At 36.7% G+C, this 72,089-nt stretch overlaps 1 protein-coding gene and 2 pseudogenes across 1 annotated transcript; all 3 read left to right on the top strand.

The window, feature by feature from the left end:
* The first annotated feature begins 21,891 nt into the window (after positions 1 to 21,891).
* LOC100153360 (olfactory receptor 4C11-like) lies at positions 21,892 to 22,806 on the top strand. Its single transcript, XM_001926893.5, has one exon. It carries the CDS (start codon positions 21,892 to 21,894, stop codon positions 22,804 to 22,806), a length of 915 nt encoding a protein of 304 aa, XP_001926928.5.
* Positions 22,807 to 41,014: 18,208 nt separating this feature from the next.
* LOC146398932 (olfactory receptor 4C11-like) lies at positions 41,015 to 42,736 on the top strand (annotated as a pseudogene).
* Positions 42,737 to 45,619: 2,883 nt separating this feature from the next.
* On the top strand, positions 45,620 to 57,779 carry LOC146398931 (olfactory receptor 4A47-like; annotated as a pseudogene).
* Positions 57,780 to 72,089: the final 14,310 nt, after the last annotated feature.

Raw genomic sequence — 72,089 nt, 5'->3', positions numbered from 1 at the left:
ATTTAGGAGCATAGAAATTATCTCAAGTATCTTCTCTGACCACAATGCCATGAAATTACAAATCAACTGTGGGAAAAGAATTGCAAAAAAACCTACTACATGGAGGCTAAACAACATGCTACTAAAAAACCAATGGGTCAATGAGGAAATCAAGAAGGAAAGTAAAAAATAGCTTGAAACAAAGGATAATGAAGACACAACCTCTCAAAATCTATGGGATGCTGCGAAAGCAGTGCTCAGAGGGAAATTAATAGCAATACAAGCCTTTCTCAAAAAAGAAGAAAGATCCCAAATTGACAACTTAACCCTCCACCTAAACGAATTAGAAAAAGAAGAACAAAAGAGACCTAAAGTCAGCAGAAGGAAGGAAATTATAAAGATCAAAGAAGAAATCAATAAAATAGAGACTCAAAAAACAATAGAGAAAATGAATAAAACCAAGAGCTGGTTCTTTGAAAAGGTAAACACAATTGGCCAGACTCACTAAAAAGAGGAGAGAAAGAACCCAAATGACCAAAATTATAAATGAAAAAGGAGAAATCACAACGGATACTGCAGAAATTCAAAAAACCATAAGAGAATACTATGAACAACTGTATGACAACAAGTTTGACAATCTGGAAGAAATGGACAATTTTCTAGAATCTTACAGTCTGCCAAGACGAAACAGACCAACTGAACAGACCGATCACTAGAAATGAAATGGAAGAGGTCATAAAAACACTCCCTACAAATAAAAGTCCAGGGCCAGATGGCTTCACAGGTGAATTCTATCAAACATATAAAGAGGAATTGGTGCCCATCCTCCTTAAACTCTTTCAAAACGTTGAAGAAGAAGGAATACTCCCAAAGACATTCTATGAGGCCACCATCACCCTCATTCCAAAACCAGACAGAGATACCACCAAAAAAGAAAACTATCGCCCAATATCATTGATGAATATAGATGTGAAAATTCTCAACAAAATCTTAGCCAACCGAATCCAACAACACACCAAAAAAATTATGCACCATGACCAGGTTGGGTTCATCCCAGGTTCACAAGGATGGTTCAACATATGCAAATCAATTAGCATCATACACCACATTAACAAAAAAAAGTCAAAAATCATATGATCATCTCAATAGATGCAGAAAGCATTTGACAAAGTCCAACATCCATTCATGATCAAGACCCTCGCCAAAGTGGGTAAAAAGGGAATATTCCTGAACATAATCAAAGCCATTTCTAACAAATGCACAGCAAATATAATCCTCAATGGGGAAAAACTGAAAGCTTTCTCACTCAAATCTGGAACAAGACAGGGATGCCCACTCTCACTACTGCTCTTCAACATAGTTTTGGAAGTCCTGGCCACAGCAATTAGACAAACCAAAGAAATAAAAGGCATCCATATAGGAAGAGAAGAGATAAAAATGTCACTGTATGCAGATGACATGATACTATACCTAGAAAACCCTAAGGACTCAACCCAAAAACTGCTTGGACTGATTAATAAATTCAGCAAAGTAGCAGGATATAAGATTAACATTCAGAAGTCAGTTGCATTTCTGTATACCAGCAATGAAACCTTAGAAAAGGAATACAAAAATACGATACCTTTTAAAATTGTACCTCACAAAATCAAATACCTCGGAATACACCTGACCAAGGAGGTAAAGGACCTATATGCCAAGAACTATAAAACTTTAATCAAAGAAATCAGAGAAGATGTAAAGCAATGGAAAGATATTCCATGTTCCAGGATTGAAAAAATCAATATTGTAACAATGGCCATGCTACCCAAAGCAATCTACAGATTCAATGCAATCCCTATCAAATTACCCAGGACTTTTTTCACAGAACTAGAACAAACAATCCAAACATGTGTATGGAACAGCTAAAGACCCAGAATGGCCAAAGCAATCCTGAGAAACAAAAACCAAGCAGGAGGCATAACTCTCCCAGACTTCAAGAAATACTACAAAGCCACAGTCATCAAAACAGTGTGGTACTGGTATCAAAACAGACAGACAGACCAATGGAACAGAATAGAGAACCCAGAAATAAACCCTGACACCTATGGTCAATTAATCTTTGACAAGGGAGGCAAGAACATAAAATGGGAAAAAGAAAGTCTATTCAGCAAGCATTGCTGGGAAACCTGGACAGCTGCATGCAAAGCAATGAAACTAGACCACACCCTCACACCATGAGCAAAAATAAACTCCAAATGGCTGAAAGACTTAAATATACGACAGGACACCATCAAACTCCTAGAAGACAACATAGGCAAAACACTCTCTGTCATCAACATCAGGAATATTTTCTCAGGTCAGTCTCCCAAAGCAACAAAAATAAGAGCAAAAATAAACTAATGGAACCTATTCAAACTGAAAAGCTTTTGCACAGCAAAGGAAACCCAAAAGAAAACAAAAAGACAACTTTTAGAATGGGAGAAAATAGTTTCAAATGATGCAACTGACAAAGGCTTAATCTCTAGAATATATAAGCAACTTATACAACTCAACAGCAAAAAAGCCAATCAACCAATGGAAAAGTGGGCAAAAGACCCACCTAGACTATTCCCCAAGGAAGATATACAGATGGCCAGCAAACACATGAAAAAATGCTCAACATCGCTGATTATAAGAGAAATGCAAATCGAAACTACCATGAGATATCACCTCACACCAGTCAGAATGGCCATCATTAACAAGCCCAGAAATACCAAGTGCTGGAGAGGTTGTGGAGAAAAGGGAACCCCCCTGCACTGTTGGTGGGAATGTAAACTGGTACAGCCACTATGGAGAACCGTTTGGAGATACCTTAGAAATCTATACATAGAACTTCCATATGACCCCACAATCCCACTCTTCGGCATCTATCCGGACAAAGCTCTACTCAAAAGAGACACATGCACCCGCATGTTCATTGCAGCCCTATTCAGAATAGCCAGGACATGGAAACAACCCAAATGTCCATCAACAGGTGATTGGATTAGGAAGATGTGGTATATATACACAAGGGGATACTACTCAGCCATAAAAAAGGATGACATAATGCCATTTGCAGCAACATGGATGGAACTAGTGACTCTCATGCTGAGTGAAATGAGCCAGAAAGACAAAGACAAATACCATATGATATCACTTATAACTGGAATCTAATATCCAGCACAAATGAACATCTCCACAGAAAAGAAACTCATGGACTTGAAGAGTAGAGTTGTGGCTGCCTGATGGGAGAGGGAGTGATTGGGAGGGATTGGGAGCTTGGGGTTATCAGATACAATTTAGAATAGATTTACAAGGAGATCCTGCTGAATAGCATTGAGAACTATGTCTAGATACTCATGCTGCAACAGAACAAAGGGTGGGGAAAGAATGTGTACATGCAAGAATAACTTGATGCCCATTCTGTACAGTGGGAAAAAATAAAAATAAAATAAAATAATAATAAAATAAAATAAAATAAAATTAAATTAAATTAATTTAAAAAGTTAAGATAAAAAAATAAAGTTCGTGATTATAAAGAAAGACCTGGATTTCCCAGATGGAAAAGTGGATTTAGGATCTGGCATTGTCACTACTGAGGCCCAGTTGAATGCTGTGTCTCTGATTTGGTCCTCTGACCCAGAACTTCTTCATGTCATGGTGTTGCCAAATAAATAAATTAACAATAAAAGTAAAGAAAAAAAAGAAGAAAAGGAAGAGCATGAAATATTCTAGGAGAAATATAAACAGAAAAGATGTCTCTGCAGGATTATATGCAGTTAAAATTGACATCAGAGTGAGTACAGAGGATAGGGAGGGATGGGAGGGCTGAGCCCATGTTTCAGCTATTTCTGGATGATTTAGCATAGGTAAATATATTTTTAATTTATTGCAGTGTAGTTGATTTACATTGTTGTGCTAGTTTAAAGTTTACAGCAAAGAGATTCAATTGTACACACACACACACATATTCTTTTGTTAACATTCTCTTCCATTATAGGTTATTACAAAATATTGAGACATTTTCATCAGCTATAAAGTAGGTCCTTGTTGGTTGTATATTTTGTACATAGTAGTATGCATGTTTTTATTTTATTTTATTTTTTAAATTTTATTTTAATTAGCATATAGTTGATTTTCAGTGTTGTGTCAATTTCTGTTGTACAGCATAGTGACCCAGTCATACATACATACATACATGTGTATATATATATATATATATATATATATATACACTCTTTTTCTAATATTATGTTCCATCATGTTTTATCCCAAGAGACTGCTTATAATTCCCTGTGCTGTACAGTGTGACCTCATTGCTTATCTATTCTTAATGTAATAGTTTTCATCTACTAAACCCAAACTCCCCATCCATCCCACTTCTTCCCTTCTCCCCCTTGGCAACAACAAGTATGTTCTCTATATTTTAGTATGTTTGTTCCACCTTTTAAAATTACATATACTGAATAGATAATTAACCTTAAACTCTATATTCTTTTTCTGAACTGTTAAATGATGGAGAAGATTGTGTTGTTGGTTTTAAACTTGATTTTTGATGTTATAACTTCTTATAATTATATAAATATAAATATTCAAAATAAAATTTCTACTATTTTCATATGTTCCCTTCTTGGTTTTAAAATATATTAAAATGGGATTTCCTATTATGGTGCAGCAGAAATGAATCTGACTAGGAAATGATGTTGCAGTTTTTATTTTTTTAATTATTTCCCCAATATTTTTTTTTACTGTACAGCATGGTGACCCAGTTACACATACAAGTACACATTCTATTTTTTCATATTATCATGCTCCATCATGTGACTAGACATATTTTCCATTGCTACAAAGCAGGATCTCATTGATAATCCATTCCAAAGGCAATAGTTTGCATCTATTAACCCCCAGCTCCCCATCCATCCCACTCCATCCCCCACCCCCTTGGCAACCACAAGTCTATTCTCCAAGTCCATGATTTTCTTTTCTTTTCTGTGGAAACATTCATTTGTGCTCTAAATTAGATTCCAGACATAAGTGATATCATATGGTATCTTTCTTTCTCTTTCTGACTTACTTCACTCATTAGGAGATCTCGAGTTCCATCCATGTTGCTGCAAATGGCATAATGTCATTCTTTTTTATGGCTGAGTAATATTCTATTGTTTATATATACCACATCTTCCCAATCCAAACATCTGTTGATGGAAATTTGGGTTGTTTCCATGTCTTGGTTGTTGTGAATAGTGCTGCAATGAACATGCAGGTGCATGTGTCTTTTTTAAAGTAAATTTTGTCCAGATATATGGCCAAGAATGGGATTTCTGGGTCATATGTTACTTCTATGTATAGATATCTGTGGTACCTCCATTCTATTCTCTACAGTGGTTGTACCAGCTTACATTCCCACTAACAATGCAGGAGGGTTCTCTTTTCTCCACATCCTATCCAGAATTTTTTATTTGTGGACTTATTAATGACAGCTATTCTGCCTGGTGTGAGGTGTTATCTTGTGGTGCTTTCATTTGCTTTTATCTAATAATCAGGGATGCTGAGCATTTTTTCATGTGCTTGTTGGCCATCTGTTTATCTTCCTTGGAGAAATGTCTCTTCAGGTCTTTTGCCCATTTTTTCCATTGGTTGATTGGCCTTTTTGCTGTTGAGTTGTATAAGTTGCTTATATATTCTCAAGATTAAGACCTTATATTTTAGTTGCCTCATTTGAAACTATTTCTCCCATTCTGTAAGTTGTCTTTTTGTTTTCTTTTGGGTTTCCTTTGCTGTGCAAAAGCTTTTCAGTTTGATTAGGTCCCATTGGTTTATTTTTGCTTTTATTTTTGTTGCTTTGGGAGACTGACCTGGGGAAAATTTTTTTTCTTTTTAGAGTCACAATATATTTAATTTGTTATTCATCAGTCACTTCAAACACCACAAAATGAATGATAAGATGAATGTTAGGCAGGTGCTCATTAAAATCATCCTCAATGCCCTTGGGGCAACTCTGTAGCATTAAATGCCTTCTTCTGTGGTAGAAAACTTTTATTTTGGAGAATATACATTGGCTTTCATTGGTTTATTAATTTTACTGGATGCTATAGTTTTCTTGGGCTATTTGATCAAGCTTGATTTTCTCAGCCCAACATTTCTGAGGGGAAAATATCATCAACCAGGTGAGTACCTTCCAGCAGGTATACTAACAGTCAATGTGTTATATTTTACCAGAGGTGAAATATTTATATTCCAAAGTTCTTTACCTCAGGGGACAAGAGCATAACAAAAATCTCAGCCATCACATATAGCTTGGTAATGAGATCATTGGGTCAAATAGAGCCAGCCTCGGTTTGTGCTACTGCTGTATACACATATGATGAGTGTGTCCAATGGACGTCTCCCTTTGTAATTATGACTAATTTATGTCATTACTTCAGCATTGTATTTGTTTTCTCTCTACTTCTCCCTGTATTTTTCTTATATTTGGTGGCATGTATTTCATTGAAGTTTCAGATTATTTGATTTCAAACATGAAATTCTGGATTTTTGACTATTTTGAATTGTGCAATTGATACTAAGTAAGCACTTTTACTGGGTGGCTATATAGAAATGGAATTACTTGGTCTTATGTTATGCACATTTTACTGTAGAACTGCCAAACAGTTTTCCAAATGGATGAGCCAATTTTAAATTTCCATGAGCAGCATTTGAGGGTTCAAGTAGCTCCATGGTCCCACTACAACTGGTATAGTCATTTTAAACTTTTTTTTTCTTTTTATGGCTTTATCCACTGCATATGGAAGTTCCCAGGCTGGGGTCAAATTGGAGTTTTAGCTGCCAGCCCACACACAGCCACAGCAATGCCAGATCCAAACCACATCTGCGACTTACACCACAATTCATGGCAACACCAGATGGATCCTTAACCCAATGAGCTAGAAACTCGTGTTCTCATGGAAGCTACTCAGGTTCATTACCACATAGCCACAATGGGAACTCCCTAATTTTAGCACTATGATGAATATGTAGTGGTAGTAAATTTTGGTATTAACCTGCATTTCCTGGGTGAGTGACGATATTGAACAAATTTTCCTATCCTTATTGGGTATTTGAATATACTCCTTAGTGAAGTTCCTATTGAAGCCTATTTCATAATTTTCTATTCTATTACCTGTCTTTACTTATTGATTTATATTCATTCTATAAGTATGCATATGTGTATATATATATACATATATATACATATATAAATATGATCATTTTGTTAGCTATGTATTACAAATATTTTCTCTCAGTCTCTGGCTTGTGGTTTTAATATATCATTGACTATTGATTTTAATAACTTGAGGAAATATTTATAAGGTTGATGTCAGATAATGTTTTGCCTTTGTTCTCTTCTAGGAGTTTGATGGTGTTGTGTCTTATATTTAAGTCTTTAATCCATTTTGAGTTTATATTCATGCATGGTGTGAGGGTGTATTCTAGTTTCATCAATTTGCATGCAGCTGTCCAGGTTTCGCAGCCATACTTGCTGAAAAGAATGTCTTTTTATGATTTTAAGTTCTTTGTCAAAGATTGACCATAGGTGTCTGCATTTATTTCTGGGTTCTCTATCATTTTCCATTGGTCTGAACATCTGTTTTGGTACCAGTACCACACTGTCTTGATGACTGGCTTTGTAATATTGCCTGAAGTCTGGGAGAGGTTGCAGGTTTGATCATGGCCTTGCTTAGTGGGTTAATAATCTGGCATTGCCATGAGGTATGGTGTAGGTTTCAGATGTGGCTCAGATCCTGCATTGCTGTGGCTGTGGTGTAGGCTGGCAGCTGAAGGTCCACTTGGACCCCTTGCCTGGGAACTTCCATATGGTTTGAGTGTGGCCCTACCTAAAAAGCAAAAAATTAATAAAAAATAAAATTATATTATAATGTCTGTACAAATGGGCAGAAAAATATTGTTTTTGTTTTTTCCATATAACATGTAAAATGGCTTCACTCTATATATCCTTACTTTATCAATTAATATTTTATTCATAAAATACTGTGCTATATTAATTTGCAGTGATGATTTATATAATCATCTTCGTAATATTGCACAATTTGGAGATTTCTAAATTTTCACTGGTGTAGATATCATGGTGTCATCTTCCATTATAAAACTTATACCACTTCATTTTACTTTTAGAAGAATTTCCAGGGATGGCTTCACTAGTATAAGGAATAACAACATGAATATGATTCTAAAATATTTGCCATAATGTTTTCTAATAATTATCATCTAATATCACCAGGAGTATTTGTCAAACCTTGAAAATTAACATTTTTATATTTTTATTAATGAAGAACCAGATTTTATTTGCACTTCACCATTTTCCCACTATAGTCCCTTTTCTGTTCTAGGATTTAATCCAGTAAAACATGCTGTGTTTAGGACAACCATGAGAAGACTGTTTTCTCCATTGTCAAAGTTTTCACACTAATTTTAGAATTTCCTCTTCACTAACAAAATGATGGTGGTAGTTTGTTTATATTTAATAAGTATTTCAGTTCTAAAATACTCTTGTCGTAGAAACTCTCCAGATAAGGGAGGCAGAGAGCCTAAGAATTATTTACTTTTTAGCTTTATATAGACCCTTGTTTTTTCTCTACACCCTTTTCCCTATTTGATTCTCTTTGTACACCAAAGCTAGCGGAAAAAGAAGTGGACACATGCGGATATGGAGGCCACCATAATTCAGTTATTATTAGAGACATTTAAAAGTATTACACATTTAAACAAGACCATATTTACACTGTGACCAACACAAAGATTTTATATTTGTGACTAAGTAGAAGAATAAATAACAATACTTATGAGCTTTGGTCATGGGAAATCAGACATCAGGAGTAAAAGCACTGTCATTTCTGTTTTGTGCCAGTGGCACTGAGGGCTTGTCCTTACCATTTATTGTGGTTTTTTCATGTGCTTTTTCCTGTGTAAATGTTATTTTTTAATCAACATTGCCTTATCTGATTCTCACAAGAGCCCTATCAATAGGCATAGTCATTATACTCAGTCATACAGTTATAATCCAAGTCTCTGAGAATTTTAAGTAAATTTCTCATCACATAATATAACTAAGTAGAAGAGCATGGTTTTGACTTTAGCTCTGATTTGTTTTCTTAGCAAGAGCCTGTACCTGTTTATGGAGTTCATAATGCAGACATTGTTTAAGCATGTCTACTGCCCTGGGAGCATAATGAAAATAGTTATTTCAGAGTAAGAAAAAGGCAAATATTAGTTAACATGCAAGTGTATATGCATTAATCTTATGAACACTGTAAATTGCTTTTGTTAGCTGTGACATTCACAAAAATCAGCATATTTTTAATTCTCACAACTTTTATTTTTCTTTTGTTCTATTTAAAAAAAAACATAGATTATATGTATTCATACACACACATTCCCTTTGACTGACAAATTTCTAACAAACCCTAACTCTAACCCTACATACAGGTGAGGGCATAATAATTCTTCAAAACTTTGACTTGCTGTTGAAAATGAAGTCAACATTTGGCTTAATCTGTATGGCCCATGGAAAAGCTTTCTGTGGTAAGGTGTCTTGTTTTTTAAGTGAGAGAAGAGTAACTAAATTTGGTAAGGACATTTTATTATCACCAACTTTTTCACATTTTCTTATTTGACCCTTATGATAATCCTGTGTGTGGGAAGGTTATATATAAACACCCTACATTACTATAAAGTCATATACATTTGAAACATATATCCTTGATACTTGATCAGATTGGGCCATTTTTATATAAATTATTAGAAAATAATAAGGAAAGCCTCAAGTCTCTGGTGATATTGAACATTGAACATACTGTCTGTCTTCCTTACTGGTGTGATTGTTGCCAATTTGTACCTGTAAGTAATTCGTCTGTTATCTTCTGATTCTACATCATTCATTGTGTCCTTCATCAATAGACATCATTCAAACATGAACAAAGGAATCAGAAGATTTTAGCCTCTATGGGTGGATAGAGATTGTAGAAAGGCCACCTCTCCTCTCAAGTTCTTGCTAGAAAAATTTTCACTTCTTTTCCTGTAGACCCAGTGGAAATGATGTGGATGTGGAAGCCAGCATTTTGGGGCTAAAATTCCAGATCCAGGAGTTCCCTTAGTGGCTCAGGGGTTAATGAACCTGATGAGGATCTATGAGGATGTGGGTTTGACCTCTGGCCTTGCTCAGTGGGTTGAGGATCTGGTGTCATTGTGAGCTGTGGTGTAGTTGAAGATGAGGCTCTGATTTGGCATTGCTGTAGCTGTGTTGTAGGCTGGCAGCTGTAGCTCTGATTAGACCACTAGCCTGGGAACTTCCATATCCAGTCCTTTTTTTTTACTATTTCTTTGGGCCACTCCCGTGGCATATGGAGGTTCCCAGGCTAGGAGTCGAATCAGAGCTGTAGCCACTGGCCTATGCCAGAGCCACAGCAACGTGGGATCTGAGCCGCATCTACAACATACACCACAGCTCACGGCAATTCTGGATCGTTAACCCACTGAGCAAGGGCAGGGACTGAACCTGCAACCTCATGGTTCCTAGTCGGATTCGTTAACCACTGCGCCATGACAGGAACTCCCATATCCAGTCCTAAAAAGCAAAAAAAAAAAAAAAAAAATCCAGATCCAGCATCTGTTATTTGTTATATTTTATCTCTTTAAGCATGTTTTCCTACCTGTAAAATAGGATATTAATCTCTAACATGGATACTTTCCTATCCACGAAGGTGTGAATAGACTGATTTAACTCAGTCATTAATAGGTATTATTTTTTTATAATCTTCTCGCTTTCCAATAATGAGTTAATAAAAAAAAAAGAAAACAGCTCAACACATACATATTTATTATGTTAGTCTATAGCCAGGGTCTCTCCCAATAGTTTTATCTTTCATAATAAATGAATTAATTAAACTTCAAGGCTCAATTCATTTCAGACTTTTAAAGAAATAATTGGGGGAGGGAGGAGCCAAGGGTTTCAATCACCTTTTAGGCCCTGTCTTCTTTATTCTTCTCTTTGTAAACAAGGAAGTCTTCAGCAGTCCCACTCTTAGGCATATATACAGGCAAAAGTTTCCTTAAAAAAGGCACATGTACACACATGTTCATTCCAGCACTACTAACAATAGCCAAGATATGGAAACACCAAATGTCCATTGATAGATGATTGGATTAGGAAGATGTGAGATATATATATAATGGAATACTACTCAGCCATAAAAAAGAACAACATAATGCCATTTGCAGCAACATGGATGGAACTAGAAACTCTCATACTGAATGAAATAAGTCCGGAAGGTAAAGACAAATACCATATGATATCACTTATAACTGGAATCTAATACACAGCACATATGAACATTTCCACAGAAAAGAAAATCATAGACTTGGAGAATAGACTTGTAGCTGCCCAGGGGGAAGAGGGATGGAGTGGGTGGGATTGGGAGCTTGGGGTTAACAGATGCAAACTATTGTTCTTGGAATGGATTTACAATGATATCCTGCTTTGTAGCATTGAGAACTATGTCTAGATACTTAAATCGCAACACAACTGCAGAAGGAAAAACTATGTATACATGTAAATGTAATGTGGTACCCATGCTGTACAGTGGAAACAAATAAATAAATAAGAAAAATAAATGGCCTGTAAGTCACCTTTGCTCCCATTCCATGCACATGGTGGGTATAACTAATAAACTGCAGTCCTCTACTCAGAATTTGGATGTTACTTCAGAATCCTTTTCACAGTTCTCTCCAGGAAAACACTACTAAGTGATCAGAGTTGATGATTAAGATTAAAATATAATGTTTCTCATCCCTCCTGAATGTGGATACCTACCACATGTAGATACCTACATTTTGCCTATAATTATGTTCTGCTTATGTTAAAGTATTTAAGAATTTACATGTACATCATTTCTTCCTGACATCCCACTATCCTTTCAATAATTTTCTTATTTTGTATTCACAATGGGAAGAGAAGCATAATCACATAAGATAGTTTTTCACATAGACTCACCAACTTGTTGGCTATGACAATAATACAAACTGGCTGAGACAGATTTTTCCTTCTCATATTTGTAGACTCCACATGCTCATCATGGAAGCATTCACTTTTTCCTTGGAAAAATGCGAAACCAAATTTTTTTTTGTCTTCTAGGGCTGCACCCTCAGCACATGGAAGTTCCCAGGCTAAAGTTCTGGGCCAGAACCACAGCAATGTGGGATCTGAGCCACATCTGTGACCTACACCACAGCTCATGGCAATGCAGGATCCCCAACCCACTGAGAGAGGCCAGGGATCAAACCTGCAACCTCATGGTTCATAGTTGGATTTGTTAACCACTGAGCTACAACAGGAACTTTGAAAACCAAATTTTTTTAACTGAGTTTGTCCTCCTGGGCCTGTCACAGAATCCAAGTGTTCAGAAGATATCATTTGTTGTATTTTTGTTTATTTACATTGCAACTGTTTGGAGAAACTTGCTGATTGTGGCAATCATCACTAGCAGCCCAGCACTCCTGGGCTCCCCCATGTATATCTTCTTGGCTTTTCAGTCCTTCCTGCATACATGCTTCTCCACCGTAATTGCCCCAAAAATGACTGCAGTCTCTCTCTATGAGTGGAAAACCATTTCCTTTGAATCCTGCATGACCCAGCTATTTGCTGAACACTTCTGTGCTGAGATGGAAGATGATTGTCCTCACTGCCATGGCCTATGACCATTATATGGTCATCTACAAAATCTTGCACTACTCATGTGTCATGAGCTGGAGACTGTGGCATTCTAATGGGGGTGGCCTGGGCAGAGGGCTTTCTACATTCCTCTATAAATATTCTCTTCATTTTCCATCTGCCCTTCTGTGGCCCCAGTGTCATTGACCACTTGATGTGTGACTTGTATCCATTACTGGAGTTGCCTGCACTGACACCCATATTTTTGGCCTTTTGGTGGACAAAAACAGTGGGTTGATCTGCAATCTAATCTTGTTGCTTGTCTCCTATGGGGTCATCTTGCTGTCTCTCAGAACCTGCAGTACTGAGGGGCAGTGGAAAGCCCTTTCCACCTGTGGAGTTCACATTTCTATTGTGGTTTCATTCTTTGTCCCATCCATATTTGCGTAGGCACAACTTCCATCAGCTTTCTCCTTTGACAAGATGGCAACCATATTTTTTACCATCCTGACTTCCTTGCTCAATCCCCTGATTTATGCTTTCAGGAATAAGAAGTGAAAAATTCCATGAAGAAAGTGTACCACAGAATAATGCTGGTTTCTAATGAGAAATAAAACATTAAAGTTTGAGAAAATTTTAAGTAAGGGTACAAAATGTTGAATTTTCTTAGACAAAAACTTTCCATGGATGGACCTTTTTTGACCAGTGGTAATGTAATGCAACAGCATCAACATTGGGCCCCACAAATAATATTTTCACCTTTAGATCACTTATGAACTCTGATTTGGCAACTCAGTATTTTATATGTAAGTTAAAAAGTTAAATTTTATGTTTACTTAGAATCTAAAAATTTCTTTAAAAGAGACATTATTTAGATCATTTTCCACTTATTTGATGATTTGAAAAAACTGTGGAAGGAAGAGATTAGAAACAGGAGCTTACTCAAACTGCTACACATGAAAATAACTTTATATTTAGGATGCTGACTTCAGTGACTGATGAAAAAAGACAAGACTCAGGAATGGATGAAGTCAGAGCATACACATACCTTTTTCTGTAGGTGTTCCAGTATCACATGCTGAAAAATAGAAAATCACACTTTGGATTTCAAGAAACAACTCACTATCTACTCTTTATTTTTAGAGAACACATCACTTATGCACCAAATAATTTATTTTTTTATTATTGTCATCAACAATATTATTGCTAATTTTTTTCTGTTTTTTTTTTTTTTTCAAAGAAGGTAAGCTATGAGCCAGGGAAATTTTTTTCCTTTTGTTTGATGTGCCATTAGTATCTAGAAAAGCCTAATGTAGGAAATCAATAAATATCTGTTGAATAAATGCATAAGTGCTATATCTTCTCATTTCAAATTTAGACCTTCTATACCATTAACACAGTAAAATGTCATTTGGCAAAGGAATGTAATTAATTATTGATGATATTAATCTTAGAACTTGATTTAACTGTAATGTATACTTTGACACAACACAGTGCAGGATATTTAAAACACTATATTCTAGTATATTTTCTCATACACATGTCCAAATATAATGTATAGAAATTCAAATAGAATATAAAGTCTATCTGCTCTGTTTTTCTTTTTCCAATTCTTTATTCTCCATCTCCATTTCTGTTCCTTGCAAAATTAAATCTGTGTTTTATTCTAAAAGCATTTCTGATCCCGATTACATAATCTATAACCTCAAATTTGAATTAAACTAGTGGATTTAATCTGGCCAGAGTTTCCAAATTATTCACTGGAAACCATACTGAAGTGAGAGAATGCCATAAATAAACAGTTTAAATTAGGGCTTCAAATCATCCTAAAACTACATGTAAGACAGAGATGGAAAAACTCAAAATACTACAAAACTCAGTTGTCATCAATTCACATTTCCAGCTTCCAAGATAAAATGATCAGTGTCAAATTCATTCAGTAGAACCCTGGACTTGAACTGACAGAACCTAGTTTCCAGTTGATTAATCTGATCATTCAGTCTACAATGAATTTTAATTCACACAGTTAGTTCCCTCAGAGATTGAAGGGACTTCTGGAGAGCATTGACTCAGCTTGCTTTTGTTCAGTTAAATGGTCTCCTCTGAAAATGCCTTTTGCAAAAATTCTCACCAGAACTGGAAAACAACCATTCCCTCAAAGATAGGGAGTTAATTTAGGACTCTGTGACTGAGATGTTTAATATGTTTAATGCAGGGACTCATTTATTGGCTGTTCTTTTTTTTTTTTTTTTTTACTGTCCAGGAAATCTTATGATGTTACTATGCATTTCATATTAAAATTAAAGTGATTTAGTCTTTAAAAAATTTAGATTCCAGGCTCAGTTCTTTTACTAATTAAGCTGTGTGACCTTGATAGGTTATTATGCTTTCCTCAATTCCTCATATTTAAGGCATATTAATAAAAAAACTATTTCTTTTGCAGTTTCTCTAAGAGGGAGAAAGGGATTCTTTCTTTTTATGTTTTCTATATATTTTGGTATTTACAGAAAAAAAAGTTATCAGTAGGTCTTCAAACACCCATTCAATTGATGGGAAGTCTGAGGCTCAAGGAATTTAAGTGACACACCAATAACCTTCCTCTGAATTCTTCAAGTCCATTTGTATCAAAAAAGCACAGGTATCATGGTGTGATTTTCTCTATAATGTTTCTCGAGAAACTAGGGTTAGCTGGTTTACACTAGACCATTTAGCAAAAGTGCAAAGCATGTTGCAATCTATTTGTGACATTCTCTCACTGAAATTTCTGCCTCCACCTCTCTCCTTTCACCTTTACCCTGACCTCTCACTTCATCCTCATTGAAGGTACCACATTGAATCATGCCTTATGGGCAATACTTAGAACAGAGTGCTGATTGTAACACAGTCTCTCAGGTATGAAAGTAATGTTTTAACATAATCTATCCCATCTTAAATACCTTACAACCATTTGAAAGAAAAGATCTAACTCTTTCCTGTAAGCAGAGGATATGTATTGTTAGAAAGAAACAAGAAAATTTGAGCTAAGAATTCAAGAATTTCTTTCCCATGCTCCTCCCCAAATTTATTTAAAAACATAGAAAGGATTAGAAATGTAAGACCTTAAGATTAACACTGTTAAATTAAATAAAAACTGATTATTTATTAGTTCTTTTTAATAATGAGAAAAAACATAATTAAAGAGGTTTCAATACTTGTGTTAATTCACAAGTTAATTCAGAAGTTCCAGTGGTGGCTCAGCAGTAATGAACTTTACTTGTATCCAAGTAAATTCCTAGCCTCGCTCAGTGAGTTATGGATCTTGTGTTGCAGACATGGCTCAGAACTCTTGTTGCTGTTGCCATGTCATAGGCCAGCAGCATAGCTGTTTCCATGGCTATTGCATGCTGTTGCCATGGCATAGGCCAGCAACTATAGCTCCCCTAGCCTGGGAACTTCCAAAGGCCAAGGGTGTAGCCCTAAAAAGAATAAATAAATAAATAAATACATGAATTAATAAATAAATAAATAACTCACATAGCATGTAAGTGGTAAACCAGGATTTAAGTTAACCATAATTCTGTCTCTGAGTTTTTAACTCTTTCCAAAGGTCTTTATGCCTCTAGAAGATATGGGATTAAGAAAACGTTATGGAGGAGGAAACCAAATTTCCTCACAGCAAGTGATATAGGTTGAAGTTGGACTAATTGGTCCCAAAGTTTTCTTTTGCTTTTGCCCTTGGGCTGTCTAAGCTTGGTAACTGATTGCATATCCTTGGGGACTGGCTGGGGAGAAACAGTTTCCTTGGAGCTCCTGAGGCCTAAAGCTTGTGTTAGGCATTTGCAAATGTTTGTGGGAATTACTATAAATATCCAACATGGTAAAAAGAAACCACTTAAATTTGTGATTTTCCAAAAGTGATACTGTGGGATGAGAGCCAGCTTCAGAGGCACTTCTCATTTGAAGTGCAGGAATAGTTTTCACCATCAAGTTTCCAAGAACCAAATTAAGAAAATTTCCCCATTTTCACCATCTTGCTCTCTGCTCCTCTACAGAATTTGTTTTGTCTGACCTCAGTGCTTCTGAGGAGGACCCTGTGAAGTATGGCCACATGAAGTGTTCCCTTTATTCATAAACTCCCTACATTCCATAACTTCTTGTGATAAAATACATCAATCAATCTCAATGCAGTATAGTTTATGTATTTTATTCAGGCTTTATATAATTCACCTTCTAAGTAAATTAAATTTGAAGATAAGAAGATTAGACTTTTTTGGAAGTCTTTTATTCTCTCATAAGAAAAGAGGTAAGTTTTTCAATCTGTCTGAAATATTTTCTTCTGTGTTTTCAAGGCTGATATCTTAGAATATTTATTGAGTGTGTCTTCTACCAAATGATAGAGCTTCTGGGAAAGATACTCACCAGGGAAGGGTTAAGGTTGTCCAGGCTTCTTAAACCTTCCCTGACCCCAGCACAAAGCTATGCTATCCCTCAAATTCATCACTACACACAGAGGATGCAGTAAACTGCACTGAGGCCAGCTTGGCAAAAGTTTCTATCTTAGGGATGCCCTCTTTTGAAGTTTTAAATCAGTGGTTATGTTTCTGGGACAAAGTATTAAAACAATGTTGCACTTTCTACACACCCAGGTTTTCAATACCCTTCACAATCCTTTATTATGACCCACAAACACAGTCCCTTTCTGGCTTGGGGGCAAGTGTTGGTGTAGTGGTTTAGGGAGAATGAAACTGAACTATGTGATGAAACTTGGGTAAAATCACCCTCTAACACTTTCTGCCCACCTTGCTGGATCCTATCCTGGACTCTTCTCTCCCTCATGTCTGCTGACTCTCACTCTCCTCTCTCTGCTCTGATTTCATTTAATCTCTGCTTCTTTCCTCCTCTTCACTATTATTCAGGTATTTATTTAGGTATTTATCTTTCTACTTTGATATTAGCCTCGATACACAGTTGAAATAACTTGATTTTGGAGTCAGGTCAGATATTTAAGGTATCCATCAATATTGTGTGATGGCTCAGAAATTTAAAATTCAATCTACATGATGATTGGGAGGTTATGTTTTATATGACAAGTAGGGTGAATGCTAGACCGAGAGGCTATCTAGTTGAATCCCTCTGTAGTTAATCCCACTTAAGTGTCTTGGGTAAAACTTTTTGTATCACAGCTAGAACTTTTTACCTAGGAAAAAGCAAAACAAATAGCCACACTTATCTTGCCAAAAATATGCAGATCAGATGATAGAACACAAATGAAATCTTGTTTGGATAATATGATTATAGTACAAGAATAATATTCAATCATCACTGCAAAGGTTCTGGTTCTATCCCTGGCTAGGGAAATTCCATATTTGATGGGAGCAGTTATAAAAAATATATATTTAATCCAGGACTTCCTTATTCAATTAAAGCCTACATAGCAATATTGAAGCATAGAAGAATAGAGACAGCATAGAAGCATAGAAGAATATATATAAGAGGAAATGAAAGAATTTAACACCAAATATATTTGAATTGGTTAAACTTTCAGCAGGAGAAAGTAAAACATAAGAGTTATTGAAGGAAAAATTGATTCTGCTAATACTGTAATGTTCTCCCAAATTAAAGAGTTAAGATGGTCCAGGAAGGTTAGGGAACAACAGCTGAATGCAGTAGTAAAACTCTGAGGTGATGTTGATCTATAAGTTTTCTCTTACTTAAAATAAAGCAACATAGAATTATGTGACCCAGCTTTCATAGTTGTCTATTACCTGCCCATGAATTTATCTCTTACCATTTTTAGTTTAATGAAAGTGTAATTTTTATGAAGACGATGTTTGTTTCTCCTGAAACAATGCATACTCTTTCCCTTCTAATGATATTCAATCACTGTTCTCTCCAAACTGCTCTTCTCCTCACAGCAAAGAGTACCCTCCTTTTTGTCCTTACCCCGATCAGAAACCTAATGTATTGAAATTCAGTAATCATTAGTTTATTTTCTTTTTTATATTCATCAGAGACACTTGGGACTCCCAATCAGAGCTTGTAATTACTATAACACCTCTAATTTATCCTAATATTATTTTAGCTGGACTGAGAGGAAATCTAAAGTTTTATTTCTATGTGTAAATTTATTAGAGGTAGATGGACACTTTGGCTTACTAATATTGAAATATTTATCCTAGCAGTATAAGCTTTTTGAATACCTGCATTTAAGAGAAACTTTTGGAAACTTCATTTTAACACATTGAAAGTCATAACTCCATTTTCCATCACTTTTAAACCCGTACTGTCCAATCACTCTCTAGCAATCTTTCTACTTTTGGAAACAAAATTCATTTGGCATTATCACATAGAGTTGGATGTGATTTTTATGTAGATAATAATCTTATGTAGAGGTATGTTACCCTGCCAACATTGTTGTAAAGGGTTTGAGGACATCTTTTGCTGCCCTATCAATTGACTCCAGATATGAGTAAGTTCTTTGTACCTAAATGATAACTGAGTTGATGGTGTCATTGATGCATTAAAAGATTAGTAATTAGGAGTTCCCATCGTGGTGCAGTGGTTAATGAATCTGACTAGGAACCATGAGGTTGTGGGTTCAATCCCTGGCCTTGTTCAGTGGGTTAAGGATCCAGCATTGCCATGATCTGTGGTGTAGGTTGCAGATGTGGCTAGGATCCTGCATTGCTGTGGCTGTGGTGTAGGCTGGCGGCCACAGCTCCGCCTAGCCTGGGAATCTCCACATGACATGAGAGTGGCCCTATAAAAGGCAAAAAAAAGACAATAAAAGATTAGTAGTTAATCAGAAACAGTCAAAGTCTCTCAAAACTCATATTAAAATAAATTCTAGGCAATTTTTACTTAAATAGATATAAATATTGTAAGAGAGAATAAGATGATAATTTCCCAGCTGAAATAATGGACTAAAATGGAAAGTGGAGTTAAATTGATAGAAATTATCATGAAATAATTTTCATAAAAGAGCTCAAAACTTAGATATCAAAAATTAACTAAGATATACATATTCAAAACAGATAAAATATATGAGAAATATACAAAAATACCTTATACCATTTTAAATTAAAACATATATCATAATTTTATTTCTCTTATCTAAGCAACTATGACAATGTCCCAAGTAAGATTTTTATTAGACATTTGTGCTATTATTTCTATAAAATTCAGAAACAATAGTAGATAATTCAATTTATACACAAATGGGAATATTTGACCATGTATATAACCCTGAAAATCCTCATAGAATGTGTAAGGAATTAATAGTTACCTCTAAGGAGAGATATTTGTTCCTTGTGAATTTTTGAAGGGTACTTTTCTTACCCTGAAATCAAATGTAAATTTTGGATGTCTTATTATCCAAGTATATTCATGCTATAATTAAAAATTTTGTAAAAAATATGGAAACAATCAAGTTGGAATCTTATTTGACAGTAATTGTCAATAATTTTGAAAATATTCATATTTATGCCAGTAATCCTCTGGATAAATATTTTAATGAAATTATTAAAAAATAATCAAAAGAGTACATAAGAAAAATGTATTTAAGGTTTTCTTATGATGATGAAAATTTGAAAAAAGACATAAATGATAGAATTTATGAGATACTGATATGTTAATTTATAATTGGTAAATGGAAAATTACAGATACATTTTAACTACATGAAAATGCTCTTAACAATCATAAATGAAAACCAGAAAGCAAAATAATATTATGAATAATTGAAATTATATATAAAGTATTCATGTACATTAAAAAGAATAAATAGAACATTGGGAAATATTTGCATGCTTAAATTCTGAAGTACATTTTAAAAATTATGTCAGATAACAATTAGAAGAAGAAAATGTCTGGGAACCTGGTAGGAGAATAATGTGTGAAAGAGGATGTTATTCTTGTAATAGAAATGTAAGATGTGGCACATCAGGCTGAATCTACAGGATGAGAAGCTTAATTTCATGTGTCTAACATTATGAAGGTGTTATTCAAAATATATGATAATTCTCCTCAATAAAGCCACTGCCATTGATTTACTTAAATACTTAATGTGCCTTAACTGGTAATGAAGGTAAAATTCTGGGTTCTACAAGCCTAAAGTTGGAGAAATAATTTTTTCTTAAAGCAAAAATTCTGAAGAGTTCAGGGATAATGGGTGAAAAATGGCATCCAAATCAATAAATGTGTGTTCTTAAGAGAGAATTTCCAAAAGTATAATTTTAAAATTATACAGTTTTTTAAAAAATTATTAAACATAGTTGATATACAAAGTTTTGTCAATTTCTGCTGAACAGCAAAGTGACCCAGTCATACATATATATACATTCTTATTTTTTTTTATTTTTTTTGTCTTTTTGATATTTCTTTGGGCCACTCCCATGGCATATGGAGGTTCCCATGTTAGGGGTCTAATCGGAGCTGTAGCCACCGGCCTACACCAGAGCCACAGCAACGCGGGATCCGAGCCGCATCTGCGGCCTACACCACAGCTCACGGCAACACCGGATCGTTAACCCACTGAGCAAGGGCAGGGACCGAACCCGCAACCTCATGGTTCCTAGTCGGATTCGTTAACCACTGCGCCACGACAGGAACTCCCATATATATATACATTCTTAATCTCATACTGTCTTCCATCATGTTCTATCACAAGAGGTTTGATATATTTCTATGTGCTATAAAATAGGACTTCACTACTTATTCATTCTAAATGGAATAATTTGCATCTACTTATTATTTTCAGTAACTGAGATGCATGAATATTTTATGCACACACACACATATATATACTATCATGTACTTAATCTATTAGAATCTCTAATTGTCATATGAAGAAAAACTTCAAGACATTAATGTGACATGATCAAGATCATAAAGCCAAGTCACTTGTTTTCAGACCTTGGCATAGACAGAGCACAATTACTTGACTGTTTTTTTTTTTCCCCTAGAAAAATCTTAGACCCCATAGAAAGACCTTGAATTAATCAATGCCAATGGTTAAAACATAAGCATCAGCACTAAAAAAGAAAAAAAATATTCCCAAATGATTAAAATCCATGAAAACTGTGAGAAACACTGAGTTATAGATGTTGATGGAATTAGAATCTAAATATTATAATTCTGAGATCAAATACACTGATATTGCCCAGTTACCATGTCTCCATTTTTCTTTGCAGATGAACCACTTCTCAGCTGTATCTGTTCCATATTCACAGTAACTATGCAGGTGAATAACAGTGTGAATGAGTTCATTCTGTCTGGATTGACACAGGATGCACTAAAGGAGAAATTAATATTTGTAATCTTCTTGTTTCTATACCTTGCAACTCTTTTGGCAAACTTCCTTATTGTGATGACCATAAGATATAGCCAGACACTTAGGAGCCCCATGTACTTCTTTCTTTTCTATTTATCCTTTGCTGATGCCTGCTTTTCAACAACCACTGCTCCTAGGTTGATAGTAGATTCCATACCTGAGAAGAAAATCATCTCCTACAATGAGTGCATGACCCAGATCTTTGCATTTCATTTCTTTGGCTGCATGGAGATCTTCGTGCTCATCCTTATGTCCTGTGATCGCTACATGGCCATTTGCAAGCCCTTGAGATACACAACCATCATGAGCCAGCGTGTCTGTGGTGCCTTGGTGAATCTGGCCTGGGTAGGGTCTTGCATACATTCTTTAGCACAGATTCTCTTGACTTTGAGGTTACCCTTCTGTGGCCCCAATGTTATTGATCACTATTTCTGTGATATGCAACCTTTGTTGAAACTTGCCTGCATGGATACTTACATTATCAATCTACATATTGTATTTAACAGTGGCACCATATGCATGGTGAGTTTCATAATGTTGTTTATCTCCTATGCTTTCATTTTACATTCTCTGAATAAGCAGAGTGCAGAAGGAAGAAGGAAAGCCCTCTCTACCTGCACCTCCCATATTATTGTTATCATCTTATTCTATGTACCATGCATATTTACCTACGCTCGCCCTCTAACCATATTTCCAGTGGACAAGATGGTGGCTGTATTTTACACTATTGGGACACCTTTACTCAACCCTCTGGTTTACACTCTGAGAAATGCAGAAGTCAAAAATGCCATGAGAAAGTTATGGTGCAACAAATTCTGACTCGAGGTGGCAAAGAGCTGAAGATGCCAATTGCTAATTCCATCACAGTTTACATAAAATTGGGTTGATGGAAAAGATAGAATGTTCTCTTTCCATTATGGACAACAAAATCCTCTTCAAGTGGGACATTTGGGGGGAGAGGCAGAAGGAGCACAGAGCACAGATCTATATTATTTTAAACCAATATCACATACAATGATGAAACATGAAGTACAATCATATTTGTGGAAGGACAAACCTATTCTTCACTTCTGCATTCTGCATTGATATTTCTGCTCTTTTGAGGCTTATGAGCCAGATCTTGCTGTTTATCTTCTTTGATTTCTACATTATTTTGTTTTGGATTTTCTTTTTCATATTAATTATCCAAGTTTCAGAATGTTGCCTGAACTTCTGATATACATTTTTTTGGTGAAGCAGTTCTAACAGTACTCATTGTGTATCCTATCTTCTGGTTCAAGAGTCTAAAGCTTAAAGTCAAAGAAGCATAAATATTAGAGATTTAAGCCCCTATCTGATGCTTGTCTGGACTTTTACTTTACTTCTTGAACATGGACAGGCAAACAACTCATGGTCTTCTATTCAAATCAGACAATTTTAATTATTAACCCTATTCATTGTATTAATCCATAATTTATCTCTATGTACTTTAATATATTCTATTTATTCATAATGTTTATCATTATTTTTATGTAATTTAGTTTTACATATATATCTATTTTTGTAATTTACATCTGTGGACACTTCCCTAATATTTGGTTTATGAATCAGTGACAGTTTTATAAAATTATGGGAGTTATAAAAACCAACACCTCGTGGATGAGATCATACATGTAAAAAACATAACCACTGACCTAAAAAACAGAGATAAAAAGAGAAGATATCTGCAGAAGAGAGATTACTAATTTGGAAATGAAGAACAAAATTATTGAGTATATTTCCCAAATATACCAAGATAGTAGTTGTCAGATATCATCCAACTGCATAGAAGCATTTCACTGACTAGTGGATAGGATTGGCAAGTTGCCTGACAGGTACACCTCTCTAACAGCAGAAATGTCTCAGGCTGTGGATACTGAAACTCTACATTTATCAAGCAAATTGTATGGTAATTGGGCTTCCTATAGAAATTTTCTTTCTTGGAGAGAAAGATATTAACCAGTGACTGTGATAGGCACTTTGTTTTTTTAGGGCCACACCTGCATCATATGGAATTTCCCAGGTCAAGGGTCAAATTGGAGCTGAAGCTGCCAGCCTACATGAGACACAGCAATGTGGGATACAAGACTGGATCTGTGACCTACATCACAGCTGAAGGCAATGCCAGATTTTTTTTTTCACTTTAAAAGCACTAATTTACTTACTATATTATAAGCTCCTACAGACTCATAATATCCTGTTTTCATGTATTAGACATATTTATATATTTTCAACAGAAAGATACAAAGTATCAGTTCACAGAAAAAGAAATAACTGACATTTAAATATCTGCATTTCACACATTTTGATATGCCATACTTTCTCTTATTTTATTTTATTTTATTTTTTGGTCTTTTTTCCTTTTCTAGGGCTGCTCCTGTGGCATGTGGAGATTCCCAGCGTAGGGGTCTAATCAGAGCTGTAGCTGCCAGCCTACACCACAGCCACAGCAACACCAGATCCAAGCCGTGTCTGTGACCTACACCACAGCTCCTGTCAATGCAGAATCCTTAACCCACAGATTGAGGCCAGGTATTGAACCCTCAACCTCACAGCTACTAGTTGGATTCATTTCTGCTGTGCTGTGATGGGAACTCCCATATTTTCTCTTTCATTTAGTTTAAATATTTTAAAATTCTATTGGGATTTCTTTTTGATTCATGGCTTACTTGGAATGTATTGGCAATTTTATTTTATTTTGTATTTATTTCTTTATTATTTTTATTTTTTCCATCATAGTTTGTTTAAAGTGTTATGTCAAATTTCCACGGTACAGCAAGTTGACCCAGTCATATATACATCCTTTTGCTCACATTATCATGCTCACATTATCATGCTTCATCATAAGTGAGTACATACATTCAGATTTTTAACCCACCAAGACAGCCAGGGCTAAAACTTGCATCTTCATCGATAATAGGTGGGTTCATAACCCACTGAGTTACAACAGGAAATCCCTGGTGTTTAATTTCTATTTTTCATACATCTTTTTAAATTTACATTGTATTCCAGGTACAGTTAGTTGAAAGTAGACAAAACAAGTTCCATGAGGGAGTGGACATCGAGTATTTCTCTGAGAATAAATATAATCAAGACTATATTCCTACAGATCTGAGACTCGACCCTAGAGCATATCAGATAAACCTGCATAATACCACTTTGAGATGCCCTGCCTATACATGCCTCCTTGACAATAACATCACTGATGGACTTTCTGGTAGTAAAATTTTGGAAGATGTGACTACATTCCTTGTTGTTAACAACTCTATGCTGTTACAGATGGTACCTGGTTTTACCATGTGATCATTTCTAGGATTCTTTGCAAGGCTATTTTCTGTGTCTCAATTATTCTTCCTCTGAATGTGTTCATGGTTCACCCCCTTACTTTCTTTGATTTATTATTAAAACATTTCTTTTCAGTAATTAATTTTGTATTACTTCTCAGAGTTGCAATTCCTACTCACCAACATTCTATATCTCCTATACCTCTGCCTCTGCTAATTTTTCTCTTTAGCTCTTATTCTATAATGTATCATACTGATGAGTTATTCATTTTATTTTATGACATTTATTAGAATAAAATTTATACAAGGGTAAGTATTTATATCTTTTGAAAAGAAGTTACCGTTAAATAGTGCTTTTAATAGCACCTGGCACATAGTAAGTGGTCAATAAGTATTTGTTGAATGAATAAATTAATGATTATACAACTCTATAAATGGGCTTATGCTTCTGGGTAAGATTCAGTAAACTGTGATCCCAAATGCTGTTGTTACAAACAATGAGGAAAAGCAGATCCAAAGGAAGAATCATGTGTATGAGGTACTGGTGATGTGTTGAGGCAACTGAAACTGTAAGGGATGAGAATGGAGAGAAAAGACCCTCAGCAAAGTGAGCTGCGTTCTGTGGCTGCTCTGATTTTGGGAACTGGTATAAGTTTTGGGGCTGAGGTAGGAAAAGAGACAACAGCCCAGCTTTTGTAGGACATTTGGAGAAACTAAAACATGCAGTATTTTTTCCCTAAGGACATGGCCTCACCTCTATAGGCTCTTTGGGGTTTTCTATGGGTTGAATTGTATGCCTGCATGAGCTGAGGTAGTCCTAATCCTCAGTGGCTATGAATGTGAATTTATTTGAAAATGAGATCCTTGCACATGATCTAATCCACCAGTATGGTGGATTAGAGTGGACCTAATCCACCACACTGTGTCCTTAAGAAAAGGAATGTTTGGACACAGAACAGACATGCACACAGGGAGACAGACATGCATCTCATCTTCACATGGAATAGCCACGTGAGGCTGAAGTCAGAGACAAGTGTAAGTCCTCTATAATCTAAAAAACTCCAGTGATTGCTGAAAGATCACCAGAAGCTAGGGAGAGGCAGGGAAAAACTGGCCCTCTTATCCACAGGAGGAATTGTATAATACAACAACATAATAAAGAGCAGAAGGCAAAGAAATATAATATAAATTTGATGAGAAAACAAACAAAATCAGGATCTGGTTCTTTGAATATAAGTATGCTACATTTGTACAATGGGATATTACTCACCCATAAAAAAATAATTAAACAAAGTCATTTGCCTCAACATAGATGGACGTAGAGATTATTATACTAAGTGAAATAAGTGAGATAGAGGAAAACATCATATGATATCACTGATGTGGAATCTAAAAAAAGATACAAATGAACTTATACACAAAACAGAAACAGTTTTGCAGACTTCAAAAACAAATTTATAGTTATCAAAGGGGAGAAGTTGGGAGGAGGGATGGATTGGGGTTCACACAATTGTATGTGAAATGGATGCTCAATGGGGACCTGCAATATAGCACAGGAAATTTGCCTAACATTCTGTGATAACCTATAAGGGAAAAGAATCCAAAAAATAATGCATATGTGTATCAAAATAATTGAAGCATTTTGTTGTACAGCAGACATTATCACAACATTGTAAATCAATTATACTTCAATAAAATTTTCAAAATGTAAAAAATAGATGTATAAAATTGATAAACCCCTACCATGTGCTGGTAGTTACATGAGTATATAAATTTGTCAAAAATCATCCACTAGGTGTTTCAAAAAGGTGTTTTGTCTTATATGAAATTATGCCATAGCCAGCTGATTTTCTAAAATATATAGAAGTATTTTTCCTTCTGTCTTCTCTCTTCTCCCTTCCTTTAAAGACCTAATGACTGACTTCAACATATTTTAGAAATTACAGAAATTTAAATTAGAAGTATCCATTGTTATTATTTATATTATACTTTACAGTATCATAAGGATTTATAGTAATTATTATATTTAACAGTAATATTTTCTAGAATATGATACTAGGAGAACTTAGGAAAGTTGTCTAAATTCACAAAAACAGAAATTATGAAGCTTGAATTCAATAAGATCACATCGATTTGAACCATTACCTGGGCTCAGAGCTTTCTCTTTTTTTTTTTATTTTCCCACTGTACAGCAAGGGGGTCTGGTTATCCTTACATGTATACATTGCAATTACAGTTTTCCCCCACCCTTTCTTCTGTTGCAACATGAGTATCTAGACATAGTTCTCTATGCTATTCAGCAGGATCTCCTTGGAAATCTATTCTAAGTTGTGTCTGATAAGCCCAAGCTCCTGATCCCTCCCACTCCCTCCACCTCCCATCAGGCAACCACAAGTCTCTTCCCCAAGTCCATGATTTTCTTTTCTGAGGAGATGTTCATTTGTGCTGGATATTAGATTCCAGTTATAAGTGATATCATATGGTATTTGCCTTTGTCTTTCTGGCTCATTTCACTCAGTATGAGATTCTCTAGTTCCATCCATGTTGCTGCAAATGGCATGATGTCATCCTTTTTTATGGCTGAGTAGTATTCCATTGTGTATATATACCACCTCTTCCGAATCCAATCATCTGTCGATGGACATTTACGTTGTTTCCATGTCCTGGCTATTCTGAATACTGCTGCAATGAACATGCGGGTGCATGTGTCTCTTTTAAGGAGGGTTTTGTCCGGATAGATGCCCAAGAGTGGGATTGCGGGGTCATATGGAAGTTCTATGTATAGATTTCTAAGGTATCTCCAAACTGTTCTCCATAGTGGCTGTACCAGTTTACATTCCCACCAACAGTGCAGGAGGGTTCCCTTTTCTCCACAACCCCTCCAGCACTTGGTATTTCTGGGCTTGTTAATGATGGCCATTCTGACTGGTGTGAGGTGATATCTCATGGTAGTTTTGATTTGCATTTCTCTTATAATCAGCGATGTTGAGCATTTTTTCATGTGTTTGTTGGCCATCTGTATATCTTCTTTGGAGAAATGTCTATTCAGGTCTTTTGCCCATTTTTCCATTGGTTGATTGGTTTTTTTGCTGTTGAGTTGTATAAGTTGCTTATATATTCTAGAGATTAAGCCCTTGTCAGTTGCATCATTTGAAACTATTTTCTCCCATTGTGTAAGTTGTCTTTTTGTTTTCTTTTGGGTTTCCTTTGCTGTGCAAATGTTTTTCAGTTTCATGAGGTCCCATGGGTTTATTTTTGCTCTAATTTCTATTGCTTTGGGAGACTGACCTGAGAAAATATTCATGATGTTGATGTCAGAGAGTGTTTTGCCTTTGTTTTCTTCTAGGAGTTTGATGGTGTGCTGTCATATATTTAAGTCTTTCAGCCATTTGGAGTTTACTTTTGTGCATGGTGTGAGGGTGTGTTCTAGTTTCATTGCTTTGCATGCAGCTGTCCAGGTTTCCCAGCAATGCTTGCTGAATAGGCTTTCTTTTTCCCATTTTATGTTCTTGCCTCCCTTGCCAAAGATTAATTGACCAGAGGTGTCAGGGTTTATTTCCGGATTCTCCATTCTGTTCCATTGGTCTGTCTGTCTGTTTCGATACCAGTACCACACTGTTTTGATAACTGTGGCTTTGTAGTATTTCTTGAAGTCTAGGAGAGTTATGCCTCCTGCTTGGTTTTTGTTTCTCAGGATTGCTTTGGCAATTCTGGGTCTTTCGTTGTTCCATATAAATATTTGGATTGTTTGTTCTAGTTCTGTGAAAAAAGTCCTGGGTAATTTGATAGGGATTGCATTGAATCTGTAGATTGCTTTGGGTAGTATGGCCATTGTTACAATATTGATTTTTTCAATCCTGGAACATGGAATATCTTTCCATTGCTTTACATCTTCTCTGATTTCTTTGATTAAGGTTTTATAGTTCTCGTCATATAGGTCCTTTACCTCTTTGGTCAGGTGTATTCCGAGGTATTTGATTTTGTGTGGTACAATTTTAAAATGTATCGTATTTTTGTATTCCTTTTCTAAGGTTTCATTGCTGGTATACAGAAATGCAACTGACTTCTGAATGTTAATCTTATATCCTGCCACTTTGCTGAATTTATTAATCATTTCAAGGAGTTTTGGGGTTGATTCCTTAGGGTTTTCTATGTATAGGATCATGTCATCTGCATACAGTGACAGTTTGATCTCTTCTCTTCCTATATGGATGCCTTTTATTTCTTTTGTTTGTCTAATTGCTGTGGCTAAGACTTCCAAAACGATGTTGAAGAGCAGTGGTGAGAGTGGGCATCCCTGTCTTGTTCCAGATTTGAGTGAGAAAGCTTTCAGTTTTTCCCCATTTAGGATTATATTTGCTGTGGTTTTATCATAAGTGGCTTTGATTATATTCAGGAATGTTCCCTCTATACCCACTTTGGCGAGGGTCTTGATCATGAATGGATGTTGGACTTTGTCAAATGCTTTGTCTGCATCTATTGAGATGATCATATGATTTTTGACTTTTTTTTTGTTAATGTGGTGTATGATGCTGATTGATTTGCATATGTTGAACCATCCTTGTGAACCTGGGATGAACCCAACCTGGTCATGGTGTATAATTTTTTTGGTATGTTGTTGGATTCGGTTGGCTAAGATTTTGTTGAGAATTTTTGCATCTATATTCATCAATGATATTGGGTGATAGTTTTCTTTTTTGGTGGTATCTCTGTCTGGTTTTGGAATGAGGGTGATGGTGGCCTCATAGAATGTCTTTGGGAGTATTCCTTCTTCTTCAACGTTTTGAAAGAGTTTAAGGAGGATAGGCACCAATTCCTCTTTATATGTTTGATAAAATTCACCTGTGAAGCCATCTGGTCCTGGACTTTTATTTGTAGGGAGTGTTTTTATGACCTCTTCCATTTCATTTCTTGATCGGTCTGTTCAGTTGGTCTGTTTCTGCTTGATTCAGTTTTGGCAAGCTGTAAGATTCTATAAAATTGTCCATTTCTTCCAGATTGTCAAACTTGTTGCCATACAGTTGTTCATAGTATTCTCTTATGGTTTTATGCATTTCTGCTGTATCCGTTGTGATTTCTCCTTTTTCATTTATAATTTTGGTGATTTGGGTTCTTTCTCTCCTCTTTTTAGTGAGTCTGGCCAGGGGTTTATCAATTTTGTTCACCTTTTCAAAGAACCAGTTCTTGGTTTTATTAATTTTCTCTATTGTTTTTTGAATCTCTATTTTATTGATTTCTTCATTGATCTGTATAATTTCCTTCCTTCTGCTGACTTTAGGACTTTTTTGTTCTTCTTTTTCTAATTCGTTTAGGTGGAGGGTTAAGTTGTCCATTTGGGATCTTTCTTCTTTTTTGAGAAAGGCCTGTATTGCTATAAATTTCCCTCTGAGCACTGCTTTCGCAGCATCCCATAGATTTTGAGAGGTTGTGTCTTCATTATCCTTTGTTTCAAGCTATTTTTTAATTTCCTTCTTGATTTCCTCATTGACCCATTGGTTTTTTAGTAGCATGTTGTTTAGTGTCCATGGAGTAGGTTTTTTCTCTTTCCTTTTCCCATGGTTGATTTCTAAGTTCATGGCATTGTGGTCAGAGAAAATACTTGAGATAATTTCTACGCTCCTAAATTTATTGAGATTCGCTTTGTGTCCCAATATGTGGTCGATTCTTGAGAATGTTCCATGAGCATTTGAGAAGAATGTGTATTCTGATATTTTTGGATGTAGTGTCCTGAAGATATCAATGAAGTCTAACTTTTCTATTGTTTCCTTTAGGATCTCTGTTGCTTTATTGGTTTTCTGTCTAGAGGATCTGTCCATTGATGTGAGGGGGGTATTTAGGTCTCCTACTATGATTGTATTCTCATCAGTATCTCCCTTTATGTCTGTTAATATTTGTTGTATGTATCTGGGTGCTCCTATATTTGGGGCATATATGTTGATGATAGTAACATCCTCTCCTTGGATGGATCCCTTAATCATTAAGTAGTGTCCTTCTTTGTCTTTCTTTATGTCTTTTGTTTTAAAGTCTATTTTGTCTGATATGAGTGTTGCGACTCCTGCTTTTCTGTCATGTCTATTGGCGTGAAATACTTTTCCCCACCCTTTCACTTTCAATCTATATGTATCTTTTGTCCTAAGGTGAGTTTCTTGTAGGCAGCATATTGAAGCTTTTTGCCTTTTTATCCACTCAGCCACTCTGTGAGTTTTGATTGGGGCATTCAGTCCATTGACATTTAAGGTGATAATTGATAGATGATTATTTTTTGCCATTTGAACCTCGTGTTCCAGTTGATTCTATGGTTCTCCATTCTTCCTTTCTTTTTTTTTTTTGGTTGGATGGTCTCCTATTATTATCTGCTTGTGTGTATTTTTTTTTCATTTTTTGCCAATGCAATATTTGGTTTTGGCTTGTGGTTGCCCTGTTCTTTAAGTATGCTAACCCCTTCCCATAATTGTGTGTTTTAGCCTGATGGTCCTGTAAGTTCAAACACTTCATTACTATATTAAAATTAAGACGAGAAACATACATACAAACAAAAAGGGTTATTTACCTCCTAACATCCCTTGCCCACATTTTATGGTTTTGATGACTCTTTTATTTTTTTCTTTTTAATTTTATTTTGTTTGAAGCATGTTCATGATTAAATCTGTATGCTGGCTTATTTGAGTGACTGCTCTCTGATTGTGGTTTCCTCAGTCCTAGTTCTTCCTCTTCTTCTTCTTTTTTTTTTTCTTTTCTTTTTTCTTCCCTTTCCTTCCTTTCTTTTTGGTTTAGAGAAGCCCTTTCAATATTTCCTTTAACCTGGGTTTCGTGTTGCTGTATTCTTTAAGTTTTTGTTTGTTGGGAAAAATTTTTATTTCCCCTTCTATTTTAAATGATATTCTTGCTGGATAGAGTATTCTAGGTTGCATATGTTTTCCTTGTAGCACTTTAAATATCTCTTGCCATTCCATCCTGGCCTGTAGTGTTTCTGTAGAGAAATCAGCTGATATTCTTATGGGGGTTCCCTGTAGGTAACAGTCTGTTTTTCTCTTGCTACCTTTAGGATCCTCTCTTTATCACTAACTTTTGCCATTTTTATTATGATGTGTCTTGGTGTGGGTCTGTTTGGGTTCAGTTTGTTTGGCGCCCTCTGTGCTTCTTGTATCTTGAATCCAGTATCCTTTAGACTTGGGAAGTTTCCATCGATAATTTCTTCAAATATATTTTCCATCCCCTAATCTTTTTCTACTCCTTCTGGAATTCCTATTATGCATAGATTGGCCTGCTTTATATTATCCCATAGGTCTCTTATATTGCTTTCCAGTTTTTTGATTCGGTTTTCTGTCTGTTGACCAGACTGAGTGATTTCCATTATTCTATCTTCCATATCACTGATTCGTTCTTCTGCATTATTCATTCTGGTTTTTACTGCCCCTAGTTCAGTTTGCATCTCTGCAAATGAATGTTCTAGTTTTTCTTGGCTCCTCCTTATATTTTCTAGTTCCATTCTGAGGGTATCTGCATTACTAATCATATCTTCTCTTAATTCCTTCAGTATTTTCAGTATTTCTCTTTTGAACTCCAGGTCTGTCAGACTGCAGAGATCTGTTTCATTGTTGACTGTTTTAGGTGAGTTCTCCTGTTGGTTTGACTGGGGGTGGTTTCTCAGCTTCTTCATCTTGCTTGTTGTTTTCTTTCTGCTGTGGGAGTTGTACTCTCCGTGATCGGGTAGTGTTTGCCTTGTCACTGCTGTGGAATATTTCCTGCGGGCTGGCATTGTTGGTCAATCTTTTTTGAGGCAGTGTGGCTTTTCTGGACTGGTGATGGGGCTAACAGTGTTTCTTTGAAGCAAAGGAGGGCTTCCTGAGGGCAGACAGGACTGGGAGGTCCACACCATGATGGTAGCAGATTTCACATGGTCATGCAGAGCTTGCTCTGGTGTTTTGAGGCTGTGGGGTTCTTGCAGAGAGTTGGCGGTGTTGGGCAGCTGCTCTTCAGGGGTGCATCACCCACTGGGGGCTGCAGCAGCTATCTGGGTCACTGAGAACCTAAGAGGCTCTTCCCTAGGGAAGCCCAACTCAGAAGGACAGCCTGAGAATGTAGGCGGATCTTTTCACAGTCTGGCCGAGCTTGTTGTAGCTTTTCTGGGCTGTAGGGGCTCCTCCAGGGGGCTGGTGGTGCTGAGCAGCTATTTCACGGGAGTGGGGCACCCCCTGGGAGCTTGGGCGGGTAGCAGGGCCGTTGGAGACCCAAGAGGCTCCTCCCCAGGGCAGCCCGACTCAGAAAGACCGTCTGAGATCTTTTCCCAACTCGGCCAGGCTTGTTGCAGCTTTTCTGGGCTGCAGGGGGTCCTGCCTGGAGCTGGCAGTCCTATTCAGCTGGTCCACTAGAGCATCCCCTGGGGGCTCGGGAGAGTAGCAGGGCTTTTGGAAACCCAAGAGTCTCCTCCCCGGGGCAACCCGACTCAGAAAAACCGTCCGAGAATTAGGCCGATCTATTCACAGCCTGGCTAAGCTTGTTCTACCTTTTCTGGGCTGCAGGGCTTTTCTTGGGGCTGGTGGTGTTTGGTGCTGCTCTGTGGAAGTGTAGCCCCTCCAAAGGGCAAGCAGGCCTGTGCAGGGACAGCCCTTGTGGTGGTCGGCTTCAGGCAATTGTTGAAGCCAGCCCTCTTGGATGGCAGGCAGCCCCAGGCCCATGAGAGCGTAGGGAGTGGCGGGGGTGGGGGGAGGGGATGCACTGGGTAGCACAGCTTTCAGCTAGCTAGCGGGCCTGTAAGCTTGCTGTGGCATGGGGGGTATTCTATGGGGACCCACCCCTTCTTCTCTCCCCTCCCCAGCATGGGCGCAGACCAGGCTCTTCTCCCAGGTTCCCTCTGAGGCGGCTTTGTATTTCCCCACTCCTAGAGTATTGCTCCCTTCCTCTGTGACAGCTTTGTTTTCTAGTCTCCCAGGCAGTCTCTGCCCCATCAAATGGTTTAGAGACCTCCCAAGCAGTTTCCGCTCTGCCCCGCCCCCCTAGCCCGGGGACTAATCTCTGGAGCAGAGGAGGTCTCGGTGCCCAGCCCCCACCCAGGCATCCCCCAACCCTTTCCCCGGGGACTAACCTCTGGAGCCGAGGATTCGGTGCCCAGCCCCCACCCAGGCATCTCAATTTTTGGTGACTGTGCCCGTAGTTCAGATGGTCTCTTCGGTTCTTGATCAGCTTTTCAGTACTCCAGCTTACTGCTACATTCTTCTCTGCATCTGGAGATTCCTCCAGTTTGTTTGATCTTTCCCCCTTGTAGGTGACTTTCCAGGGTGCCGGATCCCTTTCTCCTCCACAGTTCCCTTTTGGGAGCGCCCGTCCCGCTCGGATTCACCTTCTCTCACTCTCCTCTTTTCTCCCGTTCTGCCCAGTAATGTCACGAACTTCTTGCCGTGTTTGGAGTTTAGGTTCCTCTGCCAGCAATTGGTTGCTGTTCTGTGCGAGTCATTTATTCTGTAGATGTGCTTTTTTTTGTTGTGTTTGTGGGAGAGGGCGAGCGTGTCTCCCTACTCCTCCGCCATCTTGTCCTCTCCTCAGAGCTTTGTCTTAATTTAGAAAAGATATAACTTCAAGGACAGAGATTTGGGTAAATTTTGGTGGTCCATACCTCAATGTGCCTTTGAAAGTGTGCTTTTTCCTTGGAGTAGGGTGCCTGGGTGGAGCCTTTGATAACTGAAATGGGAGGTGCCTGTCTCTTAGGACCAAAGCAGAGAGGCAGAGGGCTCTGTTGACAGATCTGCCTATTTACAGTCTTGTCCAGGACTAACTAGCCCATGTTTGCTATAACTATGGTTTAGCTCATTTAGCAAATCTTTCAGGGAAGTGTAATGTCCTTGCCCCTCAAGGACTGGACACTCATAAAATTTTAAGAAATCCCTACAAATATCTCAAGAAGGAAGAAAAAATGTTTAATTTATACATTATTCCAAGGAAGGTTTTGGGATAATAGGACTCTCTTTGCAGATGTTTACATCACAGACTAGAGGGAATATTTCCTGTTTATTCTAGAAATTTCTAGGCACAGAAGTGAGAAATTTTCTGCCAGTATCATAGACCATTTTGAAGAGTCTAACTCAGGCCTTCTAAGAAGGGCTAGCTGTCTGTGGAGTATCTTGCAACAGAAAGCAGAGTGGATCTATCTGAAGTACAATTTACATGCTGTAAATATTGCATGAGATTTATCTTCAAAGTAAATCTGAATTGAAATAACAAAACTATGAGCTCCCTAGTGGATGTCACTGCCATAGTGCTCTCTCTATCTTTCTCTCTTTTAATAAGAATAAAAAAAGATAAAATATCAAGCCCAACTGAATTATTTCCTTTTTCTTTCCTCTCATTCTGGACTGGATTTTAAGACAGTTATCTTTATCCAGTTCTGGCTCCTGAGAAAAATAGTTTCAGGAACATATTTACCTCATATGAGAAAATTCTGAAGTTTCAATGTTCCCCATCTTTCTCTAGCCTCTGTTTGATGCAGCACTGGCTCAGGCCCAATTCTTAATAAGAAGTGGTTATATTAAATGGAGCAGATGTATAGTATTATATGTCTGCACATTTCTGACTGAGAAAGCTTAAGGTCTGGACAAGGATAGGTGGGCCTGTTGATGGTAGGCAATGAGTATGCATTGATACTGGTGACACAATGATTCTATGATACTGTGATACCAATTGCCCTTGTATTATTTTACTAACATTTGATGTCCAGGACCAACAATTGCTCTTACTTAGAACCCAAAATTACATTCTCTTTCTGGGACTTGACTAAAGGATAATATGAATAGTGGAGGAGAGAGAAGCAACACTCTTCTAGTGAAATCTTAGGACAAACTCCTCTTTATCCCTAATGTGGGTCTTTGTTCACATTTGCATTTTAGTTTTCCCCTATTTCACCCACTAATTTTTCTTCCTTCTCTGGTTCATACCCACAAACATATTTTTTTTTCCTTTTCTCTGATCCCTCCCTTCTTTCTCTAACATCTCTATCCCCTCCTCCTCACTATTATGTTTCCAAACATTCATAAAAAATGCTGATCTCTTTGTTTCACCCAACATGAAGTTGGCATATATCTGATAGGATGTGCATGGAACTCGTCAGGGGTTTTCTTCTTTACCTGCGTATGATTTCCTGGCTTTATGCTGGCTCCATCCTGATGCTTGGAGACTGAAGTTTTCTGGGCAGTGGGGGTGTTAGAGAGATTGTTGTGGAGCCCAAAGCTTTAGTTCTGGTCCTACATCCTCTGTGATGACTCTCTTCTAAACCCTGGCTCCCAGCTTATCCTAAAATGTACAAAATAAAATGACAAGAACTTGCCTTATGAGACAGTAAAAATCAAATGAAAACAAGGTATTAAAGCAAACATAAGAGAATGCTACAATTAAAGACTGCATAATTCAATAAACACACACAAATTTTACCAGCAGATGGCTATTAGCAAGAAAGTTATTTGACTGGAAAATCAGGGAAGGCTTCACTGAAGAGATGATATTTGAACTTGAGTCCTTTTACACAGCTAGACATGTATGTCAAGGAAGTTCATTTTGCTACTATGGCATATGGATAATTCAGACAATAGCATAGTCTGGGTGTGTTTGGGAAAGACATAAAGTGTCAGACTTCACTGGGTCATGCATGAGCAGGAGCACTGGGAGGAAAAGGGGAAGAAAGATGATGGCACCCGGTTAGAGGAATTTGAGAGCCACAGTGAATATCTCAGCCATTGCATTCAAAAGCCATAGTAAGCATTTTATCACGATTACAATTCATTATATTTTTAAAATGCCTAGTTTTTCCATGGGATAGAAAGGAGGAAAAATAACGGAGAAGACATAAAATGGGAATATCTAAAATTGTGCCCTTTCTTTCTATTTAGAAACATATACTAAGCCTGTGAGGATCTGCTTAAAAAATTCTATGATTGGAGTTCCCATCATGGCTCAGTGGTTAACAAATTTGACTAGGAACCATGAAGGTGTGGGTTCAATCCCTGGCCTTGCTCAGTGGGTTAAGGATCTGGCATTGCCATGAGCTGTGGTGTAGGTCACAGACATGGCTCAGATCCCACATTGCTGTGGCTGTGGTGTATGCTGATGGCTACAGCTCCGATTAGACACCTAGCCTGGGAACCTCCATATGTCATGGGAGCACCATAGTAAAGTCAAAAAAAAAAAGTTATGTGATTGACCATCTGTAATAGTAATATTTATGAAATATCAGCCTGATTTAGTGGTATATATGAGCTAATAATTCTCAGAATGAGGAGTGCCTTGGTGGAATTGTCACTCATGTGGCTTGGGTCACTGCTGTGGCACAAGTTCGATACCTGGTCCTGGAAGTTCTGCATGCTGCAGGCATGACAATAATAATAATAATAATAATAATAATAATAATAATAATAATAAAATTCTTACAGTGTAAATCCACAGAGTTATTTCACTCAAGGTGTTGATTTTATTTCACTTAATTTTGTGAGACATTTTATTTATAATTTAATGAAAATTAAATAATATGTGAAAGGAAATGTTCTGTTCCACATTTTGGGGATATAAAAATGATCTTGCTTTAGGGAAGTGAGATTATTCTTTATGATACTATAATAATAAATATAAGCCATTACCCATTTATCAAAACTAATGGAAAGTATACAACCAGGAGTGAGCCCCAAGGTAAACTATGGACTTTGGATGATTGTGATGTCATTGTAGGATTGTAGGTTATAGGAAATGCACACTCTGCTGGGAGATACTGATAGTAGGCTTGGTATTATACATGTGTGAGTGAGGGACTGTAAGGGAAATCTCTGTACCTTTCTCTTAATTTTTCTGTGAACCTAAATCTACTCTAGAAAGTAAAGTCATAAATATGACAATAAATGATCCTGTTACACCTGAGGGAATATATTTAATTTTGTTTTTTTTGTACAGAGACTAAAGGAGAATGAGCACTTAAGATCCTTCTTTAATAAAGGAAGTAACAAGTCTGGAATTACTAGTGAATCATATTTGTAGTGGCTGCTGGTCCAGGATTTATTTTGGGGAAGTGCACAGTGAATACACTTGCATGCCTGACACAGAGTTTCTAAATACAGGGGAGAGAAAGGCAGATGTCTTCCTTGGAAGTCTGACATCTTGAAGGACAGGCATTTCTTTACAGATGAAATAAAAGTCCAACTGAGTTAAATTTGTTTTTTAAAAATGATAATTTTAAGAGTTCCTGATGTGGCACAAAGGGTTAAGAATCTGACTGTGGTAACTCAGGTTGCTGTGGAGGAGTGAGTCTGACACAGTCCAACAAAGTGAGTTAAAAGATCTAGTGTTGCTGCAGGTGTGGCTCAGATTCAGTCCCTGGACTGAGGACTTTATATATATATATATGCAGCCATAAAAAGAAAAAAAAAAGGAAGACAATGTTGTTAAATAACTCTGAGTGATTTTTGTTTTTAAGCAATGAATAAATCTTAGGAAAAGACATTCTCAAGTTTTCATGACTCTAAGTTTTATATTTTATTAGTAAAAATATATTTAAACATCTTATCCTCATTCATGGCCTTCAGCGTGGAGGAAAACTTTTTCAAAATTTTCTACTGTAACTTTAAAGTCTGGCTAAACTAGAGGATTCATAGTGATCTTGTCTTTACTCTTCTGATAAAGTATTTATCTTATCATCTCCATTAGAACTTTGCTTTCATTTCCATCATTCCAAATGCTCTCACTCCTTCAATTTGTATAACTCTGGATCCCAAACTTTTTCACAACTAAGGACCTATTTTATTTCTACTTTCCTCTGATCATGGGCCTCACATTGAGACTGTTATGAGCTTCTTATTTATTTTAAAATATGTATTAGATATGTCTGAAACAGTCAATCTTAAGTTACTTTCTTATCACCCTGAGAAAACTACTGTGATCCACAGTGCTGATATGATTTCAGTCACAGAGGCAAGGATCTTAGTGTTTAAAACAATTATGTAGCTGTGTTACAGCAGCTATACAGCAGTTACAGCTGTGTAAACACTTTGGATTGATACTTTTGAAAAATGAAAAATGCCCCTTGGAAAGCCAACATTAATAATTATAATGAAACTAATCACTTCAATTGATTATTCCATGTGCTTTATGTATATTGAATAATTCAACCTTCATAGCAACCCGAAAAGGTAGAGTATTTTATTATTTATGTTCACAGGTGAAGAAAATGAAGTGCAGAGATTCAGGGATTTGTTAAGTATCACACCATAAGGAGCAGTAGGTAGGGTCTTGATCTAAGAACTATGGCTTTAAATTCTATGCTAACTCACTTCTCAGCTCTGCTTTTGAGTATTAGCATCTCAAGGGTACTGGTTTAAAACTTGACTCTCTTAGGTTAAAGTTACAATTTATATGTTAACTGAATTCTGAATTTTCCACTGACCAAACTATCCTTTAGGAATTTGCACTCTTCTCTCTGCAGATGGTTTCTACTCTTTCAATACTGATCATACAGTGACATACATAATTAATGATCTCAAATTTATCCTAATACTCATATTACATTTTTAAGAATAAGGAACTGGGAGTTCCCATCATGGCGCAGTGGTTAACGAATCCGACTAGGAACCATGAGGTTGCGGGTTCGGTCCCTGCCCTTGCTCAGTGGGTTAACGATCCGGCGTTGCCGTGAGCTGTGGTGTAGGTTGCAGACGCGGCTCGGATCCTGCGTTGCTGTGGCTCTGGTGTAGGCCGGTGGCTGCAGCTCCGATTCAACCCCTAGCCTGGGAACCTCCATATGCCGCGGGAGCGGCCCAAGAAATAGCAACAACAACAACAACAAAAGACAAAAAGACAAAAGACAAAAAAAAAAAAAAAAAAAGAATAAGGAACTGTTTTTCCCATTCCTCACATATTTAAAGGTAATTTGGATTCAATATCTGAAATGAAAGATAATTATAGAATTATGGAGAGCTGAATAGAGTCTATGATTTTCAATTCTTTGAAATTATAAACTAAATTAAAATTTGAAAAATTGACAGCTTGGTCCATATAAAAAGGAAAAAAGTCACAGAGAAGAGAATAAACAAAATTGTAGCAGTAGAAATAGCACAGGCTGAGACTTACATAGTTCTTACTTACTATGACAGAGATCTTTTTTTCATTTTATCTGAATAGTGACTATGATGATGTTTAAAGTGGTTTTCTGAAGATCATGCAGTTAAGCAAGTAGTGAAGCTTATATTTGAACTCAAGCCTTTAAACCCCAGCAGTTGTAATCTTCGCCTTGAAATATAATTTTTTTTTGCTAGGTTAATATCCATTCTAGATAAAACGTCAAAATATTGGGATTCCATTTGTGACTCAGCAGGTTAAGAACCTGACACAGTGTCTATGAGAATATAGGTTTGAACCTGGTGTTGCCCAGTAGGATAATTGTCTGGTATTGCCACAAGCTGTAGTATATGTCACAGATGTGACTTAGAACTGAAGTTGTTGTGGCTGTGGCTTAGGCTGGTAGCTGAAGCTCTGAATCAAACCCTAGTGTGGGAAATTCCATGTGCTGTGGTGTGGCTGTAAATTTTTTTTTAAAAAAATCTGCAAAATATGAGTTATCAAAAGATAAAAGATTCTCAGAAGGGGGCAGTATTTTTATAAAAATGTAGTAAAAATGTAAAACTTTGTTGGCAATAAAAATTTATATTCATATAATAAAAATACAGTTTAAAAAGTTAACAAATTGAGGAATTCCCACCATGGCTTGGCAGTTAAAGAACCAGGCTAGAATCAATGAGAATGTGGGTTTGATCTCTGGCCTTGTATAGTGGGTAAAGGATCCAGTATTGCCATGACCTGTGGTGTAGGTCACAGACATGGCAGGTATCCCATGTTGCTGTGGCTGTAGTCTAGGCTTGTGGCTACAGCTCCAGTTAGACCCCTAGCTTGGGAACATCCATATGCCCTGGGTGTGGCCCTAAAAAGATGAATAAATAATTAACCAAATGAGAAAAGAAGATAATGTCACAAGATTTTTTTTTTGTATGTGCATAAATTTTCTACAAAATCATCACCTTGAAATATTGGCCAGTCTAGTATGTAAGGAATGGATATATATACAGATGAATATGCAAATATAGAACATTTCTGGAAGGATATAAAATAAATTAAAAGTAGTTATTTTAGGAGAGTAGGAGTATAAATTCAAATACTTTGGAAAGATAGTTTAATTTTTCCTTACTTTTTTCTTATTTTAAATATTTGATGATGATCATTAATTACTCTGTAATAAAGCTATAGCTAATAAAATGGTACAAAACATTAAAAGAATTTTTAATACCTATCAATAACAATGATAATCTCTAGCACTTCAGACTGCAATATCATAGTTGGAGAATTATTTTAATTTGCTTTTAGGATTTTTCCTTATATGAGTGTGAAAACTGGAAGCAATACAAGTATCTCAATGAACAAATGGTCAAATAAATTATTTTTGTACTGTTATGTTGATAATTAAACCATAGAACACATAGTAACACATGAAAACTGTTTGAGCAATTCTAAGAGAAAATCAGAGTGCAAAATGACATTATATTATGATTTTGATCACACAAACAATATATACTATGAAAAAGGACTTGAAATAGAAAAATAATAAAATCGTATATTAGAATTATGGGGTATTTTTTGGCTGTGCCCATGGCATGCAGAATTTCCCAGGCCATGGAGCAAACCCTTGAGACTGGAGTGACCAGAGCCAAAACTGTGACAATGCCAGATCTTTAACCCTCTGAGTTACCAGGGAACTCCTTCAAAGACTCATAGGGGATTAAAGGCAGTTGAGGGTAATAGAGCATGAAATAGAAACAAAGAATTCAGAGTTCAGCCCTCTGATTTTCCAAGAATGTCACTTTTTTTCTTCTCTCTTCAGAATAAGCCTTTGTCAACTGCATCTTACCTACAGCCATTAGCATATTGATGAATAACAGTATGATGAATTCATTCTTTTTGGGTTGACACAGGATGTAGGAAAGCAGAAAGCAATATTTGGAGTCTTCTTGATTCTGTACTTTATGACACTGTTGGGGAACTTTCCCATTGTAGTGACTATAAAGACAAGCAGGACTCTTGGGATTCCCATGTACTTCTTCCTATTCTACCTTTCCTTTTCTGATGCCTGCTTCTCTACAACAACAACCACCAGTTAATTGTGGATGCCCTTCTCAAAAGACTATTTCCTACAACAAGTGCATGACCTAGGTTTTTGCAGCCCATTTCTAAAAGGGTTTTTGCATGCCCTTTGATCACTACATAGACATTTTTAAGTCCTTGTGTGATAGACAACCATCATGAGCTGTCAAGTCTGTGGTGTGTCACTGATTCTGGTCTGGGTGTGACCTTGCATCCACTCTTCAGTACAGAATTTCCTGGCTTTAGGATAGCTTTTCTGTGGCCCCGTTGTGACTGATCACTATTTTTGATCACTCACATGCAGGAGTAATGTGAGTTTGTAGGAATTTTTTCTAATTGTTTTATGGTTTCTCTTAAGTAGAAAATGAAGTCACTGGTTGGAACAGAGGAAAGAAGAGACAGCATTGCCAAAATAAACTCCAAATGGCTGAAAGACTTAAATATATGACAGGACACCATCAAACTCCTAGAAGAAAACATAGGCAAAACACTCTCTGACATCAACATCATGAATATTTTCTCAGGTCAGTCTCCCAAAGCAATAGAAATTAGAGCAAAAATAAACCCATGGGACCTCATGAAACTGAAAAACTTTTGCACAGCAAAGGAAACCCAAAAGAAAACAAAAAGACAACTTACAGAATGGGAGAAAATAGTTTCAAATGATGCAACTGACAAGGGCTTAATCTCTAGAATATACAAGCAACTTATACAACTCAACAGCAAAAAAACCAATCAACCAATGGAAAAATGGGCAAAAGACCTGAATAGACATTTCTCCAAGGAAGATATACAGATGGCCAACAAACACATGAAAAAATGCTCAACATCGCTGATTATAAGAGAAATGCAAATCAAAACTACCATGAGATACCACCTCACACCAGTCAGAATGGCCATCATTAATAAATCCACAAATAACAAGTGCTGGAGGGGCTGTGGAGAAAAGGGAACCCTCCTGCACTGCTGGTGGGAATATAAACTGGTACAGCCACTATGGAGAACATTTTGGAGATACCTTAGAAATCTATACATAGAACTTCCATATGACCCTGCAATCCCACTCTTGGGCATCTATCCGGACAAAGCTCTACTTAAAAGAGACACATGCACCCGCATGTTCATTGCAGCCCTATTCACAATAGCCAGGACATGGAAACAAGCCAAATGTCCATCGACAGATGATTGGATTCGGAAGATTTGGTATATATACACAATGGAATACTACTCAGCCATAAAAAAGGATGACATAATGCCGTTTGCAGCAACATGGATGGAACTAGAGACTCTCATCCTGAGTGAAATGAGCCAGAAAGACAAAGACAAATACCACATGATATCACTTATAACTGGAATCTAATATCCAGCACAAATGAACATCTCCTCAGAAAAGAAAATCATGGACTTGGAGAAGAGACTTGTGACTGCCTGATGGGAGGGGGAGGGAGTGGGAGGGATCGGGAGCTTGGGCTTATCAGACACAACCTAGAATAGATTTATAAGGAGATCCTGCTGAATAGCATAGAGAACTATGTCTAGATACTCATGTCGCAACAGAAGAAAGGGTGGGGGAAAAAACTGTAACTGCAATGTATACATCTAAGGATGACCTGACCCCCTTGCTGTACAGTGGGAAAATAAAAAAAAAAAAAAAAAAAAAAAAAAAGAAATAGCAAAAATGACAAAAACAAAAAAAGAAGAGACAGCATTGGAATTTTATATAGAGGGAAATGTGGAAACATTTCTTTAGGACACATACTCCTTTGTTGCTCATAGTCCTAGTGATCTTTTACTCACTTTAGTGCAGTGAGAGAATAAATATACATGGCGGAATTGCAGTGCAATGATCTAGTAGCATCAAAGACTCACTTGAGATCCAGGTCATGAATTTATGTAAGATTGGTTAGTATGGTCACAAAGTAACACTTTTCAGTATTTCCAGTGCTGCAATCTAAGCTGATAAATGATTTTGGCTGGAAACCAAGGCTGAAGTTGAACTTCAGAGCTTGCCTTTTTAAAAGTCTTATGTATGATACATTTGAGAAGCAATTGAAGATACATTAAAAAGTCACCCTTAGGTGTCATGCATAAAATAATGGAAACTTCAAAGGGACACCCAGTCTTGAATGTGAAGATGGCATTGTGTCCATGTGCTGAGTGACAGGAAGTTAGTGAAGAGTGATCTTAGGAATATGTTCTGTGTAAAAGCAGGGAGTTGGCATGGAATTATTGATGGGGAAAAAGGAAAAGGGCCTTAGTCTCAGTTCTTGACTGGACGGGGCACTGGAGACAGAGACAATTTTCAAGGTAGTTGATGTAATGTCTTCAGAGAATCTTTGATTACATTGGGGAATTTATACCTACTAGTAGGATCCATTGTCAGTAGCCCCATAGTAGGATTCAGCTCTGAAGCTTCTTGCTAAGAAAACATTGGCTACTAAAAGAAGTTACCACTGTGGTGTTGATAAACCAAAGTGCCTATTAGTATGAAAGTGGTTTTGGCAGAAAACATTCTGAATAATTAAAGCATTGCATCAGCTTTGGAGATGAAGAGACCATTTTGGATGGGATTGTAAAGACAATTCACCATATTCCTCTGGGAACACAATTTCCTGCTTCATGAGCCAAAGGCAGTGACAGGAGTTCCAAGGCATCTGTGAGTGAGGCTGATCTAAGGAATATATAATGGCCATTGCCTCAGTGTAGCTTATAACTGACTCCAAGAAAATCCACCATAGGGAGAACACTTTGCATTAACATTTAAAAGTATATACATCAGAAAAGAAATAACTTTAAATTACTTTTTTATTAAAGATGTTATTTCTTAAAGATCAGTTTTAGGTTCACATTAAAATTGAGAGGAATATACAGAAATTTCCCATATATCCTCTTTCCCTACACATGTATAGACTCCCCCATGATCAAACTCCTCTACTAGAGGGATACAGTTTTTCCAACTAGTGGACTTGCCTTGGCACATCATAATCACCCAGGTTCCATAGTTTACCTGAAGGTTCTCTCTTGATATGGTACATTCTATGAGTTTGCATACTGAAGTCTCTCTATCATTATGGTAGAACACAGAGTGTTCTCATTGCCCTAAAATTGTTCTGTGTTTCACCTATTCATCTCCCTCACATCTCTTCCTATTGAATTTTAAATTAAGAAATACAATGGAGGTAAATCTTGCTTAATTAGGTCATATTTTTGCATTCTTTACTCAATGTAAGTTTTTTTATAGAATAAAATATTTGCAGACAGGGTTTGTCCTTCCTAGGTACCAAGTCCACTTAGGTCTCAAGGTCTTGGAAATTCATGCATTTATAGAGCTCTTTAACCAATCAGTGAGAGAGTAAAGATGATACATCTCATTATCATTTTCCAAATAAGAATAAGAAAATTCTATTATATGTGGCTATGCTTTTGAACCCAGTCCATATTCTATAGGATAGAAATAATGATATCATGCAATATTCTAATATCCTATATTATTATATTTCCCCTAAACTCTGCAAATTCTCTCTAGTGTAGGTATGTGAGAGTAAATGGAAATGTTTTTATAAATATACCACTCATTCATAGAAGCATAATCATAAACCTCAAATCTAACTTTATTGCTCACAAAATTTGATACTTTTTAATAAATAACAAATAATTGGAAGTTTTATCTTCCTCAGAAAAACTATCTTCCCTTCACAGGACGCCAGTCTATTTAGTGTTCAAAGAACTGTATTATAAATAACAAGGGAAAAGTAGCTAAGAATTGACATTTTAAAATTGGCCTTAAAATATATAAACCCAGGTTGTTTTGTGGATAAGAATTTTATCCATGTTTCAGTTGGATCAATAAAAACAACAAGATAGAACATTCTTCTAACTAATCCTTTGCTAGTCATGTGAAAGTTAATTAGATCTGTTCTCAAATGTTCTGATTCTCTTCTTTTACATTGGCAAATAAGTAGATTGCATTTCCTGGACACCTTGTGGAAATTTATAATGTTATTTTGTAAAGTTGAATATTAACCACATCCTGCAACCTATTAATTGCACTTTTAGGGGTCATGTGTAAAAATATTCATAGACACTATTGATAGTAGTCAAGTGCTCACTGGCTGAATGATAAACACATTTTGAAATAATCACATAATGAAGTGTGATATAGCAGTGAAAATTAATCTACAACTCTATTCAAAAAGCAATATAAAATTTAGTAACACAGTGTTGGATGAAAAAATAAAAGCAGTTACTAGAAATCTAAATATAGGATACTAAGTTCTTTAGAATATAAAAATGATGAAAAACTTAAAAACATACCTATGTAGTATAAATATTTTATTTTTCGGATAAAATCAGTACTATCTTTAGGGTAAGGCAGCAGAAATATAGGGAAGACATTCAAAATAGATTTTATAATTATTGGTAATATTATAGTTATTGAGATGGTAGAAAGTTTACTAGGATTCACCATATTTATATAAATCAATACTATAAAATAGATAATGTAAAAGATGGTAAACCAGCTTGGAAAATAGTGAATTCTACAGCTGAGATTTTAGTACAAGATATTTTCCCCCACTTCTGTTGGCTTTGCTTTTGTATGTAATGGCTTCATTCTAAATTAGGCTCTCTCCATTTATGGTAAGATTAGGCAAGAGTTCATGATTTGTATTTTCAGAAACTCTATTAGGAAAAAAAAAAACTTTTCTTAATAGTCCAAACAATAATATTGTGTTGCATTTCATTTGCTAATACAGCCCTTGCCAAATGTTTACTACCTGGGGAAACTCTTTTTTTTTTAATATATATATATTTTTATTTTCCCACTGTACAGCAAGGGGGTCATGTTATCCTTACATGTATACATTACAATTACATTTTTTCCCCCACCCTTTCTTCTGTTGCAACATGAGTATCTAGACAAAGTTCTCAATGCTATTCAGCAGGATCTCCTTGGAAATCTATTCTAAGTTGTGTCTGATAAGCCCAAGCTCCCGATCCCTCCCACTCCCTCCCCATCCCATCAGGCAACCACAAGTCTCTTCTCCAAGTCCATGATTTTCTTTTCTGAGGAGATGTTCATTTGTGCTGGATATTAGATTCCAGTTATAAGTGATATCATATGGTATTTGTCTTTGTCCTTCTGGCTCATTTCACTCAGTATGAGATTCTCTAGTTCCATCCATGTTGCTGCAAATGGCATGATGTCATCCTTTTTTATGGCTGAGTAGTATTCCATTGTGTATATATACCACCTCTTCCGAATCCAATCATCTGTCGATGGACATTTGGCTTGTTTCCATGTCCTGGCTATTGTGAATAGGGCTGCAATGAACATGTGGGTGCATGTGTCTCTTTTAAGTAGAGCTTTGTCCGGATAGATGCCCAAGAGTGGGATTGCAGGGTCATATGGAAGTTCTATGTATAGATTTCTGAGGTATCTCCAAAATGTTCTCCATAGTGGCTGTACCAGTTTACATTCCCACCAGCAGTGCAGGAGGGTTCCCTTTTCTCCACAGCCCCTCCAGCACTTGTTATTTGTGGATTTATTAATGATGGCCATTCTGACTGGTGTGAGGTGGTATCTCATGGTAGTTTTGATTTGCATTTCTCTTATAATCAGCGATGTTGAGCATTTTTTCATGTGTTTGTTGGCCATCTGTATATCTTCCTTGGAGAAATGTCTATTCAGGTCTTTTGCCCATTTTTCCATTGATTGAAACACTTTCTGATCAACCTTGCGGATTCATATTCCCATCCTTGGGGTAGAATTTTCTCACACTTATATACTGAAAGTGGAAAAGCTATGGTTCCTCAGAGGAAATTCAGTGTTCAGTAAATTGAAGAGGGAAAGTTGAACTCCTGCCAGGCACAAAAAAAAATCAGAGCCTGCTGAGATAGCTTTATAGTTATTTTTACCATCCACATGAGGCAGGCAGGCTATCTCTGCAGAAGTGTTCAGATATTTTTCAGCAAAATAGCAAGGGTTAAAGGCATTTTCTTTGTTGGTTGAGTACATCTGCCAAAGGTTGAATGCACATTCTTTTTTTTTTTTGTCTTTTTTTTTTTTTTGTCTTTTGTTGTTGTTGTTTTGTTGTTGTTGTTGTTGCTATCTCTTGGGCCGCTTCCGCGGCATATGGAGGTTCCCAGGCTAGGGGTCTTATCGGAGCTGTAGCCACCGGCCTACACCAGAGCCACAGCAACGCAGGATCCGAGCCGCATCTGCAACCTACACCACAGCTCACGGCAACGCCGGATCGTTAACCCACTGAGCAAGGGCAGGGACCGAACCCGCAACCTCATGGTTCCTAGTCGGATTCGTTAACCACTGCGCCACGACGGGAACTCCTGAATGCACATTCTTTATTAAAGCTACACTCCACACCATATCATGAAAAACATCACACTCAATTATGGGGACAACCTGCCATTTTCAATTTCCCATTTGATGTTGAATTGGATTCAAGGTCACAGTTCTCTTGATTCTAAGTTATGTTGAGGCACAACAGTGATAGAGATTTCTGAAGGAGTATTTGTTTTGTCCCCAAACCTTACTACTCTTCTATCTCCTGTCCCTCCAAGTAATCTCTGTGTATTTCAGAAAGTATTTGATTTACATTTAAATCAGTAACTTTTCAGAAAATCCAATTATAAATTTTTACTCAAATTCTTCAATTTAATTTTGCTTGTTTTCTTTTTTAAAATTCTTTCTTAGATTGACCAATTAATTTTTTGTCTTTTTTTTGTCTTTTTAGGGCTGGACCTGTGGCATATGGTGGTTCCCAGGATAGGGGTCTAATTGGACCTGTAGTTGCTGGCCTATGCCACAGCCACAGCAGTGTGAGATCCAAGCTGCATCTGCAGTCTACATCATAGCTCATTGCAATGCCAGATCATTAACCCACTCAGCAAAGCCAGGGACTGAACCTGAAACCTCACAGTTCCTAGTCAGATTCATTTCTGCTGTGCAATGATGGGAACTCCTGACTTGTTTTCTTCAGTCATTCACTTTCTGAACAATTAATAATGTAATGCAAGATATAAAGTATTGTTTATTAAATAGTATGGTAAATATGGTAAGAAGATAGCTATGATCCCTACACTCAGAGAGTATTTATAGTTTACAGAATGTACTCAGAATTTGAGGAATGAAATATAAATTCTTTGTTGGTTTCTAGTTCTTATGCAAAGTTTTCCTATTTTTAATTTCTCAGTAAATTTTTTTTTGTGTCTGTGCCCACAGCATGTGAAAATTCTTGGCCTAGAGATTGACCCCATGTCACAAGAGTGACCTGAGCAACTTCAGTAACAATGCCAGATCCTTAACCTGATGCATCACAAGAGAACTCCAATTTATCAGTAATTGATCATTCCATAAGGATTTCCATGAATCTGAGTTTAGACAATTAGTGTTCATCTGGTCATCTCACACAGAAATCCACACACTTCTTCCTTAAGTTTTAGTCCTTTGTGACCATATCACTGTACTTAAATGATTTTACTCAAGATTCTTTTAATATACTCATTAAGGGTCTTCAGGGATTCTTTTAAATGTTAATGTAAACCTATATTTTGTTGTTGTCTCACTTCTCCAAACTATCTACATGTTCTCCTTGGTTGACCTCACCCCATCTCATGATTTAAACTATTACTTGCAAGGAATGATCCTCAAATCTAGTTATACAGTCATAACATGAAATTCATACTTAAAACAATATATAAATGCCTAATGACCATTTTCACTTGTATGTATTATGGCTACCTGAATTTTAATTTGTATGCAATGCACTGCTATTAATACTAACCTCATCAAACTGAGAGAAAATTTGTAGCCTTTAAAAATGGATGTGGAGAGAAGGAAACCTTTCTATACTGTTGGGAAGGCAAATTGGTGAAGCTATTATGGGGAACAGAATGAAGATTCCTTAAAAACCTATAAAGAGAGTTACCATATGGTCCAGAATTCCCACTCCTTGCACATACCCAGAGAAAACTCTAATTCAAAATGATGTGTGCACCTCAATGTTTCTTGCACCACTATTTACAATAACCAAAACACAGAAAAACCTAAAAGTCCATCCACAGAGAAATGGATAAGACATTATGATATATATGCACAATGGAATATTACTCAGCCACCAAAAAGAGTATAATAATACCATTCACAGAAACATGGATAGACCAAGAGATTATCATACTAAGTGAAGTAATCTATATAGAGAAGGGCAAATATCATACAATATTGCTTATATGTGGAATCTACATGGACATATATAAAAACAGAAATAGAATCAAAATATATACAAATGGACATGTAAACAAAATAGAAATAGAATCAAAAACATAGACAAGGTACATATAGTTACCAAAGGGGAAAGGGTAGATAAATTAGGAGTTTGGAATTAACATATGCACACTACTATATTAAAAAAACCAACAAGGACCTACTGTATAGTACAAGGAACTATTCTGAATATTTTTCAATAACCAATAAAGGAAAAAATCTGGAAAAGAATATATATAATATACATATTTATATTATAAAATAATGTATATTTATATGTGTAAGATTAATTGCTGTGATATACACCTAAAACTAATATGCTATTGTAAATCAAGTACATTTCAATAAAAATAAGTATATTTTACAAAACAAATCCAACTTGCCTGTACAGACACCTTTGTGACCAATCTATACTTGGCATACAACAGTGGACATATATATAGGATGTTTTGTCATACTGATGCTCCATTATGTTATCTTCTTGCATTATTTGAGAAACTATACTGCTGAAGGAAGGAAAATAGCTCTTTCCACCTGCATCCTCCACATCATTGTGGTCATCTTTGATCCTTGTCTGTGTATATGTATATGTATGCTCTGCAACCACCTTACCCAAAGATACGATAATAACTGTGTTTTATACACTTAGTTGATCTTGGCTCAATCTTCAGATATATGCACTGAGGAATGCAGAAAATGAAAAACGCCAGGAAGTTATGGAGCAAAAAGATGATCAAAGATGAAAAAAAGATGAATGGAAGTTTCTGATTTTTCTTCATAGTTTAGACTGGACTAGAAGTCCATGGAGAGTAAAATATTTTTATTGTAGAGGTAATATAATTATAACAAGTCATGAAAATTAGGTTTTTTTAGGAAAATAGACAATGAATATTTTTACTTGTTAATGTTGAGTCAATTTTATATAGAATGGATAGTACCAGGTCTTACAACTAGTAATGTAGGACACATTGCCTTAGATGGTCACTGCAGTGTCTCTGCCTCTGTTGTCTGCCTAATATCATTGTTTTTTTAATTAAATTTATTTTTATTAGGATGTAGTTGATTTGCAGTGTTTAGTCATTTTATTCTCTACAGCATAGTGACCCAGTCATGTATAATTTTCATCGTGTTATCTTCCATTATAGTCTGTCTCAAGAGACTGGATATAGTTCCCTGTGCTATAGACTAGGACCTAATAGTTTATCAATTCTACGTTTAATGGTTTTCATGTACCAACCCCAAATTCCTCCTTATCCATCCTACCCCCCCAACACTTGTCAAGCACAAGTCTGTTCTTTATGTCAGAGAGTCCATTTCTGTTTTGTAGATAGATTCATTTGTGCCATATTTAGGTTACATATCTAAAGTTATATCATATGGTATTTGTCTTCCTATTTCTGACTTAAACTTCACTTAGTATGATACTATCCATTTGCACTCATGTTGCTGTTATAGGCATTTTTTCTCATTCCATCATGTATATGTACCATATCTTCTAAATCCATTCATCTGTCAGTGGACAGTTAGGTTGTTTCCATGCTTTGGCTATTGTGATTAGTGCTGTAGTGAACATAGGGGCACATGTAAATTTTGAATGAAAGATTTATCCAGATATATTCCCAGGAGTGGAATTGTTGGATCATACGGTAGATGCTGATGAAACAAATCACAGATCCCACAAGCAGATCATAAGATATACCATGCTCTTGTATTGGAAGAATCAGTATTTTCAAAATGACTAAAACTACCCTAGACAATCTACAGATTTGATGAAATTGCTATCAAATTATCAATTACATTCTTCACAGAACTAGAATAAAATATGTTAAAATTTGTATGGAAACACAGAATACCCTGTATCACCAAAGCAATATTGAAAAAAAATTAAAAACAATGAAACTGGAGGAATCATGCTCTCTGACATCAGACTATACCACAAAGCTAGAGTCCTTGAAAAGTATCATACTGGCACAAAAATAGAAATATAGATAGATGGAACAGGATAGAAAGCTCGGAAATAAACCCAAGCACCTATGGTCAACTAATCCATGACAAAAGGAGGTAAGAACATGTGGTGGAGGAAAGATAGTCTCTTCAATATGTGGTGTTCTTAAAACTGGACAGCTAGTCCAAAGGGTGTGAATATGATTTGAAATTTATTTATTTATATTTAGAGGTTCCTAGAGAAAAATACTTGGGGAAATTAGGTCCCAAAATTTCAAGATGGGGAACTTTTGAAATACATCATTAGTATGTCCATATTCTGTGGAGATAAAAGTAGCCCAACTAAAAGAATTGTGGGCTGACTGACATGACATCTGTGAATAATTTATTTTTTAGTGTCCTTAAAATCATACTTTTGGGGGCCAGGTGCACAGCATGTGGAAGTTCCTGGGCAAGGGATCAAACCCACGGCTACAGCAGTAACCAGAACCACAGTAGTGACAATCCTATATCCTTAACTCATTGAGCCATCAGAATTTTACCTGTTCTTAAATCCTGCTCCACTTGCAGAGCAGAATGCATATAACTTCCATTCACTGATGTAACACTCTTCTCAAGACAACTTGCAAGTTTTTATTTTATTTAATGACAATTATATTATAGAATAATATAAAATGAATCAAATTAACATTTTGTACATCTTAAACTTACATAATGTTATATGTCTATTATATTTCAATAAAAGAAAAGCCTATGTTCTTTTAAAAAGTGCCACTTTGAAGATAAATCTTGATTCATACTTTGGAGAAACTATGGTAATTCTGATTGGCAGTGAAAAGAATCACATGTGAAATTGCTTAAATAAAAATTAGTTGACTTTAAATAATTTTGCCTAATGTTACATAATTAACAAATGAAACTAATACAGCTGTGTAAATCAACCATCCTCCAATAAAATTCATGCCCACAAAAAATAAAGGAAAGAAGCTTTACACACACACAAAAATACATTACATACCTGGAAAGTAAAGAGTTTCTTGATAGGAGGCACTCATCCATAACTTGAAATTTGGTGTTGTTATGGGTTAAATTGTTTCTCCTAAGAAAAAAAAATGTAATGGAGTCCTAATTCCTAGTACCCCAGAAAGTGAGCTGTTGTATGAGTGCCTGACATTAGGCTTTTTATTGTCCAGCCACCCATTTAAAAGATATGTATCTTGAATAAATAATATGGCAGCTACACAACTGGATTCAGAGCCAGGCCTCTCTACCCATGAAGTTTCCTCTTTACAAGCCCAAGTGACCTGTAACTCACCATTCAATTGACCTTGCATTTCCCTTCCAGCAATTTAGTCCCAATTTTGTTTTAAATTCACAAATTAATATTGATGTATACATACCAATTTACAGAAAACAGATAGGTAATGAGGACCTTCTATATAGCACAGGATAATCTTCTCAACACTGTTTAATAAATTATATGTAAAAAGAATATGAAAAGGAATTAATATATGAAAATGTATAACTGATTTAATTGCTGTACACATGTAACTAACACATCCTTGTAAGTCAAACTACACTCCAATAAAATTTATATAAAAAAGTGAACCCAAGAAAATGTAGGTACCCCAACTTTGACCCTAATAAAGGCAGAACCACACATTCTCTCTTCTATTCTCTCTCTGAATCTGTGATTTCCTGGTGTGACCTCTGAATAACAAAATTTGTTGTTACAAAGTTCCCTAATGGATGTTGCAGAGGTGCATTTTGCAATCATAATAAGAACCATAATTTTCTGCCTAGCCACAGCATTGGCTCTGGTTGGGGGTTCCCCACAAGCAGAAGACTTGGATGAGTGTAGCCAGGGATTCTTGTTAATGGCATTCCTCTCCATAGGCTGAGACTGAAACAAAACAGGTATTTACAGAGGCAAGAAAGTTATATTTTTTTCCAATTAGTATAAAAAGATTATCTCTTTTTAAGACCCTTGTAAATTATTTAAGATATCCTTTGCTAGGCTTAAAGCAATGCATTAAAAAGACAAAAAAAATAGCAAAAGAATGTCTCACAAAATCTCAGGTCAACTATTCTGCACACAGACATAACAGAATGAGAAGGGCTAAACAATTTTTCTATTTTGAAGTTAGTAGGAAAATATTCTACTTGAGATAAATTTCCCTGGAAAATGGCTAGTTGTTATCTTCCTATGTAAAAATAGAATTTTCTTGTATTTTGGATAAATTATCTTACATGATAAACTTTTGTTTTTTGATGTGCACCTTGGAATTTATTTTAAGCTGTCTACAATGCAAATAAAAAGTATCTTCTGAATAAGCAGAAGATTCCACAGAAAATGGATAACTCAATAAGATATAATATTTCCTCAATAAATAATACAGACTTTCTTCCTGTGATGTCATACTGGATGAAAGAAAAATTTCAAGTGTATGGGTAATTTAAGTCTCCTTTCAGATTGTGATCAAGCCTCCACAATGTAAGCCTAACAGTAAATAGCGAAAACCAGTCTTCTCAATGTATGACTTTATTTTTTATTTTTTTGTTTTTTTAAAAGTATAGTTGACTTAGAATATTCTGTCTATTTCTGCTGTAAATCAAAGGGATCCATATATTCAATATATATATTCTTTTTCTCACATTATTCACCATCACATTCCATCACAAGTGACTGTAATTCCCTGTACCATACAGCAGGATTTTTTTTGTCTTTTTGCTATTTCATGGGCCGCTCCCATGGCATATGGAGGTTCCCAGGCTAGGAGTTGAATCGGAGCTATAGCCACCGGCCTACGCCAGAGCCATGGCAACGTGGGATCAGAGCCGCATCTGCAACCTACACCACAGCTCACAGCAATGCAGGATCATTAACCCTCTGAGCAAGGGCAGGAACTGAACCCGCAACCTCATGGTTCCTAGTCGGATTCGTTAACCACTGCACCACGATGGGAACTCCTATACAGCAGGATTTTTATGTAAAAAATTGTCATTTTAAAATAAATTTATAATTCATTTTAGTTTTATCACCTAAAAGTGAGTGACCTTTGGCAAATTAATGAGATATTCTGGGCTTCATTGTCTTCAAACATAAAGTGGGGATTACCATTCTTGTTAGCATACATATTAAGTGTGATACATTAAATTGTGGGAGTGTGATTTGTATGCCAGTGTAAAAGTTTAGAGCAGTTAGTTGATTCAATCAGAATAAGATTTGAAGAGTGTAATTTGAACTATTTCAGAAGAACGAGTATTTGGAAGGACAGAATAAAAGAGGAGAAATTTGGCAGAAGGCTATTGCAGTGGGACAGAAAGGATATAGGAAGAAGCAGGTAATCAGATTTGTGATATAACATGAAAGCAGAGACAACAGGATTTGTCAAAGTTAAGAGTAAAATGAGAGAAATATGGGAGTGAGCAACACTGAGATTTATTTTCTGGGCAATTTCATTGTAGGTGGTACCATGTAATGAGAAGGTGGTCACATTTTTATTGTGAAAAATTCTAATTTTTTTTTCAAAATACTAAATTGATATCCAGCTGCAGATGTCTGAAACTGAAGATGTCACTTAAAAACTGTTAAAATAAGAGTACAGATAGGGTCTGAAGATGCAATATTGGACTGCTTCAGTATTTATTGGTCAGGAAAAGTTGGAATAGCCAAGTAAAGATCCTCAGAAAGAAGCCTGAGAGTTCTGACACAAGCTAGGGCAGGGAGTTTCTATCCATAGTTGGATCTACACACATTAAATGTGTAAATTAACTTGGGTCTTAATATTACACTTTCATGGCTTTATAAATGGTTCATCACTTCATGGAATTCCATTTCCATCTTTTCTTGTTCTTTCACTTTTCCTTTAAAACTCAGCTACTGAATTGCTTCCTATGAGAAACTATCTCTGATTATAGGTTGATTGGTATATTTCCTACACTGTGAACCTTAGCACTCTGTCAGCATAATATATTGACTCTTATTCTGTGGGTCTGGGATCCCTTGGCTTATATCATATAACTATGGACATGGAACTCTGTCTTATTCAGCTTAGTAATCACAATGTCTATGACATACTGAACTCAAATAGACACTCCATACAATTTCTTTTAATTGAATGGACAAATAAAAGATGAAACTTATAATGTATTTAAGTTTTCTCCTTGTTTTGTAGGTAAATTCTTTATAATATGTGGATTCAGCTCTTGTACAGACTAGAGGAAACCAAGGATAAATGTAACTGAGTTTGTCCTCTTGGGGCTCACTCAGGGCATCCAGGGTCAGAAAATATTATTTGTCCTATTCTTGCTTATCTACGCTGTGACCATTGTGGGCAACATACTCATTGTTGTGACTGTGGTGGTCAAACCAACTCTGGATGTTCCTATGTACTTATTTCTTGGATACTTATCATTTATGGATGTTATTTATTCTACTACAGTCACCCCAAATGTGATTATAGACTTACTCTGTGAAAAGAAAACCATTTCCTTCAAAGCTTGCATGACCCAGCTTTTTGTAGGGCACTTATTTTGGTGGAACTGAGATAATGCTTCTGGTGGTAAGGGGCTGTGACTGCTATGTGGCCATCTGTAAACACTTGCATTATTTGACAAACAAGAATCAGTGAGTGTGTGTTCTGCTGGTGTTGCTGTCATGTGTTGGTGGGTTTCCACATGATGTAGTTCAACTACTTTTTATTTATAACCTTCCCTTCTGTGGCCCCAATGTCATTGACCACTTTATCTATGACATGTACACTTTGTTAAAATTTGCCTGCACAGACACCTACATTATTGGCCTGACAGTGGTTGCCAATGATAAGGCAATGTGTGTGATCATCTTTATGCTCCTATCTCCTATGGGGTCATTCTGCACTCCCTGAAAATCTCAGTCAGGAACAGAGCAACAAACGTTATCCACATGTGGCTCCCACATTGCTGTGCTGGTCCTCTTCCTTTTGTCCTGTATTTTTATGTATATGAGACCTCCTTCTAGCTTACCCATTGATAAATCCTTGACTGTGTTCTGTACCATTATCACCCCTCTGTTGAATCCTGTAATCTATACTATGAGAAATGGAGAGATGAAAATTGGCATGTAAAATCTCTGGCTCAAAAAAAGAATATGAAGCAGCAGAATAATGTATTACCTATTTTTGTGAAAAATTACCCTTTCTATGTAAGTCATGTGTAAATAATGACTTTAACTGTAGTAATTTCTGCTCAGGATTAGTAATTTGTCTATTGTGAAAAATGTTTATTGTGTGAAATTTTCCAATGATCAAAGCATACTTTAAATTTTTCATAATTTCTTCATTCAAATTATACATATATAATGAAATATATTTTTAAGATTTCACAATTCCTGAGTAAGATATATATAATTCTGGGGTGTAAAATGCATATTTTGAGAAGTTCTTGTTATCTGTGATGAATTATGTTATAGTTAATATTGTGAATTTTTTTAGTTAGTGTAAGATTTTCTCATTTTTCTATCTTAATCTTTTTCTCAGGATTAATAGGACTCATTACAGATTTCAGGAAAAAAATGAAATAAGACATAAAAATTTTCTCACTCCTCCCTAAAATAAGATGGTGCTGTTAATATTTGAAGTATATATCTTATTTTTGTATCTGCAAGATTATTTACATATATTATTTTGTTCTTATTGCTTAGCATGCTAATGTTGAAGAATGATTTTTCAAGTCATAGTATTAATCATAAGGAGGCTATATATATAAAAATAATCTGAATGAACAAGGTGTATATGTACAAAAATAACTAAATTGTACTTATTTTCCCACTTGTGCAATCATATTATCTCAAGTGAATCAGTTCTCCTTGATGACATATTTTCATAAAAATAATCTATTACTCTTCCCAGTTTAGAATATATGACCTACTTCAGATCTTTTTCAATACCCCATCTCTCTTTTTTTGTTGTTGAATCCTTTATAATGTGGGAGGTATTTGGAGGTAGGCCCCTTGAAAACTAATTAGTTCAAGAAGATAGAGCCCTCATGAATCATATCAATGCACTTACAAAGGACATGAGCCACTGCAGTGACAATGCTCGATCCTTAACCTGCTGTGCCACAAGGAAATTCCCTTAATTAACTCTTTATATTTTCTAAAAATAATACTCTTCTTTGATGTTTTCTACAAGTATTTATATTATTATTTTATTTATGTTATAGTTAAGGGGTTTTATATAAATATATTATATTTTAATATTTTATTTTTTGATGTCTTCTATCACTTTTGGAAAATTCATTGCTTTTTATAAATTTTAACATTTTTGTTTAAATAACTTTTCAAAATACTTAAGAATTTATTTCCTTTTTAAGGCCACACCTGCAGCATATGGAAGTTCATAGGCTAGGGGTTGAACTGGGGCTGGAGCTGCTGGTCTATGCCACTGAGCAGCATCTGAGACCTACACTGAAAATCACAAAAACACCAGATACTTAATCCACAGAGTGAGGCCAGAGATTGAACCTGCATCCTTATGTATAAAAGTTGGGTTCTTAACTTTATGGGCCACAATGGGAAACACTCAAAACACTGTAAAATTTTTTTGGTCTTTTTTTAATAACTGCACCCATGGCATAATGAGATTCCCAGGCTAGGGGTCAAATGGAGATGTAGCCCCTGGCCTACAACACAGCCACAATAACACAGGTTCCAAGCCAAGTATGCAAACTACACCACAGCTTACAGCAATGCTGGATCCTTAACCCACTGAGTGAGGGCAGGGATAAAACCCACAACCTCATGGTTCCTAGTCAGGTTCATTTCTACTGTGCCATGACAAGAACTCCCAAAACACTTTAATTTTTTCTCATTTACAATTTGTTTTTGTCTTATATGAGGAAATTTCTAAGCTTATTTTCCCTAAATAGGTAAAGTCATCTGCAATCATAATTATTAAAATTTTAATATGAAAATTTTAGATAATATGTAAGGTCTGACACCAACTGGAAAATTCAATTTTGGGGTCCTTTCTCCTTCTCTCCCTCTCCCCTTCCCTACTTCTTTAGTGTTATTTTCCTAACACTAACATATTTTAGTGGTCAAAGATTTTGATATGAATTTATACCTATTATGGGTAGGTAGTCTCCCCTAATTATTCAACTTTTTCAAAAGCTTCTTGCTATTCCTAAATGTTCATTTTTCTTGATAAATTTTAGGGTAATTTTGCCAAGTTTGAAAACTTCCCAGTAGAATATATTCAGAATGTTATGACTCTACATATTTATTCTGAGGAAAATGATATATTTTAGTATTTTATTTCCAACCTGAAAAAAATCACATATGGGGACAGATTTTTTAAATTTTTTTTTAAACTTTGCAAAAATCACTTTTATTTTTGTTGTGTTTTTTTTTGTTTCTTTGTTTTTTTGTTTTTATTTTCCCACTGTACAGCAAGGGGGTCATGTTATCCTTAGATGTATACATTACAATTACAGTTTTCCCCCACACTTTCTTCTGTTGCAACATGAGTATCTAGACAAAGTTCTCAATGCTATTCAGCAGGATCTCCTTGGAAATCTATTCTAAGTTGTGTCTGATAAGCCCAAGCTCCCGATCCCTCCCACTCCCTCCCCATCCCATCAGGCAGCCACAAGTCTCTTCTCCAAGTCCATGATTTTCTTTTCTGAGGAGATGTTCATTTGTGCTGGATATTAGATTCCAGTTATAAGTGATGTCATATGGTATTTGCCTTTGTCCTTCTGGCTCATTTCACTCAGTATGAGATTCTCTAGTTCCATCCATGTTGCTGCAAATGGCATGATGTCATCCTTTTTTATGGCTGAGTAGTATTCCATTGTGTATATATACCACCTCTTCCGAATCCAATCATCTGTCGATGGACATTTCGGTTGTTTCCTTATCCTGGCTACTCTGAATAGTGCTGCAATGAACATGCAGGTGCACGTGTCTCTTTTAAGTAGAGTTTTGTCCGGATAGATGCCCAAGAGTGGGATTGCGGGGTCATATGGAAGTTCTATGTATAGATTTCTAAGGTTTCCTCCAAACTGTTCTCCATAGTGGCTGTACCAGTTTACATTCCCAACAACAGTGCAGGGGGGTTCCCTTTTCTCCACAACCCCTCCAGCACTTGTTATTTGTGGTTTTATTAATGATGGCCATTCTGACTGGTGTGAGGTGGTATCTCATGGTAGTTTTGATTTGCATTTCTCTTATAATCAACGATGTGGAGCATTTTTTCATGTGTTTGCTGGCCATCTGTATATCTTCCTTGGGGAATAGTCTAGGTGGGTCTTTTGCCCACTTTTCCATTGGTTGATTGGCTTTTTTGCTGTTGAGTTGTATAAATTGCTTATATATTCTAGAGATTAAGCCCTTGTCCATTGCATCGTTTGAAACTGTTTTCTCCCATTCTGTAAGTTGTCTTTTTGTTTTCTTTTGGGTTTCCTTTGCTGTGCAAAAGCTTTTCAGTTTGAATAGGTTCCATTAGTTTATTTTTGCTCTAATTTCTATTGCTTTGGGAGACTGACCTGAGAAAATATTCATGATGTTGATGTCAGAGAGTGTTTTGCCTTTGTTTTCTTCTAGGAGTTTGATGGTGTCCTGTATATTTAAGTCTTTCAGCCATTTGGAGTTTACTTTTGTGCATGGTGTGAGGGTGTGTTCTAGTTTCATTGCTTTGCATGCAGCTGTCCAGGTTTCCCAGCAATGCTTGCTGAATAGGCTTTCTTTTTCCCATTTTATGTTCTTGCCTCCCTTGTCAAAGATTAATTGACCAGAGGTGTCAGGGTTTATTTCCGGATTCTCCATTCTGTTCCATTGGTCTGTCTGTCTGTTTTGATACCAGTACCACACTGTTTTGATAATTGTGGCTTTGTAGTATTTCTTGAGGTCTGGGAGAGTTATGCCTCCTGCTTGGTTTTTGTTTCTCAGGATTGCTTTGGCCATTCTGGGTCTTTTGTTGTTCCATACAAATGTTTGGATTGTTTGTTCTAGTTCTGTGAAAAAAGTCCTGGGTAATTTGATAGGGATTGCATTGAATCTGTAGATTGCTTTGGGTAGGATGGCCATTTTTACAATACTGATTTTCCCAATCCAGGAACATGGAATACCTTTCCATTTCTTTACATCTTCTCTGATTTCTTTGATTAAGGTTTTATAGTTCTCGGCATATAGGTCCTTTACTTCTTTGGTCAGGTGTATTCCGAGGTATTTGATTTTGTGTGGTACAATTTTAAAAGGTATCGTATTTTTGTATTCCTTTTCTAATATTTCATTGCTGGTATACAGAAATGCAACTGACTTCTGAATGTTAATCTTATATCCTGCCACTTTGCTGAATTTATTAATCATTTCAAGGAGTTTTGGGGTTGATTCCTTAGGGTTTTCTATGTATAGGATCATGTCATCTGCATACAGTGACAGTTTGATCTCTTCTCTTCCTATATGGATGCCTTTTATTTCTTTTGTTTGTCTAATTGCTGTGGCTTGGACTTCCAAAACGATGTTGAAGAGCAGTGGTGAGAGTGGGCATCCCTGTCTTGTTCCAGATTTGAGTGAGAATGTAGCCTATTTCTTAAATTTAATTTTTAATTTACATTGGAGTATAGTCATTTAACAATGTGTGTCAGCAAAGTTATTTAGTTATACCTATGTGAAAGATTGATTGACATCTCAAATAATTACAATCATCTCTGTATAATGTACATAAATCTTGCCTTTGGTCTCCTTATTTAACAAGACTTTCTTATTTACATTTGATTCACATTTCCAGTGAAGTGCAGTTTCTAAATGTCTTTTGCTGGCATGAATTATTGCACAGTCCCCCAAATCATAAACATATGTCTGTATCCAAATATTCATAGGCCTGTATCCAAGAACACACAAGTATGCATCCCACCAGACTCACACATCAGTGTCCAACCTCATGTGAATTTGTATGTCAACATGTTTGGACAAAATCACTGATATGTAGATCAGTTGCCAATTGAAGTATATGTCAATATGTGAACACACATGTTTCTGTACCTGACAACATGTGACTCAGTATCTGACTACTGTTATGAATTCATTGTATATGTTTATTTATATACATATATTTAATATGATCACACACAGGGATGTATCTTGCCATGCACTTTTTTGTAACTGACAGTATATTAATTTAGGGAGAACTACTTTACTAATGCTTCTTTTCCATATGGCATGGACTGAAGTCACTTTCTGGTATTCAGCTTATTGCTTGACTTTTAAGGAGATTCCAAGATGACTTCATCCATATCAATGATTCCTTGTCAGGGCTGGCTGCAATAATGGGCCCTTCTGAGTCTCTTTCCCTCTCTAGGTAGATTCAGTGCTACAGAAACAAGGTCTGTCCATGGCTGTTCCCATCTTGGTGCAGTGGAAACAAATCCAACTAGGAACAATGAAGTTGTGGGTTTGATCTCTGGCCTCACTCAGTGGGTTAAGGACCCAGCTTTGCCATGAGCTGTGGTGTAGGTCACAGATGTGGCTCATATCTTGCATTGCTATGGCTCTAGCATAGGCCAGCAGCTACAGCTTTGATTAGACCCCTAGCCTTGGAACCTCCATATACTTCAGGTATGGCCCTAAAAAGACCAAAAAAAAAAGAAAAGAAAAGAAAAAAACAATGTCTGTCCAGAAAGCTTGTCAGACTTGTAAAAAAGCAGTTCATGGCTCCTAGAGGGAGGAGGTGAAAGACATTAGGTCACTTAAGTCTTATTCCATCTTGATATCAACCTGAGGTACAGAATCCCAAGCTCTAAATCCAGACTACTCTTCACATCAAAGGAAACAAGCAACAAAGTGAAAAGGTAACATATGGAACATGAGAAAATTTTGGCAAATCATATAGCTCATAAGTGGTTAATATTTAAAATATACCAGAAACCTCAACTCCCAATAGCAATGAATAAGAAAGAGCCTGAATAGATATTTTTCCAAGAATACATGTAACTGTACAATAGCTTTATGAGAAGCTGCTCAATATCACTAATCTTTAGGGAATTTCAAATCAAAATCAAAATGAGGTATCATTTTCATTCAGTTTTGATGTCCATAATTTATTCCAGCAGGACACAGAAGTTGTACAGAATCCAAAATATTTGGTCATTTCAATTAGCACTTTTCTTTATTTGTATCATTCATTTTAATGATCATAGAATTTACCTTGAAACATTCTTTTATCTAAATCTAAGTACAGGAAATACATAATTTTTCTAATTTTTAAAATGTCAGTCATTTACTAAAAATCTAACTTGTGCTGTACTTTCAACTGTTTTTAGTATTGTAACATAGCTAACAAGATCAGTCTCCAAATTCAATATGCAGTACTTACCCTACACACATTCTTAAAGGAATATACCTTAGAGTCCTAATCACTCAGCTCAGAATTTAAGCAATTTTTTAAATGTACTGCATTTTTTGATGATATGACTACAATAATTCAGGCCTATGTTCACATGCTGGAGAAATGGAGGATTGCCTAAAATCAAAAACCTTTTTTAAATGATTCATTTGAAAAATATTTCTTAAGATTTTTATTTTTCTATTATAGTTGATTTACAATGTTCTATCAATTTTTTCTGTACAGCAAAATGACCCAGTCATAAATAACTTCCTGCATTGTTACATTATTAGCACAGTCATCTAAATGTAATAAAAAACGGTAAAATTTATCTTCAGGAAATAGTGCAGATCTTTCATTTGCAAAGTTTACATCCCAATAAACTCATCATAAGATGAAAATATAAGTTGAAAATAAATTTAATAAACCTAACCTGTGGGACATCATAATTTAGTCAAGCCTACCTTCAACATGCTCAGAACACTTAAATTACCCTACAGGTGGGCAAAATCATCTAACACAAAACCCATTTTAAAATAAAATGTTGAGTTCCCCTCATGGCACAATGGTTAACACATCTGACTAGGAACCATGAGATTGCGGGTTTCGTCCCTGGCCTTGCTCAGTGGGTTAAGGATCTGGTGTTGCTGTGAGCTGTGGCGTAGGTCACAGATGCGACTTGGATCCCACCTTGCTCTGTCTCTGGCATAGACTGGCAGCTACAGCTCCAATTCGACCCCTAGCCTTGGAACCTCCATATGCAGTGGGAGCAGCCCTAGAAAAAACAAAAAGACAAAAAATAAAGTGTTGAATATCTCATGTAATTTATTGACTATTTTCTGAAAGTGAAAAAGAGCAGTTTTCTGTGTACAGAATGGTTATAAGTATATCAGTTCTTTACCCATGTAATCTGGCTGACTGGGAGCCACTGTGACCCATTGCTCCAGCCCAGTATTATGAGATAGTGTCCTATCATATATTGCCTGCCTGGGGAGAAACATCAAAGTTCAAATTTCAAGAACTATTTTTATTAAATGCTGACTGTTTTCACGTCATCACACTGTCAAAAACTATAACTTGAACCATCATAATTAGAGGGATGTCTGTATTTAAACAATTACATTTTCAAAAGCTAATAAAATGTATTTTTATTATCCATATAGCAGATTATTTGAAAAAAATATAACCAGAGAAATTAGCTATGATTTCTAAGGAAAAATAATAATGGCATTGATTTATGAACTAGGATCTATAATCTGTTTAATGATTTCTGTGGGTTTAGTAGCTTTTATATGATTGTAATCATATTGTAAATGTTTTCATCAACACATTCTTTTTTCAGATAATTATTTGTGCATAACACATAATATATGAAAAGTCAGAGGAACATATTAGAATTTATTGTGGGAGGAGTTTCCTATAACTAGAGCATACAGATATTTTGCTTTGTATTGTTCTTATTTTGTTATATTTCCATCTTGGTGTGAAACCTTCTGATTATCTCCATTCAATGCAGTGTCCTTTTTCACCAACAAATGTTCAATTTCCTTGGCCACTTTTCCTCCATGGACATCTGCTATACCTCCTGTGTGACACCCAACTGATTGGTGACCTGCTCCTGGGAAGGAAAACCATATCTTACAGTAATTGCATGTTACAGGTCTTTACCATGCCCATTTTTGGCATTATTAAAATCTTCTTCCATACAATCATGACCTTTGACTACTGTGTTGCCATCTGCAAGCCTGTCCACTACATGATTATAATGAACAGGACAAGGTACAATCTTCTTATCTTGGCTGTCTGGGCTGGTAGGGCTGTCCATTCCTTTTCTCAGTTCTCTATAATCATCAGTTTGCCCTTCTGTGGCCCAGTGAAATTGGTCACTATGACTATGACACTTTCCCTTTGCTGAAAGTTGCTTATACATTACTGGTGTCCTTGAGGTTGCAAATGTAGGAAGTTTCCTTAGTAACCTTTGTTCTCTTGTTTGGGTCTTATATCATTGCATTATTTACATTAAGAAACTCAGCTTCAGAGTTCACATCATGGCACAGTGGAAACAAGTACAACTAGGAACCATAAGGTTACAGGTTTGATTCCTGGCCCTGCTCAGTGGGTTAAGGATCCAGCACTGCCATGTAGGTTGTAGACATGGCTCGGATTTGCCATTGCTGTGGCTGTGGCATAGGCAAGCAGTTACAGCTCCAATTAGACTCCTAGCCTGGGAACCTCCATATGCTGTGAGTGCAGCCTAAAAAGAAAAAGAGAAAAGAAAAGAAATTACTCAGCTTTAGGAAAGTGCAAAGTCCTCTCTACCTGATGATCTGACATCACTGTGGTTGTCTTAATTTTTAGATCTTCAGTCTTTGCTCATCTCAGACCTCCTACCCCTTTTCCTGAGGATGAAATATTTTCTCTCTTATACACCATCATAGATACCTCCTATGTTAAAATTTTTATTCTATACTCAGAGAAATACAGAGATGAAAAAGACCATGAGAAAGGTTGGGTTTCCAAAGGTGTTTTAATAAGGAAACCATAATTGATTTGTCCTACAAAATATGCTAAATCCTATGAGCCAGTTAAAAGTGAACTTGGAATCAGAGAGCTCTATTAGCTTTTGGGATCATTGAACTCAAAATATTCATATTATAAGTGTCTAAGGTAAGAAGCTGAGTAATTATGAATAAAATAAAATTTTCATTAGTGACACTGAGATTGGGTAGGGACAAATGTGAATTAAAATATATTTATCTGGGAGAGGACAAGATGGCGGAGGAGTAGGGGGACACGCTCGTCCTCTCCCACAAACACAACAAAAAAAAGCACATCTACAGAATAAATGACTCGCACAGAACAGCAACCAATCGCTGGCAGAGGAACCTAAACTCCAATAATGGCAAGAAGTTCGTGAAATTATTGGGCAGAACGGGAGAAAAGAGGAGAGTGAGAGAAGGTGAATCCGAGCGGGACGGGCGCTCCCGAAAGGGAACTGCGGAGGAGAAAGGGATCCGGCACCCTGGAAAGTCACCTACCGGGGGAAAGATCAAATGAACCGGAGGAATCCCCAGATGCAGAGAAGAGTGTAGCAGTAAGTCAGAGTACGGAAAAACCGATCAAGAACCCAACGGACCATCTGAACTATGGGCACAGTCACCAAAAATTGAGACGCCTGGGTGGGGGCTGGGCACCAAATACTCAGCTCCAGAGGTTAGTCCCTGGGAAAGGGCCCGGGGACGCCTGGGTGGGGGCTGGGCACCAAGACCTCCGCTCCAGAGATTAGTCCCCGGGCTAGGGGGGCGGGGCAGAGCGGAAACTGCTTGGGAGGTCTCTAAACCATTTGATGGGGCAGAGACTGCCTGGGAGACTAGAAAACAAAGATGTCGCAGAGGAAGGGAACAATATTGTAGGGGTGGGGAAGTGGAAAGCTGCCTCAGAGGGAACCTGGGAGAAGAGCCTGGTCTGCGCCTGTGCTGGGGAGGGGAGAGAAGAAGGGGTGGGTCCCCATAGAATACCCCCCATGCCACAGCAAGCTTACAGGCCCTCTAGCTAGCTGAAAACTCTGCTTCCCAGTGCATCCCCTCCCCCCACCCCCGCCACGCCCTACGCTCTCAGGGACCTGGGGCTGCCTGCCATCCAGGAGGGCTGGCCTCAACAATTGCCTGAAGCCTACCACCGCAGGGGCTGTCCCTGCACAGGCCTGCTTGCCCTTTGGAGGGGCTACACTTCCACAGAGCAGCACCAAACACCACCAGACCCCTAGAAAAGGCCTGCAGCCCAGAAAAGCTAGAACAAGCCTAGCCAGACCGTGAATAGATCGGCCTAATTCTCGGACGGTTTTTCTGAGTCGGGTTGCCCCGGGGAGGAGCCTCTTGGGTCTCCAAGGGCCTTGCTACCCACCCAGGCCCCCAGGGGGTGCTGAGAGCTAGTGGGCCAGCTGCATAGGACTGCCAGCTCCAGACAGGATCCGCTGCAGCCCAGAAAAGCTGCAACAAGCCTGGCCGAGTTGGGAAAAGATCTCAGACGGTCTTTCTGAGTCGGGCTGCCCTGGGGAGGAGCCTCTTAGGTCTCCAAGGGCCCTGCTACCCGCCCAAGCTCCCAGGGGGGCCCCACTCCCGTGAAATAGCTGCTCAGCACCACCAGCCCCCTGGAGGAGCCCCTGCAGCCCAGAAAAGCTACAACAAGCTCGGCCAGACTGTGAAAAGATCCGCCTACATTCTCAGGCTGTCCTTCTGAGTTGGGCTTCCCTAGGGAAGAGCCTCTTAGGTTCTCAGTGACCCAGATAGCTGCTGCAGCCCCCAGTGGGTGATGCACCCCTGAAGAGCAGCTGCCCAACACCGCCAACTCTCTGCAAGAACCCCACAGCCTCAAAACACCAGAGCAAGCTCTGCATGACCAACTGAAATCTGCGACTATCGTGGGGTGAACCTCCCAGGCCTGTCTGCCCTCAGGAAGCCCTCCTTTGCTTCAAAGAAACACTGTTAGCTCCATCACCAGTCCAGAAAAGCCACACTGCCTCAAAAAAGATTGACCAACAATGCCAGCCCGCAGGAAATATTCCACAGCAGTGACAAGGCAAACAGTACCCGATCACGGAGAGTACAACTCCCACAGCAGAAAGAAAACAACAAGCAAGATGAAGAAGCTGAGAAACCACCCCCAGTCAAACCAACAGGAGAACTCACCTAAAACAGTCAACAATGAAACAGATCTCTGCAGTCTGACAGACCTGGAGTTCAAAAGAGAAATAGTGAAAATACTGAAGGAATTAAGAGAAGATATGAACAGTAATGCAGATACCCTCAGAAAGGAGCTAGAAAATATAAGGAGGAGCCAAGAAAAACTAGAACATTCATTTGCAGAGATGCAAACTGAACTAGGGGCAGTAAAAACCAGAATGAATAATGCAGAAGAACGAATCAGTGATATGGAAGATAGAATAATGGAAATCACTCAGTCTGGTCAACAGACAGAAAACCGAATCAAAAAACTGGAAAGCAATATAAGAGACCTATGGGATGATATAAAGCGGGCCAATCTACACATAATAGGAATTCCAGAAGGAGTAGAAAAAGATAAGGGAATGGAAAATATATTTGAAGAAATTATCGATGGAAACTTCCCAAATCTAAAGGATACTGGATTCAAGATACAAGAAGCACGGAGGGCGCCAAACAAACTGAACCCAAACAGACCCACACCAAGACACATCATAATAAAAATGGCAAAAGTTAGTGATAAAGAGAGGATCCTAAAGGTAGCAAGAGAAAAACAGACTGTTACCTACAGGGAACCCCCATAAGAATATCAGCTGATTTCTCTACAGAAACACTACAGGCCAGGATGGAATGGCAAGAGATATTTAAAGTGCTACAAGGAAAACATATGCAACCTAGAATACTCTATCCAGCAAGAATATCATTTAAAATAGAAGGGGAAATAAAAATTTTTCCCAACAAACAAAAACTTAAAGAATACAGCAACACGAAACCCAGGTTAAAGGAAATATTGAAAGGGCTTCTCTAAACCAAAAAGAAAGGAAGGAAAGGGAAGAAAAAAGAAAAGAAAAAAAAAAGAAGAAGAAGAGGGAGAAACCACAATCAGAGAGTAGTCACTCAAATAAGCCAGCATACAGATTTAATCATGAACATGCTTCAAACAAAATAAAATTAAAAAGAAAAAAATAAAAGAGTCATCAAAACCATAAAATGTGGGCAAGGGATGTTAGGAGGTAAATAACCTTTTTGTTTGTATGTATGTCTCTCTTCTTAATTTTAATATAGTAATGAAGTGTTTGAACTTACAGGACCATCAGGCTAAAACACACAATTATGGGAAGGGGTTAGCATACTTAAAAAACAGGGCAACCACAAGCCAAAACCAAATATTGCATTGGCAAAAAATGAAAAAAAAATACAGTCAAGCAGATAATAAGAGGAGACCATCCAAACAAAAAAAAAAAAAAAAAAAAAAGGAAGAATGGAGAACCATAGAATCAACTGGAACACGAGGTTCAAATGGCAATAAATAATCATCTATCAATTATCACCTTAAATGTCAATGGACTGAATGCCCCAATCAAAAGACACAGAGTGGCTGAGTGGATAAAAAGGCAAAAACCTTCAATATGCTGCCTACAAGAAACTCACCTTAGGACAAAAGATACATATAGATTGAAAGTGAAAGGGTGGGGAAAAGTATTTCACGCCAATAGACATGACAGAAAAGCAGGAGTCACAACTCTCATATCAGACAAAATAGACTTTAAAACAAAAGACATAAAGAAAGGCAAAGAAGGACACTACTTAATGATTAAGGGATCCATCCAAGGAGAGGATGTTACTGTCATCAACATATATACCCCAAACATAGGAGCACCCAGATACATACAACAAATATTAACAGACATAAAGGGAGATATTGATGAGAATACAATCATAGTAGGAGACCTAAATACCCCCCTCACATCAATGAACAGATCCTCTAGACAGAAAACCAATAAAGCAACAGAGATCCTAAAGGAAACAATAGAAAAGTTAGACTTCATTGATATCTTCAGGACACTACATCCAAAAATATCAGAATACACATTCTTCTCAAATGCTCATGGAACATTCTCAGGAATCGACCACATATTGGGACACAAAGCGAATCTCAATAAATGTAGGAGCGTAGAAATTATCTCAAGTATTTTCTCTGACCACAATGCCATGAAATTAGAAATCAACCATGGGAAAAGGAAAGAGAAAAAACCTACTCCATGGACACTAAACAACATGCTACTAAAAAAACCAATGGGTCAATGAGGAAATCAAGAAGGAAATTAAAAAATAGCTTGAAACAAAGGATAATGAAGACACAACCTCTCAAAATCTATGGGATGCTGCGAAAGCAGTGCTCAGAGGGAAATTTATAGCAATACAGGCCTTTCTCAAAAAAGAAGAAAGATCCCAAATGGACAACTTAACCCTCCACCTAAACGAATTAGAAAAAGAAGAACAAAAAAGTCCTAAAGTCAGCAGAAGGAAGGAAATTATACAGATCAATGAAGAAATCAATACAATAGAGATTCAAAAAACAATAGAGAAAATTAATAAAACCAAGAACTGGTTCTTTGAAAAGGTGAACAAAATTGACAAACCCCTGGCCAGACTCACTAAAAAGAGGAGAGAAAGAACCCAAATCACCAAAATTATAAATGAAAAAGGAGAAATCACAACGGATACAGCAGAAATACAAAAAACCATAAGAGAATACTATGAACAACTGTATGGCAACAAGTTTGAAAATCTGGAAGAAATGGACAATTTTATAGAATCTTACAGCCTGCCAAAACTGAATCAAGCAGAATCAGACCAACTGAACAGACCGATCACTAGAAATGAAATGGAAGAGGTCATAAAAACACTCCCTACAAATAAAAGTCCAGGACCAGATGGCTTCACAGGTGAATTTTATCAAACATATAAAGAGGAATTGGTGCCCATCCTCCTTAAACTCTTTCAAAACGTTGAAGAAGAAGGAATACTCCCAAAGACATTCTATGAGGCCACCATCACCCTCATTCCAAAACCAGACAGAGATACCACCAAAAAAGAAAACTATCGCCCAATATCATTGATGAATATAGATGCAAAAATTCTCAACAAAATCTTAGCCAACCGAATCCAACAACATACCAAAAAAATTATACACCATGACCAGGTTGGGTTCATCCCAGGTTCACAAGGATGGTTCAACATATGCAAATCAATTAGCATCATACACCACATTAACAAAAAAAAAAGTCAAAAATCATATGATCATCTCAATAGACGCAGAAAAAGCAATTGACAAAGTTCAACATCCATTCATGATCAAGACCCTCGCCAAAGTGGGTATAGAGGGAACATTCCTGAATATAATCAAAGCCACTTATGATAAACCCACAGCAAATATAATCCTCAATGGGGAAAAACTGAAAGCCTTCTCCCTCAAATCTGGAACAAGACAGGGATGTCCACTCTCACCACTGCTCTTTAACATCGTTTCGGAAGTCTTAGCCACAGC

This window comes from Sus scrofa, chromosome 10, assembly GCF_054392235.1.
Source record: "Sus scrofa isolate SSC_HxYL_T2T_F1_AM1 chromosome 10, Sscrofa_HxYL_maternal_Yorkshire_Landrace_v2.0, whole genome shotgun sequence".
In the NCBI taxonomy this organism is placed as follows: Eukaryota; Metazoa; Chordata; class Mammalia; order Artiodactyla; family Suidae; genus Sus; species Sus scrofa.
The sequence above is the reverse complement of the archived record's forward strand: the minus strand, read 5'-3'. Positions and strand labels throughout refer to the sequence as shown.

Bases quoted from the DNA above. Each gene is read 5' to 3' on its own strand.
- LOC100153360 (XM_001926893.5), top strand. From the start codon at position 21,892: ATGCAGGTGAATAACAGTGTGAATGAGTTCATTCTGTCTGGATTGACA.